General features: G+C 44.1%; 1 protein-coding gene across 1 annotated transcript; it reads right to left on the reverse strand.

The window, feature by feature from the left end:
- Nucleotides 1–12800: 12800 nt before the first annotated feature.
- On the reverse strand, nucleotides 12801–45459 carry LOC112117710 (probable tRNA methyltransferase 9B). Its single transcript, XM_024215753.3, has 3 exons — nucleotides 45239–45459; nucleotides 41104–41277; nucleotides 12801–15442 (listed from the first exon to the last, which is right to left on the reverse strand). Exons 1-3 carry the CDS (start codon nucleotides 45390–45392, stop codon nucleotides 14409–14411), a joined length of 1362 nt encoding a protein of 453 aa, XP_024071521.1. The 5' UTR covers nucleotides 45393–45459; the 3' UTR covers nucleotides 12801–14408.
- Nucleotides 45460–72089: the final 26630 nt, after the last annotated feature.

Genomic DNA, 72089 nt, shown 5'->3' on the forward strand with positions numbered 1-72089 from the left:
TGACCCACCCAATTTCCCTTATCTCAGCTGTTGAAGTCTCCAGATCGTGATTTAAAGACTTCAAGTCGCAGAGAATCCTCCAGCTTGCGACCCCTGCCCTATGCTGCGGAGGAAGGCAAAAAACCTCCAGGGCCTCCTACCACAACCAACTAAATCCTGTATCTCTGAGCTGTTGTTGTCAAAGTCATCATTCCAGTTAGACTGGTGAGGTCAATCAGACTCACTCTTAGGTCTGGTAGGCACAGGGCCGGTGTAACCACTAGGCGAACTAGGCGGCTGCCGAGGGCGCCAAGATTTGGGGGCACCAAAAAGCGGTGTCCGGCATCATGGGAGTCAGCTGAGCGGGGCAGGGTGGGAGCAAGGCCTCCATAACAAACCCGCCCCCGCAGCGAGGGCCCCTGCGCAGGATGGTCAGTGGGAGTCTGCGGCGGAGCAAGAAGGAGACAGCCGGCCGGGTGCGGCGACCAGCGCGACGGAGCCGCTGGGGGAGGCAGGACGAGGTCTTGAGCTCAGGTGAGCTTTGCCCTCCAATGCGCTGCGCCTGGGGCCGGGCGCAGCCGCCTCCTGGGGCGAGGGAAAGTGAAACTAAACCTTGCAGCGCGATGGAGGGGAAAGGGCTGGCGCAGGTGCCGCTTCCAAACACTGACCCCCTCCCCTCCGGTGGCACTGTGCCAATGCGGGGAGCCAGCCCTGCTCCCCAGGGAGATCCTCACCTGCTCCCTGGGAGAGCCTGGCTCTGCCCTCCTTGCCCCTGGGTCCCCCCCCGGAGGGCGAAGTACTCAGAGCCTGGGAATGTTTAAAGACCCTGCGAGCTGGGGGCATTCTCAGCCTCCTCCTTGCTCATAGGTTCCCCTGGGGTGGAAGGGACCGTTGTGATCATCTCCTCTGACCCCCTGTATTAATTCTAATGAACAATGCCACATTATGCAGTATTCATTTTTGAAAGTTTATAATAAGGAATGCTCGAGGGGGGGGGGGGGGCGCAAGGTGGAAGTTTCGTCTAGGGCGCAAAATATCCTTGCATCGGCCCTGGGTAGGCAGGTACCAATGCATCTATAGTTGCCTACATTGACAAAAGGGAGCCATTTGCTGCTCAGAGAAGTGTCTCCATTCTTCCTCACCAGGGGAACTTCTGCCCCTGAGACATTAGAAAGAAGCTTAATCAGCTGTGTCTCAGTTCCCCATTTTAATAGCTGTAAGCACTTAGGCCTGGATCCACACAGGGACCTGGGTTTTGCAACATACCTTGTGCCATCTGATTTTCAGGTGCCTAGAAAACCACTGGAACAATGTGTGTCACAAAGCCTGAGTTACACTCCCTGTACAACAAAAGGGGAGAGCTAGATGCCTAGGAATGCAGTCCACAGAAGCCAGCATGCTAGGTGGGGAGCCACCTAAGTTGGCCACTGAAAGATGCTAATGACAGGGGTGAGTGCTAAGTCTCACCCCTCTCAGTTAGGTGCCTGTCTCTGCTAGCAACCCACAACTGGAGCCCCTTTCCTGGTGTCAGGTGGCCTAGGGACCTAAGACATTTCTTACGAGAATGAGTTAGACTCTGCCTCACTCCTTGCTAAATAGCCAGAGGAGGTGGTACCCACCTTATAACTTTTATCCTAGTGTTTCGCAGGCTCACCCAGGCTGTGAAAGACCCTGGTTCAACTCCCCCCTCTGCCTGATTGGGGAAAAACAGATTTGAACAGGGCATCTCCCACCAGCGAGGAGCATAGATCATGCTCTAACCACTGAGCTATGGGCTTGTCTAATGTAAGGCTCCCTCATTCTCTCCTGTTGAACCTGTTCCAGTTTGGATAAATAATTAAAGAGCAATTGGAATCAATGTAGTGGATCCTAGGTCTTCCACCTCCCAGATGAGGGCCCCAACCACCAAGCTATAGGGTCATTTTCTCTCACTCTCTGACTCAGTAACAACTCACAGTAGCATCTAAAACTAGCCTAATTCAATTAATTTTATTATATTTATTACTTTTGCTATATTATTCATGAAGTTCCCACTGTGATTATAATTGCACTGATAATAGTTCCTAGCACTAGTATTGAAGTCTTACTACATATGCTGTGCTCTATTGAGGGTCACTTCAAACTGTTTCTGTGCCACCCGATTCTAGTGACTAGCTAGCTGCGGGAGAGCATGACCCCCAGCTGCTTTACAACTGAACTTTAAATGTTTCTATTGATTGTCAGTAAATGGGAGCGGGGAGCAAGAGCAGATGGTTTCCTGGACAAGCACGCACCAAACGGGAAGGAAGAAATAGAAGCAGGGATAGGAATATGTTGATGGGAGGGGCAGTCACAGGCCAATTCACTGCAATTAGTGGGAGGCTCCAACTCAAAAAGGCTGAAAATCACTGATTTGTAGCTATTTCTGACACTCATCAGGCTGCTGTTCACTGTGCATTTCAAGCTGGTTTCTGTTTTTGTTAAAAGGTCACATGCCATTGTGCAATAAAAGCCATTTTCAATTAGCATTGTAGCAAAGTTGTCTGGAGCTCTCTTGATCCAGCTGGGAAAAATGTAGAAAAAAATACCGATCTTTTAGCCTAGGAGAGCCCACATCTTAACAGATTGCTTCTCTCATGAACATTTCCCTTCTTGCTAGTGATATCAGACAGCCCTGGAGTAAAAGACAGTTACTTTTTCCATAACTGGTGTTCTTCGAGATGTGTTGCTCATGTCCATTCCATATTAGGTGCGTGTGCTCCCCACATGAACCGGTGCAGGAAGTTTTCCCCTCAGCAGTATCTATAGGGGACCGGCTCTAGCGCCCCCTGGAGAGGAGCCCGCATGGCGCGGTGTAAGGGGTGCCGCCAGCTCCCCCCACTATCAGTTCCTTCTTGCTGGAAACTCCGACAGTGGGGAAGAAGGGTGGGTTGTGGAATGGACATGAGCAACACATCTTGAAGAACACCAGTTACAGAAAAGGTAACTGTCTTTTCTTCGAGTGCTTGTTCATGTCCATTCCATATTAGGTGACTCCAAAGCAGTACCCCTGGAGGTGGGTAGGAGTTCACGGACGTGCAGATTGCAACACAGCTCTGCCGAACCAGCGTCGTCCCTGGCTTGCTGAGCGATGGCATAATGAGTGGTAAACTTGTGGACAGAGGACCACGTTGCGGCTCTACAGATGTCCTGGATACGGATGTGCGCGAGGAAGGCTGCCGAAAACACCTGCGCTTTCAAGTGGGCTCTGACAATCAGCCGCGGCAGAACCCCCGCCAGGTCATAACAGGTCCTTATACAGGAGGTAATCCAACTGGAAATCTTCTGCGAGGACACCGAGTAACCCTTCATCCTGTCCGCTGTAGCGATGAAGAATTGGGTTGATTTATGGAAAGGCAGGTATGCTCCAAGTAAAAAGCCAAGGCCCTCCGGCTATCCAGGGCGTGAAGACGCTTCTCTTCACTGGTCTCATACACTTTGGGATAGAACCCCAGGAGGAAGATGTCCTGGTTCATATGGAAGGTGGAGACCACCTTTGGCAGGAAGGCCAGGTGGTGCTGCAGCTGAACTTTAATGTTTGCAGAAGACCACATACGGAGGCTCTGAGGTCAAGGCTTTAATTTCGGAGACCCGTTTCGCCAACATCGCCACCAGTAATGCGACCTTCCATGACAGGTGGGAAAGGGAGCAGGAACCCAGCAGTTCAAAGGGCGGGCCAGTGAGCCTAGAGAGGACTAAGTTAAGATCCCACTGTGGGATGGGAGCCCGTACCTGTGGGAAGAGCCTCTCAAGCCCTCTCAAGAATCTGACCGTCATGACATGAGAAAACACTGTCTGGCCTTGGATGAAAAGTGGAGATGGCTGCGAGATGCACTCTAATGGAAGAGTGTGCCAGGCCCTGGTTCCTCAAATGGAGCAGGTAGTCCAGGACAGCCTGTATGGAGGAACGCGAGGGAGAGATGCCACGTTTGCACACCCAATGGGAAAACCTCCTCCACTTGGCCAGGTAAGTCAGTCTAGTTGAGGGCTTCCTACTTTCCAGGAGGACCTGTTGGACTCCTTCCGAACAGGTCCACTCCTCCGGGTTCAGCCATGCAGCATCTATGCCGAGAGGTGGAGGGAGCCGAGGTTGGAGTGTAAGAACCAACTGTGGTCTTGTGACAGCAAGTCCAGTCAGTTGGGCGGGGCCCAGGGAGGGACCGCTGACAAGTTCATGAGCGTGCCGAACCAATGCTGGCGAGGCCACACCAGGGCGATCATCACAACCTGTGCTTTGTCTCTCTTGATCCTTGCCAGGGCCATACTGATGAGTGGAATCGGAGAGAACGCGTACATCAGGCTCCCTGACCACAACAGGAGGAAGGCATTGGAGAGGGAACCCTTGCTCAGACCTTGCCGAGAGCAAAACCGGTGGCATTTCCTGTGCTGTCTGGTAGCAAACAGGTCCACTTGGGGAGTTCCCCACCTTTGGAAGATGATGCAGGCTGCCTCTGTATAGAGTGACCACTCATGGTGAGAGGAGACTTGCCTGCTGAGCTGGTCCACCAGCATATTCCCAACGCCGGGAAGGTGACAAGCGTCCAGGTGGATTTTGCGGCTGATGCAGAAGTCTGAGAAACGGAGTGCCTCTTGGCAGAGAGTCAACGGACGTGCTCCTCCTTGCCTGTTGATGTAGAACATCGAGGCTGTGTTGTCCGTCAGGACTCGTACCACCTTGCCCAACAGGTGGGGCAGGAAGACTCTGCACGCCAGCCGGACTGCTCGGAGCTCTTTGATGTTTATGTGCAACTGCGCCTCCTCGGGGGACCACATCCCCATAGTCTGGAGGACGCCGAGATGCACACCCCAGCCGAAGTCCGAGGCATCCGACATCAGCTCGATGGAGTGAGGAGGGTTGTTGAATGGAACCCCCTTCAGGACTGTCTTGAGGTCGGTCCACCATTGCAGCAAAGTAAGTATCGCCTGGGAAGTGGTAAAAATCTTTTCCAGAGGGACTGGAAATAGAGCATCCCCAGCCATTGTTGCAGGAGCTGCATCCGGAGCCTGGCATGGCGGACCACGTAAGTGCACGCTGCCATGTGGCTCAGCAAGCGCGGATAGACCCTGGCTGTAGTCAGAGGGAATGCAGAGACTTCTGCAATGAGGTTCGTCAACATATGGAAACTTTCCAGTGGCAGGAATGCTCTGGCGCAGGTCGAGTCGAGGACTGCTCCGATAAACTCTATCCTCTGCACTGGCACGAACATTAACTTTGTCATTTACCAGTAGGCCCAGAGAGCGGCTCGTGGCTTGAAGTACTGCAACATCCCTTTAGACTTGAGACCTGGAGCTGCCCTTGACAAGCCAGTCATCGAGGTACGGGTAGATCTGGATGGCCCGGTGCCGGAGGTAACCCGCTGCCACTGACATGCACTTTATAAACACCCTCGGTGCTGTCGCCAGACCAAATGGGAGGATTGGAAACTGGAAGGAAGCGTCTGTGTCCTTGAAAGATCGCTATGTGGAAGTATGAGTCCTTCAAGTCGAGGGTGGCATACCAGTCTCCCAGATCCAGGAAGGGGATAATAGAAGCTGTCAGGGTTCCTTCCCCACTCTGAACTCTAGGGTACAGATGTGGGGACCCACATGAAAGCCCCCTAAGCTTATTTCTACCAGCTTAGGTTAAAACCTGGTACTCTGTCACCACCAAGTGATTTAACAAGAAACAGGGAAAGGACCACTTGGAGTTCCTCTTCCCCCAAAATATCCCCCCCAAGCCCTTACACCCCCTTTCCTGGGGAGGTGTGAGAATAATATCCTAACCAATTGGTTACAAAGTGATCAAAGACCCAAACCCCTGGATCTTTGGACAATGGAAAAAATCAGTCAGGTTCTTAAAAGAAGGATTTTATTAAAAAGAAAAGGTAAAAATCATCTCTGTAAAATCAGGATGGAAAAGAACTTTACAGGGTAATCAGATTCAGAGCCCAGAGGAACCCCCTCTAGCCTTAGTTTCAAAGTTACAGCAAAACAGGGATACCTCCCTCTAGCAAAGGAACATTCAGAAGTTGAGAAAAACAAAGAAACTAATATGCCTTACCTGGCTATTACTTACAAGTTTGAAATATGAGAGACTTGTTCAGAAAGATTTGGAGAGCATGGATTGATGTCCGGTCCCTCTTAGTCCCAAGAGCGAACACCACCAAAACAAAGAGCACAAACAAAAGCCTTCTCTTTCCCCCCCCGCCCCAAGATTTGAAAGTATCTTGTCCCCTTATTGGTCCTTTGGGTCAGGTGTCAGTCAGGTTACCTGAGCTTCTTAACCCTTTACAGGTAAAAGGACTTTGGTGTCTCTGGCCAGAAGGGATTTTATAATATTGTACACAGGAGGGTTGTTACCCTTCCCTTTATAGTTATGACAGAAGCAGACACACCATGTTTAATTTTAGCCTCTTTAGGTACTTGTTGAGGTCTCGCAGGTCGAAGATGGGCCATAGACCGCCCTTGGCCTTTGAGATCAAGAAGTACTGAGAATACAACCCCTTGTTCCTGTACTCTAGAGGAACTTCTTCCACCGCACCCAGCTGGCGCAACCGCTTTACCTCCTGTGCTAGGAGGCTCTCATGAGAGAAGTCCCTGAAGAGGGACAGGGAAGGCGGGTGGGAAGGGGTGGTAGAAAGGAACTGTAGGGTATAATCCTGCTTCACTGTGTTGAGGACCCAGCGGTATGAAGTTACAGTGGTCCAAGCAGGGAGTAAAAGGGAAAAGTGGATCCAGGGAATAGTCTGGTAGGTCGCTCTCAGGCACACCCTCAAAACTAACATTTGGCCCCTTGCTTGTTGCGGGTCGATCCCTACTGGGCAGAGGATGGAGGCAGGTGGCTCAGGTGGTGCTTGTAGCCCTGGGCTCGTTTGTGGGGCTGGTACTGCCACGGCTGACTCTCCTGGCTCTCAGGCTGCTGCGGTCTGAACCGCTTACGCACTGGGGCTGGGACGTAGAGACCCAGGGTTTTCTTGGTGGTGCGGGAGTCCTTGAGGCCATGCAACTTGCTGTCTGTTTGCTCTGCAAATAGGGCACTGCCGTCGAAGGGCAAGTCCTGCAATGACTGCTGGGCCTCGGTGGGCAACCCAGAGAGGAGCAGCCAGGAGCCTCGCCGCATAGAGACAGCAGAAGCCATGGTGTGGGCAGCAGCATCAGCAGCACCCAATACTACCTGGAGGGCCACCCTGGCCACGGTCGTGCCCTCATTGAGGATCACTTGGAACTCCTTCTTGGAAGACTCTGGGAGTGACCCTTCAAACTTGCCATGGCTTGCCACATATTAAAGTCATATCGGCCAAGGAGGGCTTGGTGGTTGGCCACTCTCAGCTGAAGGCTGGAAGACCAATAAACCTCACATCTAAAGAGATCCAGCCTCCGTAAGTCTTTATTTTTGGGGGTGGCCCCGGGGTTGTCCTTGCCTCTCCTTGTGGTTAACCGCCTCAACCACAAGGGAATTAGGGGCTGGGTGGTAGTAGAAGTACTCAGGCCCTTTGGTTGGCACGAAGTATTTGCATTCTGCCCTTTTAGAGATAGGGGCCAGGGGGTCTGCCACAGGGCATCGGTGATCTTAGAAACCCCTTCATGAAGGGGTAGCGCTACCCTGGGAGGAGCCGAGGATGTCAAACAGACCGTCCTAGGGCTCTTCCAGTTCCTCTACCTGAAGCCCCAGGTTAGAAGTGACCCTCTTCAAAAGTCCCTGGTGTGCTTTGGCGTCATCCTTAGGAACTGGGTGAGGGAGCGCTGTGATAGCCTTGTCCGGCAATGACAATGCTGCAGGAACCTCCACTTTCATTGGTGGTCCAGCAGCTTGCTCCCCTGGGTCCTCCTGGACTTGTGGGGTATTACCCCCCGAAGCCTCAAGCACCGGAGGGGGACGGGATATGCAGCTGGCCTCTCCGAGGCTCCCGACACTGATCAGGCAGCCTGGGAAGGTTGGGTGAACGCCCAAGGGTTCCACGGATACCATGGCACCGGCCACTGCGCTTGGGGCCATTGGACAGGTTTTGGTACCTATAATGTAGTCGGCATCGCTGGTACTGGGGCTTGTCCCGCAGTCAGGGAACCTTGCTCCGAGCTGGGGCTACCAGCGGAACGGTCAGTACTGGGCGACCAGAATTGCGCTGAGTGGTGGTTCTTGTCCAACCGGTGCTGGTTGCTGCATCCCAAAGCCGACCTGTCCGAGCGACACTGATTTGGTCGGGCTCTCAGGGACCGACGTTTTTCGGTGGATCTGCGGCGGATACCCGGTGAACCATGCTTCACACTACTTGACCAGTATTGGGATGTCGAATGGGACCGGGAGCTACTACAGGCCAGTTGCTGGGAGTATCGTCCTGAGTAGGGCGACCTCCTTCTTGGAGACAGGTGATGACAACCTGGCGATTGGCAGTCTCTGGTGTCTGATCGGTCCTGGGCCCTTGGAGATGGTCGGGGCTGGTCCCAGAGTTCTTGCCGGGTGGCGCATGCCTCAGAGGGTCTGCGCCAATCTACTGGCAAGGTACACCTCGAATCCCTCTATCGGTGCCCCCAGTGCGGGGACCAAAGAGGGCTCCGCTGAGCCTGCCTCTCCAGTCCTGAGGCGTGACGACTTCGGGCAGGCGAACACCAGTGGGATGTCCCTTTCAATGGGGAATGGTGCCGCTGAGACGAAAACTCACACATAGGTCCCAACATGGGTTTTCCCCAAGACCGGGATACTGCGGGAGCCGGTGTGGGTGGCACCGGGAGCGTCAGGATCTCTTGAGCTGCTCGAAGAGCTTTGAGCGTCGACGGCACCTGAAGCTGGCTAGGGCCTGCACCGCTATCTGGGGTCGCAGGCAAAGCATGGGACAGGCTGCTCCGCTTGACTTGAGCTGGGGCCCGAGTTCCCAATGGGGGCGTTGAGCTGCCCGGCACGGGTTGTGGCTCACCCCACCCCTCTCCTTTCCCTTACAGGAGGTAGATCTTTCCCTCCCTGTGTTTTTCAGCTTCTTCACCGGAGCCATGGAGGGAGACTGGTGCCGGCTCACGGACAGCACTAGGGGAGCACTGCACATGGAGTCGGACCGCTGCTCCAGTGCCAGAGTGAGTGACTCCATTAGGAGCGCTCTTAGACAGATATCGCGCTCCTTCTTCGTCCTAGGTTTAAAGGACTTGCAGATACGGCACCTGTCACTTATGTGCCCTTCGCCTAAGCACCTTAGGTAGCTGGTATGTGGATTGCTGACGGGCATAGGCCGTTTGCAGCGATCACAGGGCTTATAGCCTGGAGACAAGGGCATGCCCCATCCCCTGGCTGAGTCCCATTTGGGACTAACGAAAAGTTGAGAACTACTAAGGGTGACTAAAGAAACTACTAACTATATACAACTATATTACAGGTTTTCAAAGTTCACAAGAACAGAAAACGAAACAATGCTAGCCGAAGCAACAGATGTTCTAGCACCGTCACTGGTGACAAGAGGGAACTGAGGGTGGAGGGAGCCGATGGCACCCCCTATACAGCGCCATGCAGGCGTCACTTCAGGGAGCGCCAGAGCCGGTCCCCTATGGATCTTGCTGAGAGAAAAACTTCCAGCCCCGGTGCATGTCCACACCTAACATGGAATGGACATGAGCAAGCACTCGAAGAACTACTCCATTATTTCTTATATAGAAAATGCATATTTAGAAAGGATTTTTATTTCCTTCTAATGTGATAGTTTACAGATGGCAAGAAGAAAGGAGTCTTCATCTGTGGACCATCAGTGGTCATGAACTAGAGCCTCAGATCCGCTGTCCTAATGCATGCAGAGATCTAGTATATTCCAAGAAGGATTTTTTTTTGCTTAAGATTACAGCTGTGCAGCTGCATTAAAACTGCACCCTATAGCCACTACCGGTGAACACTGACCAAGTATATGGGCACAGTCCTATTGAATTAAAAGACTCCCTATATGGGCTTGCAGTGAGATTCAGCCAGAGGCAAGCTAGGTTCCTTGTTCAAAATGTGCCCATGCGAAATGGCTCAGAACATTTCACAGAGCTCTAGTAATTAGAAGAGAGATATACTTATAAACTGTACATTTCAAGAAGTGTTTATATATATATAATGCTTTTTGTGCTTCTTCCAGCTGGAATGCCCCTGGGAAGAACATACCTGGAAAATGTTCAGTTTCCAAAAGTGGGTAAGAATGAAGGAAAGGAAATTAACAGCCCAGTCAAAGAAGGGGGAAAAAAGTGCTTTATAGGAGGCAGCAAGAGTCAGATCCTAAAGGAAGAGAGGTATACTCATCAATGTTATTTGCATTTCAAACACTAGTTAATTGCAATGTTATTTGATGTTCTTTATATTACCCTGAAGTTGGAATCTCTAACACAGATCATGAATAATTCACATGGGAGGACAGAGTAGGTGACCCAACAGGTCTCTTCCATTTCCAGTTCCTTTGGTGATCTTAATTTGAAAAGTCAGCAGCGACCCCCAGGATACATGACAACAATAGGCCAGTAAATACTAATTAGGACAGATGGCAAGATACTGGTTAAAAGACACCCAACTAGATCACAGAAAACCTTGCAGAAAATTATTAACCAAATCAAATAGTTATCATCCAAGGGTGTTTCCTACCACATAATACTTGAACAATTTTGAATATTGTAGGATATGAGGAACAAAGATGAACGGTACTGTAGTTTGAGCTTTTTCCAGTGATGCAAAGAAAGCTTTAGATATGATCAAGTGGGATTAGCTACTAGCCAATCTGTAGACAATTAGGACAGGGCAGAATTTTACCCAGCAGGTAAAAGTCCTTTATGGAAATCTCACAATCATCCATCCCATCTATGCTAGAGAATTAAAAACAAAAACAAAAAAACCCAACAAAAAACAGTTTCTAACATTGTTTCAGCTTCATCAATGTTAGCAACACTGGGTACCCTCTTGTAGAGGAGCTACTGACGGCCAATCATGTGTCAGTTAGACCTCATCTCAATATGACTAGATCAGCGGTTCTCAACCAGGGTACACAGGTCTTCCAGGGGGTACATCAACTCATCTAGATATTTGCCTAGTTTTACAACAGGCTACTACTGAAGTCAGTACAAACTAAAATTTCATACACTTACTTGTGTACTGCTTTATATACTATCCACTGAAATGTGAGTACAAGATTTATATTCCAGTGGATATAAGGTAAAAATGAGAAAGTAAGCAGTTTTTCAGTAATCGTGTGCTGTGACGCTTTTGTATTTTTAGGTCTGATTTTGTAAGCAAGTAGTTGATAAGTGAGGTGAAATTTGGGGGTAGACAAATCAGACTCCTGAAAGGGATACAGTAGTCTGGAAAGGTTGAGAGCCACTGGACTAGATTACACACTTATTAAAAATGGTAGTGGCAGCTAATGGTCTGCCTATGCAAGGGCCCCCACTGTTGTCATCATTGGTGGAACTGAAATGGTGTTAGCAACATTGGGAAATGTCTCTGGTATGAACAAGGTTTCAATGGCTACAAATGACCACTCCCTTGGGATATTCCAGCTTGAGAGAAGGACAGATCTGGGTTACCTTTTTCTTTCTTAGGTTTTGGTTTGTAGTGAAATCCCATAGTTCAGCTGATACAACAAAGTAAGGATGCATTGTAGTACTGTGGAATGAGAGTGAAAAAAGTAAATCAATATATTAATTCTATTACTATGGTCTCAAAAGAGGGAATTTGAATAATAATTAGATTCTAAAATTCAGTGCAGAAAAGCAAAGGGATGTTGTCCTATCAAAGGACACACACACATGAAAAAACACCATTCAGAAGAACTAAGCACTTCTTCAAATGGTTAACATAACACCAAATATTAGGTCAGCATTTCCCAACGCCTCCTCCCTCCGCTCCTGTAACCAGGCCCTGGGGATTCCAGATAAAGGAGGCTTTGTGGTGAGCACAGAGAAAGTGGTAAATCCTGAGGTAACTGATTCTTGGGCTTTGTCAATGGTAACCACAGAAAACATACTCCTTTTTAAATGGCAGTTTCGGCTAGTGAGTGTTTCTAAACGTGCACTGATATTAGGCAATATTATAGGGCAATATCCATTTTCCTCTGTTCATGTTAATGCTGTTTTTATTTTCTCTCCTGCAAAGTTCACATAATTGGGGCCCTATCCTGTGAGGTGCTGAGCATCATTTGTGATGGATTAAGTACCCTCAGCTGCCCCTGGACTTCATAGGAGTCGAAGGCACTCACCACTTTTCAGCACTGGACCAAAAGTCATTATTTACTGTTCTTCTCTAAGGCTGACTAATGAACATTCTTAGTAGCACCATGCACATGAAGATAGGCCCTTGCTCAAGATAGAGAAATTAATTTCTCTGAGAAGCGCACACAAAGAATAAAAGTTGCTAGAATCCTAAGTATTTCTACAGAAGATAAAATTCCTTTAAGATAAGCTGGCTACCATCTGTCACACGGGTCCTGTTCAGGCACATGTCTAGGGGAGGAGGAACAGGAGTAGGACCAGAAGTATTAGAAATCAGATGGTAGCATATCACATTTTGGAGCAGGGAGGGAGACAACTGGTTGCTGGGGTGGATGGTACCATTTATTAGGAGCAGCAGGATGCAACTTTGTAATTGGGAGAAGAAAGTCAAGCTGAGATACTTTAGTTGGTGTCTGGGAGGATTGAACATTTGCTAGGAGAATGATGGATCAGATTGCTTTGGAGATACCAGAGTTCAGGGGAGGGATTGGCTGCTCCAGACAAACACACTTATACATAGCTTTTCTGCAGGTTAACAATCTGTTAAACAATGGGAAAATGGATGACACATTAGTGAAAGTCTGTAAAGTATAATGACATCACTGCCACTTAATACATTATAAAGTCACATTAGGGAGTAGGGGAAACTATTAAAATCCTTTCACTGTGGAACAATGATATAAAATAATTATAACTGTATTTATATTTTGAAGCGAATAATGATTTTTTGTTCATTTGCAGAAAAGTACTAACATCATGGGAAAAAGCCCAGTATTGTGGAAACAGACACTATAGATGGAAGAGACCAATTAGATTATGCAGTCTCTTTCCCTGCAAATATAATATGTAGTACAGTACTCTGCAGATTACATAAATTCTATTTCAGGAAGTAGAGAAAATTTCATTAGCGATATTACAGCCAAACTGAATTAAAGTTACATTAAAAACATTCAGATGACTGTACAGTTCCTTACTACTCTTTAAGATACAATATACATCAGGCTAATTTCTTAGTAAGACACATTAAGAATTTGCAAAGGCATTGGACATGACGGTGTCTTTCCCCAGAAAATAGGATTACTTTTTGGTTTGGTGATTCCAGAACCCAAAGAAAAGAAACTAGTGAAAACCTTTGAACAAGAACACAAACCACCTAAAACAGTGACCATTAGGGACAGCAATAAGTGATGATTTTTGCCACTGACCTGCTATGTGGCTTTGAGCAAGTTTCCCTATCTGTAAAACAGGAATAATGAAACTTACCTCCTTTGTAAAAGACTGTCTATTGATGAAAAAAGTCTTAAAAGCATAACTATTGCATGCTAGTGTTGATAAATACTATTTCCTTGCATTCACCTGTCATCCAAGCATTTTTCTGTATTATCATTCATTTTAGCGATTGAAATGGCTTATTAAGAATTCCTTTGATTCTTCTCCCAGATTTTGTGACAGAGAAGAGGATTTTCGTTTTGAACGTACATGTCAAACTCAGAGAAATACACAGATTTAAGATGTATTTGTGTTGGGGGGAGGGAAGGTTATATTGTGATATATACTTGAGTAGGTCCATTGTATTCTTGACTGTGACAGTTAGGGGGCAACAGATGAGCTGTCTTAAACTTACCTGACAGGGTGTCCCCAGCTACTGTCTCTGGAACTTGGGTTATATATACCTGGTACTTCTTTTATGAGGACTCTCTCTACTGTGACTTGAGGTATCATATAGAATGACAGGCAGACTGTAATAAAATAATGAATCCTTCTTAAAAGTACCATCAGCCTTGTATTACTCCAAGCCTCAACGCACAATACATTTTAAATATAAAAAGACATTAAAGATAATAAATTATTATAAATGAGTAACAAACATCTTCAATATCCATATAAAAACATCCCAATGGGAAAACTTATAAATGCATTTTAACTATTCTAAAACAACAAAAACCAAAACTGACAGCTACTGTTAAAAAGCCATGGAAAAAGCTCTTAAAATGCATCCAACCTGAAATTACAATTATAGAAGGAAACGTTTCTATAAAATGATTTTAAAAGGGTATATGACTGTGACAGTCAAGTACAGAACAAAAGAAACAAAGTCACACAGAGAGTCAAAGCACAAGATGGGGATAAAAAGCTTGGGGGACAATTTCAAAGGCACCAAGCACCGAACTCCCATTGACTTTCAAATGCAGTCAGGCACTTGTGCCTTTGAAAATCTTCCCCTAGATCTTCCACACGTGAATCTTTTCTGCAATCACACACCAATTTGCATGGTCAAAGTATGAATGAATAACATGTAGCTCAGGAACATGATGTTCTATCAGTTCAACCAACTCCCCTTCTTTAAAAACATGGTAGTACCTAAGACAAGCCCCATTAGGACTCCTTTGCGGCTGTTTGTTCCATGTGGCCATGGAACAATAATTATTGGTATCCTGTAGAGAGCTGTCTGTTTTCCTTCTGTTTTGGAGTTGGTGGAAAGCTGATTGTTTTGGGTGATAATCTATTTTAAGTTGCTGTTTGACATCTTTTTGATGGGAAACCAGGTCAGGTAAACACACTCTGCTGCAGTCATGAATTATAGCTGGAGACACTGGGGGCTGCTTAGTGTCCTGGCCTAATTCTGAATAACAACTTTTGAAAGGCACTGGGTGACATATCATAGGTGACCCTGGTTCTACAGCTACTTCAGAAGCATTATCTTCAGAATTCTGCCTGCAACGCAAAGACAAGTTGGAAATATGCTTCATGAAGCCACCTTGCCTGATTTTTTCAAAAAGCTTTCCCCTGTTTAATTCATCCAGCTGAATATTGCCATTGGAAAATGTGCTAAGCTCTCTTTGGTGCCACTGATTACTCAAGTCCAATATTGAATCAAGTGATCTTGAAAAGAGAGACCATCTCAGGGATTTTTCAAATAAGTTGTGTGTGGTTTCCTTCTCCCCCACAAAGGATGAACTTCTTGCTTGCCTGTGTACTTTTAAAGTGCCAGCTAACTTAGGGGAGTGTTGGTCCAAAGCCAGCCTTTTGTCCTTTTGATTAATTGATTTCTGTATTCCACGCGAACAAGTGTTACTCAAGGTCCAGGAAGGTGGTGAAGGATTCCAAGGAACAAAGACATCCTGCTTTTCAAATTTTCGCCGTTTTTGCTCCATTGCCCACACGTATATCATCATCTGGCCACCTACTCTCAAGGTGCGAGCCATCTCCTTTATCGCTCGCACGCGCCGCTCCTTTGTTGAAAAATGGTGGATCACTGGAACAGAACATATAAAGTGAATAAATATCCCTCAAATCACTAATGAATAGTACACAGAAAAATATTGGTTCGGACACACTGGCTTGAACCCCAGGAAAGAATCATCTGTCTTCTACTGTACTACACTATGCTACAGCCTTTCCATATGTGAAAGGAACTCAGAGCAGATTTATTTTATAAATACAATAAAATTAAAACGCATGTATTGGTGCTAGTGACAAGTTCCAGACTGACAGCAACTGCAGCTCCACTTACTCACGAAATAAGTACAAGACGGGTAGTTCCCTATTTTTTACCCTGTTAGCATGGCCCAACTGTGGTCTGAAGACAGCGCTTCTAAGGGAATAGGGGTCTACCCAGTCCATATAAATTTACTCCAATAAGAGTGACACAAGGATGCCAATTATTGTGATGTGGACACCTGTTAAATAAAAACTGGACTGAAATCACCTACTCATTTTGCTTAAGTAATTGAACAGCCACCGAACAACTAATACAATAAAGATAATCTGTCACTACTAGTTCTGGGTGAATTTAAACCATTGACATAGCAGTGAAAGGGTCCATAACCACTTACCAGTCATCTAGTCTTGCTAGTTCACAGTGTTAAAGATAACTTGTTGAATAATTAGTCCTATTTTTATTTAGTAAAATATGTATGCTATTACCAATAGTTAAAGTATAGTGAGAACTTGGTAGTTACAGTAGCATAAAGATTTTTGTTACCTCATTCGTAAAAGTGTTTTGAGAGCTACTGATAAGAAGTTCTATATTATTATTATTTTACTATGATATGGTCTTGTTTTTATGTTCATAACTTTCTGAACCATTCACCTTTGCAGCTGAAATTCTCCATGCTTGATCCAAAATCCTTTAAGCCACATTTAAGTTATGAGAAAATGAAAAATAAATACATTTTCCCATCACAAAAAATTATCATCTCACTCTTTTAGACAGCACTACTGAAAAAAATGGCTGAAGTTTGAAACTTAACATGGCCTCACTGAGGCCAAGTGTGAAAACAAATTAGTTTTGATTAAACAAAGATGTGACCATTTGAAGATTGGATACTGAGCATGCACAGTAGAAATGTTCCCATGTCTACAAGGCTCCCCTTTATGCTGTGTCTTGGTGGATAGTTATTTACAGAATGTTGCAATAAATAGTTGTCACTGGATGGGCCGAATTCTGAAGTCAAACTCAAGCAAATCTCCCAAAGACTTTACTCACAAAACCTTTGCTTGAGTCAGAACTGAGTTCAGGATTTGACTGACATCAATAAAAAAATTGCCCAAATACCACCTGCGTAGGCTCAGGATTTGGCACAGCATTTTGCCTGAATGAACACTGATCTTAATTATATTGGAGAAATTCCATGGTAGACAATGACAGATATCAGATTCTGGTATACAGTAGGGACTTCAGGATTTGGTTGATTGGTAATAGGGGTATGAATTCCATAGTTACATTGAAGGCAAGGTATAACTAAGGAGCAGTCAAGGATTTTAGCAGTAGTGGTAGAGTGAAAAGGACTAATAGTAAAGATGTACAAGATAGAGCAACCAAATTTGATGCAAGTCTGGATATGGGAAGATGAGAGAGAGAGAGAGAGAGAGAGAGAAAAAAGTCAAACAGAACACTGAGGTTGTGAACATTTGTGATGGGGAAGATGCTGAACACAAGCTATGACTACACATCTTCACGAGATCTGGGGATGGAAAAAGTTTTGCTCAATTTTTTATCCAACCTTTTCCCTAAATTTTCTTTAGTGAAAATGTCCACACAAATTACTGCCTGTGTTTCTATGCACTATCACCTCAAGCGTTGGTGATAAAGTAACTTTGCGTTACAGTGCTGAAGTGCCTGCCCCCATATGCAAATTATACATCTCACTGGGAAAAACTGTCACCCCCTTACAGAAATGTATGTGCACAAAATGCTGGCAGCATAGCTAGATGTTCAGCACATCTTTATCTGTCAGGGTGAGCAACGTTCAACCAGATCTGCTTTCCCTCAGAGGAAAGAGATACTTCTAGAATTAAAAGAATAACAGCATGGAATCAAGCTAAAATAGGGAAACACTGCCAGAAATGAATGATGAATTCACCTTCTCTGCAGCAATGAGAAGATCAAAAGCTAATCTTTAAAGAAATAGGCTCTTTCAACATCTAGTTATTCAGCTACTCTGCCTGTATGTTTCACTGGTTCTAGAAGAACAGAAATCAATTCCAAAAATGCTCAAATTCTACAGCAATAGCTGAGAGTCTGACATTGAAACATTATGGTCATTTTAATTAAAAAGGCTTCCAGTAGCATTTAAAGGGTTACAGTTTATTAATAAAACCTTCAGATGCTTAGAAAAAGTTTAGTGTTCGTACAATGAATTTGTGTGGAATGAGGAGTAAGTTTGAAATTCCCTGAGGCCTGGTCCACACTACCCCCCCACTTCGGACTAAGGTACGCAAATTCAGCTACGTTAATAACGTAGCTGAATTCGAAGTACCTTAGTCCGAACTTACCACGGTCCAGACGCGGCAGGAAGGCTCCCCCGTCGATGCCGCGTACTCCTGTCGGCGAGCTGGAGTAGCGGCGTCGACGGCGAGCACTTCCGGGATCGATCCCAGAACATCGATTGCCTGCCGCCGGACCCTCCGGTAAGTGTAGACGTACCCTGAGTGATGCATTACATTAAAAAAGGCATAACCTGAGGAAGCAAAGAGAAAGTGTTCTCCTATGATAACATCAAGTTGCACTTAAATTTCAGATCCTCATGAGTCTTATCATGCATTTTTCTTTTTAACCAAAGGTACGCTTGTCAGGGACCACAATTAGAACACACTCCCAGTCACCTAAAGCAGGCTGCTTATGGGAAAAATCATTTAGCTCTCTCTTTATACATTCAAATCTTTATAACTAAATATTAGTTAATTTACAATTAGGTCTTGTTTCAAAGACAGAGCTACTTGCTTTCTTAACTTTGTTGGGAAGGATATATAAATATTCATTTTGAACCTGGGATTTCACTCTCCACTAGCACCAAATTAAACAGCATTGAGCCTGATTCTCCATTCTTTTAAAGTCTCAGGACTGCTTAAATTACACTAGCAGCACCAGCCCCCAAAGGGCCAGTTGGACAATCATGGATCAGCGGAGTACAGCAGTGGTCCAATCACCCTCCCCCACTTTCTCCAGCAGCACTCCCTACACAAGAGCCAGGAAACTCCCAAGTTAGCTGGTCAAGCTACCTTTAAGGTTGTTTTAAGGCACCAGAACACCACAAAAGAGCCTTAACAAAGGCCAGAATCTGGACCGGTTGCCATGACCTTGAAATATATTTATGTCTTAATGTGACAGTGACCAATACTTTAAATGAAAAGTGGTGTTTGTTTTGTCTTAAATAATAAAAAAAAAAAAACCCATTGGCTGAAATTACCTAGCATCAGTTTTGTCCTCAACCATAAGAATAATGAAGGCTGGGGGGAAGTGAAAGAGACAGAATGAGTGTTGCCATATACAAAATAAAAGTTCTGTCCTGCGCATTCTGTCACAGAACCACTGACTTCAACACGGGTAAGGGTTTGCAGATCAAACCCCATTTCCTTCTTGGCGCAGCTACCACCCACAATACAGGGGGAAAAATGGTTACTCACCTTCTCGTCACCGTTGTTCATCGAGGTGTGTTGTTCACGTCCATTCCAATCAGGTGTGTGCGTGTGCACATGCACGGTAGCCAGAAAACTTTTCCCATAGCAGCCTCCATTGGGTTGGCCTGGGCACCCCTGGAGTCGTGCCTCCATGGTGCTCAATATAGAGCTCTCTTGACCCTCCACCCCCTCAGTTCCTTCTTACCAGCCCTGAGCCCTGGTGGAGTGCGCAGTGATTGGGAGTGTGGGAACCCCCATCAGCTTGTAGCACTCACGGATACAGGACGTGATCCAGGACAAAATCTGTTGAGAAGAGACAGGAAGACCTTTCATTCTGTCCGCCACTGCCACAAATAACTGGATGGACTTCTGGAACGGCTTCGTTCTCTCGATGTAGAAGGCTAGCGCTCTGTGGACATCTAAAGAGTGAAGCCTTTGCTCCCTGCCAGTCGAGTGTGGCTTAGGATAGAACACTGGGAGGAAGATGTCTTGGTTGATGTGAAACTGTGACACAACCTTCGGTAGGAAAGCAGGGTGAGGCCTGAGCTGAACTTTGTCCTTACGGTGTAAGGGGGCTCTGATGTCAGGGCCTTGAGCTCAGACACCCTCCTGGCTGAGGTTATTGCTACCAGGAATGCCACATTGAAAGAGAGACAGAGCAGGGAGCATGTCGCCAAAGGTTCAAAGGGTGGTCCCATGAGTCTGGAAATGACCAGATTGAGGTCCCAAGCCAGGACAGGCTGTCGGACATGTCGGTATAGCCTGTCGAGACCTTTAAGGAAACAGCTGACCATAGGGTTAGCAAAGACCAAGCGGCCCTCTGCGCCTGGGTGGAAGGCAGAGATGGCAGCCAAGTGAACCCTTATTGACGACATGGACAGCCTCTGCTGCTTGAGATGGAGAAAATAGTCCAGTATAAGTGGCATGGAGGCGAGAGTCGGGGATGAACGGTGCTGTGCCGACCAGATTGAAAATCTCTTCCACCTGGCAAGGTAGGTAGCCCTCATGGAGGGTTTCCTGCTGCCAAGGAGGACTTGTCTAACCTGATCCAAGCAAGAACGCTCCATCGGATTCAGCCACGGAGCTTCCATGCCGCGAAGTGCAGCGACTCGAGGTTCTGGTGTTGGAGACGGCCGTGATCCTGAGTTAATAAGTCTGGGAAGAGTGGCAGGGTGACTGGAGCTTCCATGGATATTTCCAGGAATGATGTGTACCAGTGCTGGTGGGACCAGGCTGGAGCTATCAATATCACCAAAGCTTGCTCCCTCCGTACCTTGAGGAGCACCTAGTGAACGAGTGGTATGGGCGGAAACGTGTATAGGAGATGACCTCCACATGGGAGGAGAACGCATCCACGATGGAGCCCGGGCTGTGATTCAGGAAAGAGCAAAACTGCTGGCACTTTTTGTTGCGTCGCGAACAGGTCTATCTGGGGAAAGCCCCACTGATGGAAGATTGAGTTTGCAACATCCGGGCGAAGGGACCACTCGTGGCCGTGGAACAACCTGCTGAGAGTCCGCCAACTTGTTCTGTACTCCAGGGAGGTATGATGCTTTCAGGTGTATTGAATGCTCTACATAGAAGTCCCACAGCATGAGGGCTTCCTGGCACAGGAGAGAGGAGCGTGAATCCCCCCCGCCCTTTGTTGATATAAAACATTGCTGTGGTGTTGTCTGTCATGACTGATACACATCTCCCTGTCAAGTGAGCTCGGAAATTCTGGCATGCCAGGCGTACCGCTCTCAGCTCTCCGACATTGATGTGGAGAGTGAGTTTCGCCTGAGACCAGAGGCCTTGTGTCCTGAGGTCTCCCAAATGTGCTCCCCAGCCCAAGGCTGATGCATCCGTCACTACGGAGAGATATGGCTAAGGACTGGTGAACCGGGACCCCTGCACATACTACCTGTGGGTTGAGCCACCACAGGAGGGAGTCGAGTACCAGGTGAGGCAGGGTTACGATCCTGTCCAAGCTGTCCCGGACTGGCCGATACACTGACGCTATCCACGACTGAAGAGGTCAAAGTCTGAGTCTGGCATGTTGTACTACGTAGGTACAAGCGGCCATGTGTCCTAGAAGTTTCAAGCAATTCCTTGCTGTGGTGGTGGGGAACTACCTGAGACCTCGAATGATGTTGCCGAGGGCTTGAAATCTTGCTTCTGGGAGAAATGCCCTGGCCTGTGTTCAGTCCAGTACCACCCCCACAAACTCTATCCTCTGAACTGGGGACAGTGTTGATTTCCCCTCGTTCAGCAGAAGGCCCAACTCGTGGAAAGACGCTCTTATGAAGGTGACTTGCATCTCCATTTGAGTCCTGGATTGGCCCTTGATCAGCCAGTCGTCGAGGTATGGGAACACCTGTACCTGTCGCCTGTGCAGGAACGTGGCCACGACTGCCATGCACTTGGTGAACACTTGAGGTGCCACTTACAAGCCGAACGGGAGGACTGTGAACTGGTAGTGGGTGTTGTTCACTACAAACCTGAGGTATTTTCTGTGGGACGGAGTTATTGATATGTGAAAGTACGCATCCTTCAAGTCGAGGGCGACATACCAGTCTCCTGGATCCAATGAATGGGTGATGGAGGCCAGAGAGACCATGCAGAACTTGAGTTTCTTCATGAACCTGTTGAGTTCTTGCAGGTCTAGGATGAGCCTGAGCCCACCCTTGGTGGTCTGAATTAATACGGGACTGTGCACAGTAGAAAGGGGATAGTCAGGATGAAAAGGTAAGGTGGGGTGGATCCAGATCTTGCTCTGGTGCACTGTCCTTGACTGTACCTTCAAAAGTCCTGTTTCGGGACAGGGTCTTGGCGGTGTCCGCGATGGTTTTTATGAGCGGCAGAACAATACAGGAAGACATTCAGAGGGCGTGAGGATATCCACCATGGGATCAGAATCCTCGACTACATCCTCTGCCTTGATGCCCAGAGCCTGGGCAACCCGGCGCAGCAATTGTTGTAACACCCTGCTGTCTTCAAGCACTGGGGCTATGGCAGTGCCTGCCAATGCCTTGTCCGGCAACGAGGATGAGGAGGCCCCCATGAACGGCAGCTGCTCCCTGCCGTCAGCACCCAAGGGGTCCCATGACTCTCGGGGGTCCCGAGCAGGTGCTGACATTGATGGTGCCATGCCCCTCGGTGCCGGGGCTGTCGGCTCCGAACTAGGTGCCGAAATCAGTATCGGAATCGCTGTCATTGCCGCTGATGGTGCAGAAGTCACTATCGGTGCTGATGCCAGTGCTGGTGACGGTGCCACAGCCGATGGCATCGACGTAGGTGGTAGCAACTCACTGACTGGTCACTTGGCCGAAGGCAGAATAAAGGTGGCCAAAGCTACCGCTGAGCAGGACCCCTGGCTCTGGTGGAAGGCCCAGGGAGTCCAGAAGGGCCACTGCGATGGATTCTGCCATCGCAGCGGCCACGGTGCCGGATAAGCCCGTCTCTCCCACCGTGACCTGGACCTCCTGGCTACTGCTCCTATCGGAGTGGTAGGAGTAGGAGTCGGACTCCAAGGTCTCAGAAAAGGAAGACCACGGCGGAGCCGTACTTCGGGGCACCAATCGTTGGGAGTTCGGGGACAGACTGGGCTCTCTTGCTGGAGGAGCAGGTGCCGGAGGATGCCATGGAGAAGGAGAGTACCGGGACATCATCGCCAGCTTCCCTCTTAATTGCACGTGGGGGTGGGTTGGTGCCGATGGTGCTGGTATCTCCTCTGTCCTAGGGGGCGAGAATGGCACCATGAGGCACAGCAACTCCTGAGCCGCCGCAAAAGCCTCTGGTGTCGAGGGGAGTGGCAGTTGCTGGCCACTAGGGTCTGGCAAACATGGCGGGCCTGGAGTCAACTGCCTCGCCTGGCCAGGAGTTGACACGGCCCTGCCCTGGGATCTAGTGCTGTGGCCTGACTGGGGTCTCACAGTCGTCGGCTCCTTGGATTCGGCTGGGGGAGAACGAATCCTCTCCGGCTTTTTTCTTCTGAGGCACCGGCGACTGAGACCGGTGCCTACCCTCTGAGTGGTTGTGGGAGGAACCATGCCGGTGCCGAGCATCTCAGGAAGAATCCTTTCTCGGCACTGGTTCCTGGGATGATGGTGCCGGGGTGCTCCGCAGCGACGAGAATGTGCTGGGAGCAGGGTCCCCTGACTCCGGATCCGACTGGGGTGGAGACCTGCCTCCATAAGTAGAACTTTAAGCCACTGTTCCCTTTCTTTAAGAGTTCTGGAACACAACTCGCAGCAGATTTTACAACGGTCCTTTTGGTGACCTTCCCCATGGCACCTTAAACAAGAGGCGTGAGGGTCGCTATTTGGCATGCGCTTAGCGCAGATCTTACAGTTTTTAAATCCCGGGGACTGCAGCATACCATGGCTCTGGGGATTCGCAAGTGGGGGTGAGACCCCCCCAACTAACTCTAAACTACTACTATACAATAACTAACTACAGATGAACTATATACAAATGACGAAGATAGAGGCACTTGCTGAAGCAAGGGCTATGGGACATTCCAGCTAACCATCACTGGTGGTTAAGAAGGAACTGAGGAGGTGGAGGGTCGGCAGGGCCCTATATTGAGCACCATGGAGGCTTGACTCCAGGGAGCACCCAGGCCGATCCGACGGATGCTGCTATGGGAAAAATCTTCCGGCTACCATGCACGTTGAATTGACATGAACAAGCACTCGAAGAAGAACAGAGGTTACTAGTTAACTTTTGTGTACTCTCTAGTAGAGGAAAACACACATTGTAGGACCTAAATTCCCTACAGCCATTGGTTGTGTGTTGGACCTCACAAATCTACTTAGGGTGGGCCTAGTCTGTTCTGGGAAGGGAGACTGCCAAGACAAAATCTAGGTGCTGCAAAAAGTGGTGCTAGCACTTTAGTAGGTGGCACTTTACAGCCAGTATTGAACTAGCATCCCAGCATGGTGCTTAAGGGTGCTGCAATCCTAGAGCTGCTCTTTCAGAGAGGTAAATTCAAGTTCCCAACCACTTGTGGTCATCTACCATTCAAATACATACTCATCCTTAGGGTGCTATGGTGAGGGAGGGGAGTGAGTTAGCTATATTGATGCATCTCTCCTCCTCTGTATCCCTTCTTGCAGCAGTCCCTTCTCCCTCTTTCCTCCACTCTCTCTCAGCTGCTCAGTATAGCCTCTTTCCCCATGACCACTGGAAGAGAGCCCTCTCTCTCAGTAAACTAGCCTGTCCCCACCCACCTGCCACTGCTTGCACCTTCAGAGTTTGTACAGAGCTGTACAAAGTTGCATCCAGTGTTACAAAAACTGCTAAAAAAGCAAAAGCAAAGAGTTTTGGAACTGATCTCATGTGTCAGGGCATAAGCCAACCTCTAGTCACTGTGGGTTAGGACAAAAATTTCTATTCAAATTTCCTTATTCTGTAACTACCTACTGTAGGGTTCCGTGCACTTTTCCATGAAGCACTTGATGCTGGCCGCTCATGAGCAGGATACTGGATGAGGTAAATCAGTGGTCTGATCTAATCTGGCAATTCTTATGTTTTTATGTTTGTGCCAGCTTCTCCCCATCATAGCTTATTCTGCTGTCACTGGACTGCTGCTGGCTCCTGGCAAGAGATGGGGCAGCCGGGTAGAACAGAGCCTGATTACTGGTGGAGGAGATATTAGGTGGATTCTCCATCACTGACAATTTTTAAATCAAAATCAAGAGGATTTTTTTTTTTAAAGATATACTCTAGTTCAAAAGAAATTATTTTGGGGAAGGTCTATGGCCTGTGTGATACATGAGATCAGACTAGATGATCACAATGGTCCCCTCCAACCCTGGACTCTATGAATCAGTGGTTTTTACTCATCTCCTCCACCACCCACTCACCGTTCCTTTGCCCTACTCCACCATGCCATGGTAACCCCCTGAAATTCTCAAGTAAATGGGTAGCCCTGAAGGTGTTTTACATTCTAGAATTAGCCAATATCTTGAGGGTTAGAGATTCAATACGTCTCTCCTAGATAGGGGATTTGTTCCAAGTGCCACTGTTACATTTAAACATGGGTAATTATAAATTAAATTTCCCCCTATAGCCTGATCTGCAGAAGGTATTATTCAATTTCTGGTCTAAACTTGTTTAGCTTTGCTGCTCTGATCCACCTCAGAAGCTGCTGTACATCAATGATGGATGAACAATTCGCAAGTGTGATAAGGAAGGTTAACATTGTGTCATGGTTAATTTTAGTTCAAGTCATGGACAAGTCACAAGCAGTAAACAAAAATTCACGGGAGCCTGTGACCTGCACCTGTAACCAGGCAGCAGAGCTGGCAGGGGAAGGGGAGGAATGACAGCTGAAGGAGTTGATTCTGCTTCTGCTGGCTGGACTTCGCTCTGAGTGTGGGGCAGGGGAAGTCTTTCAAGCCTGCACTGTTCTGGGTGCTGGGGGTAGAGGTGCCCACTTAGCCCCCATTTTACCCCCTCCATCCAGTTCCTGCTTTGCTTTGCTTGCTTCTGCTCCTGCTGGCTGATGTCTCTGGCTGGCTCTGAGTGGCCCTGGTTTGCATTACAATGACAGACACTAAGGTCCAGACTCTCAGACCATGCAGCTTTATTACAGTCAATAGAGCTATGCGGATTTACACCAGGTAAGGAGCTGCCCCAAAGTTTCTGTATGGCAATGGGTTAGTTACAATATACAATCTAAAGGCACTGAGAAAGCATGTTCTCATTATGATGTACTCAGTTCAGTTTCAACAGGAGCTTTAAACTTCACCCACTGATGGCCTCTTCTTCAAGCAGGAGCAACCCACAACTGGGAAGAATGGAGAGAAGGAAACAGAAAGAAAAAGGGAGCAAGAGGAAACAAAAAACCAAACCAAAACAAAAAGCTTGTACACCAGGAACAGAGGAAGCTTTGAGAATTCTGGCCATGATTTTCAGAAGTGACTAGTGACTTCTGGCTGCTCAACGTTAAGACGTTAAAGGGACTTGATTTTTAGAGGGTAAGTGTTCAGAACTTTCTGGAACACAAAGTCCCTTTAAGGTACCCCAAAATCACAAGTCTCTTTTGAAAATCTTGTTCTTTGTCTACTGCAGCACTCAGTGTCCTCTGTAACTGTTGTTCAGTGCTTAGATACCATTGTGACAGGCACCTTAGGAAAAAAAGATAGCATTGTGAGGTGGTGGTGTATGAAAGGTTAAAACTAGGAACCTACACCATGTACTGCATGACGGGAACTAGTAGGAAGACACTGAATTTTACAATTCCCCCAAACAAGTCAATGTGAAGGAGAAATCTAGATACAAAGGCCTGGAGCCACAAAGGGACTTAGGCATTGCAGTGCTCAGTGCTGCAACACCTAACTCCGAGGCACCTAGAAAAAAATCACAGAAGTAACACTGCAATCCACAAAGCCTGAGTTAGGCACCTAGTCTCCCTGTACAATGAATTGGGAGAGGTAGGTGCCTTTAAATGTGATCCACAAAACCAGCACAGTAGGCCGGGAGCCGCCTCAGCTAGCCAATGGGAGAACCACCTTTTTGCTGGAGATAGGTGCCTAAGTCAGGGTGGCAGGCTCAGAAGCTGCCTACCTCCACACACAACAGCTAGGGAAGGCTGTTCTCCCTTATAAACTTTAGCCCAATGGTTAGGGAACTCAGCAGGGATGTGGACAAGCATGGGTTCAAGCCCTCCCTTTGCCTGAGGAGAAGGGATTTGAAGAGGGATCTGCTATGTCTCAGGCGAGTGCTTTAACCATCAGACCATAGAAAGAGTCTCCCTATTTCTCTGGCACAATTAATATTTATTTATTCATTCAATTAACGTGGAACAACTTCAACAGGAGAGATTGAGGGAGCCCCAAATCAGAATATCCCATTATCCAGTGATGAGGTCACTCCCCTGAGAGGTAGCAGATCTCTCCTCAAATCCGTTCTCCTCATTTGGGGGTGGGGCGGTGGGTCTGAAGTAGGGGTCTCCCATATCCCCAGTGAGAACCCTAATCACTGGGCTAAAGGTTATAAGGGAGATCCTCCCCTGCCCCAGCTATTCTGTGGGGAGTGAGGCAGCCTATGAGCCCACATACCAGATCAGGCAAGACAGACAGAGGAGCACCTGTTCTCCCCTGGTTCACATATCATTTTGGTGCTTAGGCGGGAGTTGGGTCTCTGGCTGCCTAGAGGGAGGCATCAGTGCACATGCTCAAATGCAGGAACATAGGCACTGACAGAATTTTTACTGCAAAAGCTTTAGGCACTAAGTGAGTTTAGGCACCTACAGGGTTAGACAGCAGCTGAGCAAGAGTTATGTGGATTACTGTGAAGCTGGGACTTAGGCACCTAACTACCTTTGTGGATCCAGGCTACAACTATTTGATTTGGGTGAGCTAAAGTTTCCTAACTTTCTGGTTATGGTCATCCTGGGATCAAGGTATTCGGTACTGACTTAGGTTCTGCTCCTGTGAACAGTTGCACTTGTGTGGACACCTGCACCGATGAGGAGTCCCATTGAAGTAGGGTATAGCGTAACGTATCTGTGGCCAAACGGAAACTTAATTGACAGGGGTCTGCATTAACACAACTGTTTGCAGGATCAGCACCTTACGTTGCAGACTAACAGTTGTTCTAAATTACACATTCCTTTTAATTTCAGCCAGGTGTCAACTCTCCCCAGCAGATCTAAAAGTAATTCCAAATGAATTTTGTACTGGGTGCTGTTCATTCCCAGCACTTTCATTTAAATTGAAGACTAAAAGATTTCCCACATCTGAAAAATACATAATGTAATTCTGATATGAAATGAAGAAGGGGGGGGGAGAACAGCATTTCAAAGATTCTCCTCTTCTTCGCTTCATAAAAATATAATTAATTGCTTCTTCTGTTAATTTAATACTGAGACTAATCCTACTAAAAGGGATTATTTAGAAAAGGCAGACAATGTAAGATACACTTTTATGCCATTCAGCTGTCTTCAAAGAACAAAACTGAAAGCATCCACAACTTTGAATTTTTTTTTTTTTTTTTTTAAAGAGAATTTTCAAAATGAGTATTTTAGGTCAGTGATTCAATTTAAACGCTGTTAAAGTGCAAGGAAAATAGTGTATTCAGAAATTACTTTGTCAAATTTTTATACTAAAGTTAAATCTCTTTAGGAGGAATTTGAAAAGTTTTCAAGGATCAGAGAATCACTATCTCAGAGCCTTTTTTTTTTTTATAGACTGTATATATACTTCAGATGTCACTTTATCTTTGACAGTTCCAGTAATAGGAACACGTGGAATAGATACAGAATGTAGGATTCCAAATAAAATGCAATTTTATTCTCCTCCTTACGATGGTATTAAAAGAAGGTGAGGGAAAAATAATAATAAACTAAAATGCCAATTACTTACTGCAGAGAATTTACTAGCTAAATTTCATTAATTTTCCCAAGAACTACTTCTTTCCCCACAACATACCCATTTACAAATTTCTTAGATGGTGAAATTCCTGCCACCTTAGATTTTTCCTATATTTGTGGACAGCACTTAACACATGTGGATGCAACCTTAATATAAACAATTATAATTATAAACGGTCGGTTTATTAAGGCCCTGACTCAGCAAGGTACTTACTCATGTGCCTAGCTTTAAGAATCTGGCTACATTGGCTACAGAGGGATTACTTTGTGTTTAAAGTTAAGCACAATTGTAAAGGGGTGAAGTCAGCATCAGCAAAAGACTGGTCACAGGGAGGTAGGGGTAACCACTGTAAAATATCAGCAAGTTGGGTTTAAAAAAAAGCAGGGTGGGGGGGGGAGAGAATCCTCTTTGAGCCTCTTATCTCTCTCTTTACTTAATTCTATCCTCAAAGAACTTACACTGGTTTGATCCCATAATCTTTAGTCATCCTAAATTTACACTGAGATCAATTGAAATTTTGCCTCAGTCAGGTCTGCAGGACTGGTCCCATTGAGGCAAGCTCATGATTCAAATGGTAAATCTATTACAAACATACACTTCCCTTCCTTTGGTCCTTTCTTCATATTAAATTGCTTTTCTTTAACAAGGAGAGCTTATTGCTAAGTGTGAGCCTGGAATGACACTCACTGAGACAGTCTATTAGAGAGACAAGGCGGGTGAAGTAATTTCTTTTATTGGACCAACTTCTGTTGGTGAGAGAGACAAGCTTTCGAGCTTCACAGAGCTCTTCCTCAAGTCTGGGAAATGTACTCAGAATATCATTGCTAAATACAAGGTGGAACACATTGTTTAGCGTAAGTAATTAAACACAGACAGCTGTGCCTCCCTTTCAGTGTTGCTCTATCTAGCTGGACGAGGAGGTTACTGGACAGCAATTTGAGTTGCTCACTGGTAGGCCCAAGGAGGGGGCTGGGATTTTAAATGGAGCATAAGGTGAGGAAGGAAAGAGCTCACGACACTCTCCATACAGGGTGCAACCTTGCAGTCCTTTCATAGTAACCCTTACCCTGGCACTAGCACCTGTGATGCAGCAGCAGAGAATGCTGTCCTGGGGCGAGAAACAGCCAATGAAAGGGCAGCTTGAGCTGGGATGGGGGCTTGGAATCCACCAGAGGGGGGCAGCTGGACCAAAAAACTGCTAGGGAAGAAGAAGAATCGAGATGTGAGCTGGTGGATGAATCGGATCCTGGGTAGGAGGGGAGGTGATAAAATAAAAGAAGAACAGGAGAATAAAAGTAGGGGACTAGGAAGTGAGAAGGAGGAAAGGAGGAAAATAGGAAAGGTTTCAGGTCAGGAGAAGCAGAAACAAAAATATACCCGGGTATCAGTATCAGAGGGGTAGCCGTGTTAGTCTGGTTCTGTAAAAAGCGACAAAGAGTCCTGTGGCACCTTATAGACTAACAGACGTATAGGAGCATAAGCTTTTGTGGGTGAATACGTCATGCGTCTGACGAAGTGGATATTCACCCACGAAAGCTTATGCTCCAATACATCTGTTAGTCTATAAGGTGCCACAGGACTCTTTGTTGCTATACCTGGGTATGTTAGCAGTCACTGTTAGAGAAGGGAAGTAGAGGGAAATAAAACCTACAGCTGTGCCAGAAAGAGAGTAGTATTAAGGGAAAATAACTGAAAGGAAATATAATTGCTGACAGAGATAATTGATCACAAAGGTCTGTAAGATGAAAACAGATCCTGGAAGCAGTAAACAAGAAGCCCATCCACAAAGGATCTCAAGTATATGAACAGAGAGAATGACTGTTTGAACATCTATTGACGGAAGACAGTTCAAAGGTGCCTAAATGGAGAAGCAAGGGCCCACTAGGTGAAGAAACCCCACTTGTGGATAAATGCAGTGAAAAGAGGTACAGCTGCAGAACATCGAATCTAAGGAGCTCTTCAAGCCCAAAAGAAGGAAAAGAACAGGACAGTTGGACTTACAGCCAAAGAGAAGAAAAGCTGATTCTTCTCTGCAGTGATCTCTCATTAATAATAATGCATTTGGTACTAACTGCACAGCATGTACAAGCTCACAACAGTTAACGTGTTGGTAAGCTATAGTTGTTTATTATTATTATAAGTGTAGTAGGAAGAGAGCCTGAGACATAAGTCCTTGTATCAGAGGCCTGGTATGAGGCAGGACCTGCTCCAGAATCTGGCAAGAACAGTGCTAATATTGCAGAAATACACATTCCTAAGAAGTACCTGAGTACCCACGCTAACACATCCCGATATCAAGTGGTACCAGAACATCCTGATATCAAGGATGGTACAAAAACATTCCCCAAGGAGAACAGAAACACACTGACCCCTCCTAAAAGATAAGGTCAGGAGGACAGTACGTAACTTGCTTTTATCAGGGTATAAAGATGTATCTCAGAGAGAGTATCTTCACCCAGCCTAGGGGGCAGTGGAAAGTCCTGCCACTGACTGAGCTGCGTCCGTTGTCACGGGCATACATGTCTTAGTACCCTCAGAGAGTCTGCCAGGTGCTATTACCGTGCTTCGTCAACAATAAACCTGACTGGGTGCTTTTGTACCTTAACAGATCTTTGGTCATTGGGCGGTTCGCTCGAGGTCTGCTGTGCCAACTGTCTGCGCAAAGCTGGGACAGCACTTAGGGAGAAAACACACACACACACACACACAAATATATCCAACCACATTAAGTAGTAAGTCTTTGGTAATGTTCTATATTATTTATGTTCCTGGTACAATTTTGGGGTTTCACCTTATAAAGTTCTAAAAATTTAAAATCATCCCTTGTCTTGGTTTGCCTCTGCCTCTCCTTACAGTTAGCATAACCTACTCCAGAGTCACCACATTTTCTCAAACAAAGCTCCTATTGATGTCAATGGGAGTTTTGCCCAAGTAAAGACTAGAGCTGTTTTAGTGCCTTATGCAGCAGGGCAGTGATTTTATTGAGTTATACCATGAAAATTCTGTGCTGTGGCTTCCTTAGAGCTTCTAGACTGACAATATGAACTTGAGAAGAAATCTTGTGAAGGTTGTTTAAACCTGAAAACTTTTTCCTTATTCCAAAGCCATAGTTGTGGTGTTCTGCGCAGTGAGCGATTGGAGGACAACAGTCATATTTACAAGTTGCTCAGTCAGTGACAAGCTGTCACTTAGCTTAATGACATGGAACAGATGGCCAAGCCCTAGTAACCAGGCAACAGATTGTTAAGTGCATGTGACTAAGATTTGAAACAAAGATGTATTGTCAACATGACAGCAGTAATAAGACCCCCAATGACCAATTACAATCTAAAATGAATAATTAAATTGCAAAAAGCTTAACAGGCCACTGACAGCCCAATGGAAACATGGAAAAACACAAGACCTGATTCTGGACTCACACCTGTTTTACAATGCTCTAACTTGTAACAGAATAGGGAACCTTAGAGATAGGGTTGTTCCTCATTGATGTAAGTTCCTAGAGGAAGGAGGAGGCAGCAATTCTAGTTAATATCATGATCAAGCTTTCTGGGATGCACCAGGCAGAGCTGCCTGTGTAATATCCACTAGAAGTAAACTTACAATTTGCTTCATAAATCCATTACAACTTGCCTCTTTTCAAAGATTTGTCAGTGCCAGGGACACTAGACCATACAAGTTCAATGGAGTTACTCCTGGTTTATACCAGTGTAAGTGAGATAAGAACAGCCCATAATAGTTAGCAAGAATTCCACTGATACACAGTGGTGTCAGCTGATAAGGACAGCATTCCTCAGCAACAAACTGCAGGGATGTTCTGCCAGTCCCAGCAAACACTGCAACTACCATCTTGGATTTTCTCTGTCTCAAAGGATTTGCTGGTTTAGGGATAGCTGATTTTAATTTATTTATTAAATTAAATAAATAACTCAGATGGTTTGGTAGCACCAAGGACCATCAAACTGCTTCCACAGCCAGTCTATGTAACCACCTGATCTTACTGTGATTAATTTCATCCACTCCACTTCTCTACCATCTTCACTTCTTTGGTTGCTACATTCACTTATTGCATATTCTTTCCAATTAGGCTGCAAGATCTGTGGGGCAGGGACCATATCTGTGTCTGTGTTTATTTAGTGCCTATCCCAGTGGGACTCTAGTCCTGACTGGGTCCTTTGGGTTTACCATAATAATTAATAGGATTCTGGGTTTCCTTCCTTTCATAAAAGTACTCCAAGATGTTGGCTGCAGAAGAGTATGCACAGGGGTTCGTTGGTTCAGGCTGTGAGCTTCCATTAGAACTCCTACACTTGCGAACATCATGTTAGTATATCACATGGGAAACTGGAGGAAGGAGCACAGACAATGTAAGATATTTTTATACAAATGTAAGATATTGTGGTTTAGGAGTTCATCTTCTCCTGCTATCTATTACTCACCTAAAACCTCAATCCCCTGTTTACAATATAAAAATTAGTTGCTGTGGCAATAATTATAATTTTCAACTGGAGGATTATGACTTCAGGAGGAGAAAATGCAGCAGGAGCAGATGAACACTTAAAAACAAGGGTCAGGTTTTCACGCAAATGTCACAAACAACTCCTCTCCTAGTAAACTGTTTTGAGAGCTATGGAGGAAATGTGCTATTTGAAGACAGTTACTCAACTGAAAGAAATGGGAGCGTCCATCTGAGTAAAGTATTCCCATTGACTTCAGACGAATCTCTGCCTTTAAATGGGACTACTCACACGAATAAAAGTTAAGCGTGTGCAGGATTGGGGCATATAAAAGTTAACCATTATCACTGCTATTAATAATAAAATAATAATAAAAGAGAAATTATGTAATAGAATAGTCTCTGAATAGAGAGGGGACCTTATATTCTCCTCTGTCTTGCACCGTTATTTATAACTGTGCAATGTTTACCACGCTGCCACTCTGGTTTGATAGAGTTTTTGAAATTGTTTGCAGTGAGGCATGAGTATATTGTGAAAGAAAAAAAGAAAAAAAGTGTAAAGGCTGTTTTTAGGGTCACCTACAATACTATGGGTTTGTCATTGGTTTCTGTATAGTACTGTACATACTGTTATATATAGGGCCCTACCAAATTCACAGCCATGAAAAACGTGTCATGCACTGTGAAATCTGGCCGCCTCCCTCCATGAAATCTGGCCTTTGGTGTGCTTTTACCCTATCCCGTGAAATCTGCATAGTAGAGACCAGCATTTCTCAAATTGGGGGTCCTGACCCAAAAGGGAGTTGCATGGGGGGGGGGGGAGTCGCAAGGTTATTTTAGGGGGGGTCTCGGTATTGCCATCCTTACTTCTGTGCTGCCTTCGGAGCTGAGCAGCTGGAGAGCAGCAGCTGTTGGCTGGGCACCCACCTCTGAAGGCAGTGCCCCACGAGCAACAGTGCAGAAGTAAGGGTGGCAATACTATACCACGCCACCCTTACTTCTGCGCTGCTGTCTTCAGAGTTGGTTGGCCAGAGAATGGCGGCTGCTGACTAAGGGCCCAGCTCTGCATGCAGCAGCGCAAAAGTAAGGGTGGCGATATCACACCATGCCATTCTTACTTCTGCACTGGTGCTGGTAGCAGCTCTGCCTTCAGAGCTAGGATCCCGGCCAGCAGCTGCCGCTCTCCAGCTGCCCAGCTTTAAAGGCAGTGCCGCAGCCAGCAGCAGTGCAACCCCCCTTACAATAACCTTGCGACCCCACCACCACTCCTTTTTGGGTCAAGACCCCTACAATTCCAAAACCATGAAATTTCAGATTTAAATAGCTGAAATCATGAAATTTATGATTTTTTAAATCCTATGACTATGAAATTGACCAAAATGGACTGTGAATTTGGTAGGGTCCTAGTTATACAGGTTTAAATCTGGCATTAATTATGGATTAATTATGGATTTACACCAATGTAACTGAGATCAGAATCTTGCCCTTCAGGCAAGAATCCCCATGAAAGCCATAGGGAATACTGAAGGCATTAAAAGGACTCTTGAAAGAAATAACATTTAACCTATATTATAATACACACAGTAATTTAAATAATTTTGCAGTTTTTAAACTGCCATTGCAACCTGGGCTGCAACAATGACAACTGAGATCTCTCTCTTGGAAGTCCTTACAACCACCCAACAGGGCAGCAGGTTTCTGTATGAGCACAAACACAAGCACATGAAACAAGAGGAGGCACGCTGCACTTTGTTTAGATCTTGCATTCCTTCTTCCTGGTTGTGGAGAGGCAGAATGATGAAAGAATCCTGTTCTCTAAAGCTCACAAATACAGAATAGACAGCTAGAGGAAAGGAGAGAACATGATGTGCACACACAGCTAGTGGAGCTAATTTTAGGCCTTTCAACTTCAGTAGAGTGCTTTTAAAAATTCTTCATTGTGATAAAATGTCAGAATGGGATTTCATTAATGCAGAACTTCTCAGCACAGATTTCTATGTTGTAGTATTGACAACTAACACATTTTACAAGAGTTTTCTAGGCAACAGATATTTGCAATGAGGATCTGAGAGGAGAATTTTGCCCTTTATAAAAGTGATCCCTTTTCTAAAAATCTTTTCCATACAGAGAAGAAGTGTCATGGCTTGCAAGATAATATCCCCGATGAGTCACAACTGATACTCTTCTGATTTCACTGTCGAAGAGAGGCTAATTATTCTCATTTCACACATTCAGATCTTTCCACATTTGCTAACAGTGTTAAAACTTTCTCCAACTAAAAAAGCAGCGTGGGCAGAAGAGTCTTCCTAGCAACACTGGGCCGAGTCTTCAACTGGTGCAAATTGGCAGAGCTCCATTGATTTCAGTGAGGCTAGGCAGATTTACACCAGTTCAGGATCTGGCCCTCTATATTTAGTTTGCTGTACTTTGTATGTCAAAAACATGACAGATTAACTGAAGTTATCTTTCATATAATGGCATTAACTTTAAGGAAAGCCCTTTACTATTCATTCCAGCAGCTTCTTTCCTCCTAGTGGGACAAGGGAACTGATCAGATAGTAAAGTAATTTCTATTTATTACCAAATTAACAGCATATCTGGCTGAGAGAGAGAGAAGCAGCACATGATGACTTTGCCTTTACATACAAAGGAAAGAAATGGCATATCTTAATTACAAGAAAAAGCTTGGTCTCACCGCTGCCCCCATCTCAAGTAGTCCAGGAACTCAATACATAGGAGAGTTTAACAAGGTTTCATCCAAATATATATCCATTGTATACCCACACCTTGAATACTGTGTGCTATTCTGGTCACCCCATCACAAAAAATATATATTAGAATTGGAAGAGGTACAGAGAAGGGCAACAAAAATGATTAGGGGTACCGAACAGCTCCCCTATGAGGAGAGAGTAAAAAAATTGGGACTTTTCAGCTTGGAAAACAGACGACTGAGGAGGCCTATGACAGAGGTCTATACAATCATGAATGGTGTGGAGAAAGCGAATGAGGAAGTGTTATTTACTGCTTCACATAAGACAAGAACCATGGATCACCCAATGAAATTAATAGGCAACAGGTTTAAAACTAACTAAGGAAGTACTTCTTCACACAACGCACAGTCAACCTGTGGAACTCATTGTCATGGGGTGCTGTAAAGGCTAAAAGTATAACTGGCTTCAAAAAAGGATTTGATAAGTTCATGGAGGGCAGATCCATCACTGGCTAATAGCCAAGATGGTCAAGGATGCACCCCATGCTCTGGGGGTCCCTAGCCTCTGACTGCCAGAAGCTGGGAGTGGACAATGAGATGGATCACTCAATGATTGCCTGTTCTGTTCACTCCCTCTGAAGCACCTGGCATTGGCCACTGTCGGAAGACAAGATAACAGGTTAGATGGTTGTGACAGACTTTTACAAGACTATAATGGATTTTGTACAAAGTATGCCTTGTGAGGAGGTATCATTTGAAAACTCAATGTGCTGAACATTATTGTCCTGGTAAAATATGTGTGGCAACATTGTATGTAAAATAATAAGATTCTACTGTATGACTTTACTGAGACATGCTCCAAGTTCACAAATCAGGCACAAAACAGTTCCTCAGAGACAATAAGCAAAATGACGCCTCTGCCAGGTGTGAGCATAATCAAATGGATTATTACCTGGCTAAGCAGCCATTCTTTGGCAGGAAGGAGAGTGTGAGCGAGAAATTTACTTGGCAAACAGACTTGCTGTCGCCTGAACCCCTGTTGGAGAGGATTCTCAAAGAACAGAAATGCTCTAAAGGAGAAGAGAGGACACAAATTACCTCTCTCCCCTCATCTCTACTAAGGAGCATCATTGAATTGGGGTAGGGGTACTGGCCAACAGGATTCAGTCAGACAGCTAAAAGCATGTGGTGAGAAATCTTTGCTTTGAATTCACTTAGCTTGATAAGTTAGGTATTATTTTGCATTTTACCTTTTATTTCTTTGTAACCAATTCTGACTTTTATGCCTCATTACTTGTAATCACTTAAAATCTATATTTCTGTAGTTAAACTTGTTTTATTGTTTTATCTAAACCAGTGTGTGTTTGGATTAAAGTGTTTGTTATCTGAAATGAAGTTTCCCAATGGGGGGCATGGATCAGCGTTCACGTCGAACTCCCCATCAGTACCCATCCCAAGCCAGGGAAACTAATGATCCAACCAGTGGACCAAATTCTGTGATGAAAGAGGCACGTTGCACATATGCTAAGAAGATTTAAGATAATAATAGAAAATACTATGCACAAACCATGTTGAGATGACGTACTTTCTATGAGCTTGTACTGCACAGAAGGAAAGAGCTGGACAGTACAAGACGCACATTTCTGGGGACAAGAATTTGCTGGTGTCACTGCAATAGAATTCAGGAATGGCTAGCTGAAACCCTCTTGCAGTATAGCTGGGAGTAATTTACATGTTAGAGGCTGTGTGTGAGCAAGGCCAGGAGCAGTTGCTTTCACAGCGAAGCAATGTAAAAGGCATCCCAGATTGGAGAACTGACAGGACACAGCTATTCAGCAGTCCAGATTGTATCTGGGGAATGTCACAATGGCCCAGTGTGGCCATTCTTATGTTCATACAGAGCATGATCTCACTAGGATCGAGATAAAGCCATTTTGAAAGAGCTATAGATATGCCAAGTGGATTCAGACAGCATTAATAATTCCTTAACAGAAAGAGAGATAGAAGGATTGGTGCCCACGTGTCACTGAAGTCAATGGCTAACCTCCATGTGATTTCAATGGGACAGGGTTGGCACTCTGATGCAAACAATCACACAGAAACCCACAGTATATGTTACTGTGATAAAGGGGCTGGTTTCTGTCAGTGAGCGATATTTAAACTGGAGTAAAATTGTGTTATGAGTAAATGGAGAAAACGTACACAGCAAAGAGCTGTGGAAGATTTGTCTGTTAGGAGTTACGCATTTGAAAGGAATCTATTTAGATCTACTTTATGCTTATAAGTTTTGTTAGTGTAGCTTTACTGCAAAACCCTCTGAATGCCGATGCAGCTTGTACTGATCAAAAAGTGCTTTTTCTGGTGTAGTTTATACCAGTTCCCTGAGCAAAAGAAGTTATAGTGGCAAAAACACTTTTATGCCAGTGTACCTGCATCTACATTAGGGCTTTTATTGGCATAGAAATGTGGCCAAAAAATCATGAAGTTACTTCTAATCAACATTGCTATGCTGGCAAAAGTTTCTAGTCTAGTCCTGGCCTGAGCATTGCTGAAGGACCTTATTCCTGTCGCTAGACAATCTCCTGGAAGATAGGAAATGCAATTGTTTACCATCACCTCTGGTGTGTATCTATCTTCAGAAGATTATGTGGGGACAAATAGGACTCAGAGATGGGGGGGCTGTCTGCAGTATTGCCAAAACCCATCACTCACAATAAATAAATAAAAATGAGTCAGGTCCAAAACCCATGAGATTGGCTTAGAAATCACTAGATTTAAATAAGAAGTCTGGAGTTCTTTTTATTTGCCTTTTGGTTTTTGATCCTTTAAAGTGCATGTTTTAAAGCTTTTCTCAGCAACCATGTGGGCTAGAAGCTTCATTTAAAAGAAATTACAAACAGAAGCTGAGATTCTCATATAATCCTATTACTCCAAGAACTTGTGCTTTGAGAAGAACTTCAAATATCATAAGATGCATGATAAAGTAAATATATCATGTATTGGCAATATTATACGTTACCACATACGGCCACACTACTACCACCAAGATGCCCTAGTGCATTAACAGCTGACTGATGCTGAACCTGAGTAAAACAAATTATACTAGTAGGCAGACGAAAGCACTCTGAAGAGTTTGCCGCCATGAAGTCAACCTGTTGATGAAGGTACGCACCAACAATTGGTCAATTCAGTCTGTAGTCTAAGAGTACTCTTGGATAACTTGTCGATTCTAAGAGCTTACATAGCCGCATCTGCAAGTAATGCTTTCTACCATCTCAGTCTCATCTGGCAGACAATGACCTGGCCTCAGTTAGTCACACCTTCACCACCTCTCCGCTGGACGACAGCAGTATAGCTTGGCATGAAGCCATCGCCCCTTGGAAAACTCAAACTAGTACAGAATGCTGCAGTGTCTCTCCTCAGCAACATGGGCTATTGTAAGCATATCAGCCCTGTGCTCTGCTCTCTACACTGGCTTCCCATAGAATATCAGATCAAGTTCAGGGGTTCAGTCCATATCTTCAAGGTGCTCCATGTCCTGGACCCACAATACCTAGAAAACTACCTACAGCTCTGGGATGAAGAATGGTCAACAACTACGCTCCTCCAGGGTAATGGAATTCTTTACAATAATGGTAAAGCTCGTCTGTACAGAAGATAAAGCTGTCTTGGGGGTTGGCCCTAGACTGTGGAATAAACTTCCATAGGAACTAAGGACCATTACAAGGTCCATAGGAACTAAGGACCATTACACCTTTTGCTCTAAGTGTAAGCCACATGTCTGTGAGCTTGGCCTTCTCTAACAAACAATGTAATGTGTGTTTGTTAACATTACACGCACACACACTAAAAAATTTCCAAAGAAAAACACCCCACTGCACACACTTCTCCAACTGGGGAAAGGATGAGAGAACAAACATGTTACACATGTGTCGTCATGTTGCTTAATAAACTAATGTAAGGTGCTCAGATACTCCAGTGATAAGCATGAATACCTACATAGAACAGAACACTGTATCTAGTATGATAATGAACTCTGGAAGCTCCTCTGAACATCAAAGGACTTGACATGGATCTGGGATTTGAAAACCAGAGTCTCAAGAGGCTGAAAGAAAGACTTTCTGAGATAGGGAGAGGAAGCTGTCAGCCTGATCAGTGATTGATTTAAAGAGATGTAAGATATTCACATTTAATTTTGCTTTAATGAAGCTAGGTGTGTCTCATGTTGTTTAACTTACAGGAAAAGTAAATCTTCCTCTGTTAAGCAAACAATGTCTTTTGTTTTAGTTCCACTATTTCTCTGTTTTTAATCAATCCTGTTTTTAATATGATTATTTGACTTGTGGACTTGTTAGGTAATTTCATGAAGATTGCCCCAAAGAGAGGAGAGCCCCGTAGCTTCTAAGGAAAGGTAGTGAAGGATATAGAAGTTTCTGCAGCCTCACTCTTACTTGATGTCTCAGTTACAGGAGCAAGGACAGACGTCCTCTCCCATTAAGGTGAGCTGCAAAGGGCAGAGGAACAAAATAAAAGAAGCCTTAAGAGCAGAGAGGAGACAGGAGTTAGTGTTGATGCAGGTGACTACAGCATGTTATGAAAAGATGGAATACTGGTGATTATTTTAAAATTTCACAGTATATTGTAGTGATTGATATTTGTCAAGTATTGAACAGCTAGTTATTTCATGCAGAATTTACACATTCGACTGGGAAATTAATGTAATCACAACCTCACCCGAAACCCTGTGTAAGTGTACAAAGCCATCAGTGCCATCTTTCCAATGGGTTCCCTTATCATGTGCATCTTCCTGCCTATAGAAACACACACTTCAGCTTGTAATTACCTGATCAGAATGTACAAATATGGGGTTTCCACATGTCCAAAAGATAAGGCTTCCACCTTCTCACAAACCAAAAAGCAAGATAACTCTGCCCCTGCTTCCCTACCAAGCCGTGCCAGCATCTTAAGAGTTCAACAACAGGAAAAAATGATACGTTTTGGGTCTCAATCCTTCATTTGCTAGTAGAGTGGCAGCACCTCTCACTACTGTGGTTGAATGAATGCTGGCCCTGCAACTCAGAGCCCAGTCTACTCCTCTCCACGTAAATCTGTTTTACCAGAGACTCCTTTGCTGGCTCTTTTCATCATATTTTCCTGCTGGCAGGTGGTCATCATTTCACATTTTTGCCACTGGGAAAAGCCCAAATAGAACCTGGTCTATATTTGGGTTTTTGCAAACCACTGGTGTAGGCAGTGCGTGTACCAGTGTAACCTACCCTAGCAAGTTACTAACAGCACAGCACTGGCAAAGTGGGGAGGGGTTTGCAGTGGTGTAACTAGATTGGTGCAAAATTTCCTTGGTCTACCCAAATCTTGTGTTGCCCTCTGCCAAAACACTTGGCAGAGATTGTGAAGCCAGCCTAGAAGCTCCAAACATGATTATCCTTTGAAATTTTGGCCAACAGAAATTGCCAATGTACAAAACTTACCAGCAATGGATAAGACAGCATCAAAACACTCATTCCGATATGGCAGGCACAGACTATGACACACCATTACTTCATGGCCATCATTTCGTGCTGACTCCACCAAAGGGAAGCAGTAATCACAGCCCAGCTTATAGGTTTGAGAATTGATATGAAGGTATTTGCCATTTCCACAGCCTGAAGTAGTAAAATAAGGAAGAGAAAGAGTGTCATTCAGTTTCTGTATGCAAGAGAATGTACTCCTGACATGAGCAATGAAATATGCCAGGGTCTGACCTCAATAATTTGAAATTCTCTGTCCACTTAAAAAAAAAAAACCAAAACAAAACAGGATGACATTATAGAGGAATTTATTGTGTCTTGTGATCATTTTAGCACAATGAGCACAGACTGTTCCTATCTGTCAAACAGTGGGCTCTTTGCTGTGTGACATTAAGTGATGAGATGGGTTTGCTAAAGAGCATTTGTCTTGGCTTTCTCAGAGCATACAGAATCAATAACATTTATGTTATGACTCTATTGCACTTCTGCTTGTAAGAGACCAAAAATACTGTATTAAAGCATCATATGGCAGCAGCACAGCCTTGAATTATTCCCTTGTATTCAAACAGACAAATCAGAAGGCTAAGTAATTAAATCACTATTAGACCAAGCTGTTAAACCCATTGTTTTCTTGTTATCTGCTGCTAATTGTTGTTGCCATGACAACTGGAACTTTCTTTGTCTGATATCTCCCTGCAGTTTCTTCTTCCTAAGTGTATGCTTCTGATGTAGAGATGTACAGCCTTCCCACACTACAAAAAAATCTGTGTTGAAATAATAACAAAACTTTAGACTAGAACTATTTTACTGCTAGCATTTTCATCTGGGGCTCAGGTATCTGAATCCTTATACTATTAAGTCTGATAGTTTGAAAAACTGTTTACATTTTGAAAATCTAAAAAGTTACCAAATGTGATTTCTCACCTCTTGCTTGAATGACTGTCATTGAAATCACAGACCAAATTAAGAAAAGGGAGTGAGGTGCATTGTGTTAATATAATAGACTTTCACTTCTGGAGACTTCAGTTCAAATCCTCCATGTCACAGGCAAAATTCAATTTGATGGTTCATAATGTATATGTATTTGTTCACATGAAAGGAGTGAGGCCTATTTTACAGTGCCCTCCTCTGACCAGACGAGGCTTTGCTCTTGCCGAGTCAGCTCACTCCCTGGGTTAATTCTGTCTGAGCTCTCTCAAGGAATCAGTTTCCAGCAGAATTAGTTGATTTATTTTAAGTGTTCTTAAACAAATCAAAAAAACCTTGCAGACTCTTCCTTCAAAGTCTGTGGAGACCAAATAGCCCTTTCCCCGTCTGTCCCGCACACCAGTAACTTCAATAATCAACATTTCCCAGCTCTTACCTCGGAGGCTCAGCAAAAAAAGGACCCCACAGTATCTCCCTTCTGTTCATGTGGTTCCTGGAACAACTCCTCTGTGCAGTAGCTCCCATAGCAGTCCACTGAGGGAACAGCCCTTGGTCCCTCAGCTTTCTGGAGGTTGTTGCAATCCCCTCCTCCATTTCCTTCTGCCCTCTTTTTCCAAGAGTCAGTTAATTAAGTTCCAACTCTTTCTCAGGTGCAGCAGGTGGGGCTAATCAGCCAGCGAGCTGCTGGCCTCTGGCCCCAGAGGAATGGTATCTCTTATGTTTTCACAGTTCACAATACACTAAAAACCACTATGAAATTAACACCAACCATTCACGAGAACACCCAGAAATAAAAGAGACACGTAGAGCAGAAAGCCCAGTGTGCGCACACAGAGCAATGTAGGGAAGTCAGTGCAACATCGTACATTACACGTTTGGCCCAGGCCATTGTTATTGATACTTCACTTTCATCAACACTCTAAGAATTGAAAGAAAAAAAGAAAGGGGCTGGAGAGATGATTTTAGCAAACTGAAAAAGGAGTAGAGAAGCTACTTATTTTTAGTTTGAATCCAGCACAGGTCAGTAGCAGTCATGAGCTGGCCATATCAGACCTCTGTTTGGTGGTCAACGTGAAATCCTTCCAGGGTCTTGGTTCAGTTTCTAATGGGGAGGTGTCCATATCACTATTAACATCCTTGTAGACCATGTTACTTCTTAAAGAATGAAGAAGGACAGTGGCAAAACTACCAGCTGGCCAGAACCTGTTGTCCCTGCAGGCATGGAAGCACACTGGCACGGTAGTACAGGGAAACTTGCCCTGGCATGGTCCATGCTTTAACTTTAGAAAAATAGAAAACTTCAAATTCCAGAGTTATTTATCCTATATATTAAACTTTTCATATCCACTAACATCAGCTTAAAATAAAAAAGGGAAAATTATTTGCAACGTTATTCAGCTATTTAGCCCTTTCATACTTTCCTTTAATAATGGTGACAGGACATTCACCTCCCAAGTGCCTCCTAATGGCTGGGTGTGATACTGCGAGCCTTTCTGGCCCCTAGTGCCTTCAGTAGGGTGTCAGCCTTTCTTTGTAGGTCTTCAGAGGCTCAGCTCTCCGGCCAACTCACACAGGTCCATTATAAAGAAAGAGGGAGAGCAGGCAGCAGGAGGCAAATCTGATAGGCAGCCAGGCTAACTCACACAGTCAAATAGATGAACCCCTTTTGGGGTAGCAAAGAGTTCAACACACTGCCTGCCTTCAGCAGGGTATTCAGCCCCATCTCTGGGCCCTTTAAATCCCGCCCTGCCTTTGGGATTCTAAGCCTTGTCCCCTTCTTGGGGCTTAGACCACTTCACCAGTGGGAGAACCAGGGCCCACCCACTATTCCGGGTCCCAACCCAGAGACACTATCAACAGCAGTTGCCTCCAGTTCGCTGCTGCTAGCCTGAGCCTTTTCCCACGTAGCCCCTTTTTCTTCACTCTTACCTAAGGGCTGAAGTTCTCAGATCTTCTTCCTTCTCACCAAATCATCAGCATTTTGGGCTGTATAAGTAGGAGCATTGCCAGCAGATCCAGGGACATGATCATTCCCCTCTCTTCGGCATTGGTGAGGCCTCATCTGGAGTACTGTGTCCAGTTTTGGGCCCCACACTACAAGAAGGATGTGGAAAAGTTGGAAAGAGTCCAGTGGAGGGCAACAAAAATGATTAGGGGGCTGGGGCACATGACTTATGAGGAGAGGCTGAGGGAACTGGGATTATTTAGTCTGCAGAAGAGAAGAATGAGGGGGGATTTGATAGCTGCTTTCAACTACCTGAAAGGTGGTTCCAAAGAGGATGGATCTAGGCTCTTCAGTGGTACCAGATGACAGAACAAGAAGCAATGGTCTCATGTTGCAGTCGGGGAGGTTTAGGTTGGATATTAGGAAAAACTTTTTCACTAGGAGGGTGGTGAAGCACTGGAATGGGTTACCTAGGGAGGTGGTGGAATCTCCTTCCTTAGAGGTTTTTAAGGTCAGGCTTGACAAAGCCCTGTCTGGGATGATTTAGTTGGGGATTGGTCCTGCTTTGAGGACCCCCTGAAGTCCCTTTCCAACCCTGATATTCTATGAAATACAAATGCCACCAGAACCCATCTTCTGGCTCTCTCGAGCTCCTGTGACCAGGAAGAAGCACCCTTCCTTGCTCTTCTAGTCCTACTGACCTGCTCAGGCCCTGCAGCTCCTTTTAGCTGAGCCTGCTGGGCTCAGATTGGCTGCTTCTGTGCAGCCTCTCTAGGCAGGCCTGGAGGACCCATCTTCACTGCTCCTTTCTTGGGGCAGGGTATGGTAAGACCATGGGCCCTCCAGCAAGGGGCCTCAAAGGCCTGGTACACTCCGTCACAAGTAGGTAATAGGAAAAGTTGCACAGCCACATGGCTTGTATGTATCTATGGGTGGCTCTGGAAGCAGGTCCATTATAGAAGAAAAAGGGAGAGCAGGCAGCAGGAGGCAAATTTGATAGGCAGCCAGGCTATGATGATTAAAAGAGTACCTACCAGCTCCAAAACACTCATTTTGCAGATGAGCACTCATTTCAAACCCTACAGCTTAAGGCAAGGTGACCTTGACCATCCCCAGAAGTACTGCTTAATACAGAGAAGAGGCATCCCTGGCTTTGATCACTAACAACACTAAACAAATTAAATTCCTTTTTAAACAGTTGTCATACTCCGGGATGAAACTTACCAATATCAGCAATCAGGCTGCCTGGATCCTGATCTGAAAGGAACTGTTGTACCTTTGGCCAAGCCTTGTAGCGTGCATCATGGAAGTGAGGAGCAATTTTCTCATACACACTATGGACATGGTCCTTCTCCAACTGGCTTGCCTCCTTCTCCATCACAAAAAGGCTACACTACCTCATTGAGCCCCATGCAATACTCCTAAAGCAGCAGAAAGGAGAAAAAAGAAGGTCATCTCAGAAACCTGTGTGGTCTCGTTTTCCAAAATACAACCATAAAATTTAAGTAGTATTATGCAATTAGTTTTGAATCTCCATTTACTACTTGGGATGAGTTATCATAAACAAAGAGAAACAATTGGGATTTTTAAGGCAAAAAGTACTGTTTAATCTGTGTTGCTTTCTGACGTTATACAACATTGTATGACAGGGGTCAGCAACCTTTTAGAAGTGATGTGCCGAGTCTTCATTTATTCACTCTAATTTAAGGTTTCGCGTGCCAGTAATACATTTTAACGTTTTTAGAAGGTCTCTTTCTATAAGTCTATAATATATAACTAAACTATTGTATGTAAAATAAATAAGGTTTTTAAAATGTTTAAGAAGCTTCATTTAAAACTAAATTAAAATGCAGAGCCCCTTGGACTGGTGGCCAGGACCCGGGCACTGTGAGTGCCACTGAAAATCAGCTTGCGTGCCGCAGGTTGCCTACCCCTGTTGTATGATATAAATAAGTGTTTCACACGCAAGACTTTTAAGGCAAAAAGCATTGTTTAACCTGTCCTCATGACTAAGACTTGCTAATTTTGCGTCCAAATCAGCAACACTTATTCACATTTCTTCTAAGGGAATTCTGCACCAATTTTTTTTTTTAAATCTGTAAACAATATTTTAAAATTCTGCATGTTTTATTTGTCAAAATACTACTATATAATCACACCAGTTTCAATTATTTCAGTAATTTATTTCAAAATACTTGTCAGCAAGTATGTATGTAACAATACACACAACAAAAAAGATTCAGGATTTTTTTTTTTTTTTGACAAACAGATTCCTTACTAGGCATATATTAATACAGAACTCTGAGTAATAATTCGTTTAACTACAATACAGAACCGTATTTCCCGCATCCCTCAGAAGCAGTGCAAAGGCTTGGAGGAGTCAGGGGTAACAGAGGAGCTGAGGGAGAGGCAAGTAATTGCTGGGAAGGAACCTGGGTATGAACTTGAAGGGTTGTTGGGTATGGGTGGGAAAAGTATGGAACAGGGTTTTTTGGGGGTGGGGAGGGACTGTTAGGGAGCATCCCCATGCAGACCCTGGCTGACCCCTAGCCTCTTCCATTCAGTCAGGCACATCCGCCCCTGTCACCATGTGTCTCTATGACCCCACTCAGCCATCCACTTTCCCCCTGTAGGTCTACACACACACACACACACACACACACACACACACACCCCTACCTGCCCATGTGGCCCTGCACCTCCACTCAGCCACTACCCCAGTCTGTCCTCCCCCACTAGCCCTTATGAGCCCCTGTCTAACCCCCCAGCAGCCCCACGCTGTCTGTTTCCCCATAGACCCCATCTCCTGACCTGGCCTGACAGGCACTGTGAAGAAGGCAGCTCTTTCTCTTGCCTGTGATAGCTGGGGCTTGCCAAGAGCTGCTGCTCTGCTCTAGTGCCACAGCACCTTTTGGTGAGCAAAAGGTGGAACTGCAGCAACTGTTCAGCAGAAGCTATTTTCTGCAAAAAGATATTTAAAATATGCACAGCACATGAAATATGAGTGCGCACAGTGGCGCACAATTCCCCAGGAGTATCATATTGTGTAAATAATACTTTACACTGGATAGTCCTGTTAATTTCAAGGTCAGAAACAGTGGCAAAATCAGGGCCATCACCACTATGAAAATCCTTTAATAGCATCATTGCTGAACTATGATCCTTACATGCTGATGGAAGTCATTACAACTACCAGAGGAGACACCCACAGCCAATTCTAGTACACTCTGCACTTCTGAGCCACAGCAATCCATCCTTTTGTCACCTTCAGATTGGATTACTATGGCCCTGGCTACACTCAAAACTTCAAAGCGTTGCCGTGGGAGCGCTCCCGCAGCAGTGCTTTGAAGTGCGAGTGTGGTTGCGCGCCAACGCTGGGAGAGAGCTCTCCCAGCGCTGTAGGTACTCCACCTCCATGAGGGGATTATCTTACGGTGCTGGGGCACTGTTTACACTGGCGCTTTACAGCGCTGTTACTTGCTGCGCTCAGGGGGGTGTTTTTTCACACCCCTGAGCGAGAAAGTTGCAGCGGTGTAAAGCGCCAGTGTAGCCAAGCCCTATGCCTTGACCTAGAACAGTGGTCCCTAATGAGTGTTATAACCACCAAGGTTATTAAGTAGAGACACCCAGGCGCTGGGAAATTAGGGAAGATACAGAGAGAGACTCAGTAAATGGTAAGATAAGCTCTAACCAGTGTTTTTATGTTGACTATCTGCGTAAACAGAGAAGGTCACAACTAAGTTATCATTTGGGCATGAAAGTTAAAATGTAAAAAAAACTTGGGCACGAAGGAGGACACATAGGTGCCAGTATGTAATTGGTTAAAATTTTTATTTAGGAGTGTGGGATAATGTGATAGGTTTAGTAAAATTGAAGGAGGTAGCTAGTTTTACCTATATCATGTAAGTGAAAAACAATGCTCTTTGGGAATCATTTCCGGATTGCAGTACAACATGAAGCTGCTGGAATTTTAACCCCAAGACTGTGATGTGCAGAGGCATTGCCGGGAACCCCCAGATGAGTGGATCCTGACTGGCCATCAGATGAAATTTGTCTGTATATAGGGAGTGGTGAGCATAAGATATTTGCTTGGTATATATATTCTATGTGTGTTGCTGATAAATAGATGTTGAGAGCACAACTGTGTAAGGCTCTTTCCAAGGAAAAGGTTCTGCAGACCCATAGAGCCATGAGCCCCGAGGGAAAGGGCGGGTACTTATATTGACCAGGTTTCTTCCTGAGGCCCGTGGGTAAGGATAGGTGCCTTACACCCTGAGCCCTCGGTAGGGTATAGGCAAGGTGCCCTAAATTGACCAGGTCACGCCTTGAGCTCTCGGTAGGGTATAGGCAGGGTGCCCTAAATTGAGTGGGTAACATACTGTTCAACATATTCATAAGTGATCTGGAAAAAGGGATAAACAGCGAGGAGGCAAAGTTTGCAGATGATAGAAAATTACTCAAGATAGTGAAGTCCAAAGCAGATTGCAAAGAGTTACAAAAGGATCACACAAAACTGGGTGACTGGGCAACAAAATGGCAGATGAAATTCAATGTTGATAAATGCAAAGTAATGCACACTGGAAAACATAATCCCAACCATACATACAGAACGATGAGGTCTAAATTAGCTGTTACCACTCAAGAAAGAGATCTTGGAGTTATTGTGGATAGTTCTCTGAAAACAGCTGCTCAATGTGCAGTGGCAATCAAAAAAGCTAACAATGTTAGAAACCATTAGGAAAGGGATCGATAAGACAGTAAATAACATAATGCCACTATATAAAGCCATGGTACCTCACAACTTGAATACTGCATGCAGTTCTGGTCACTCCATCTCAAAAAAGATATATTAGAGTTGGGAAAGGTACAGAGAAGGTCAAGAAAAATGATTAAGGGTATGGAACAGTTTCCATATCAGGAGAAACTGAAAAGACTAGGTTTCAGAGTGGTAGCCGTAGTCATATCAGCAAAAACAACGAGGAGGAACTAGGACTGTTCATCTTTAAAAGAAAAAGAGACAACTAAAAAGGGGGATACGATAAAGGTCTATACAATCATGAATGGTGTGGGGAAAAAGTGAATAGGGAAATGTTATTTACCCCTTCACATAACACAAGAAGTCACCAATGAAATTAATAGGCAGCAGGTTTAAAACAAACCAAAGTACTTGTTCACAATGCACAGTCAACCGGTGGAACTTGTTGCCAGGGGATGTTGTGAAGGACAAAAGTATAACCTGGTTCAAATAAGAACTAGATGATTTTATGGAGGACAGGGCCATTAATGGCTATTAGCCAAGATGGTCAGGGATGCAACATATGCTCTAGGTGTCCCTACGCCTCCAATTGCCAGATGCTGGGATGGATCACTCAGTAGTGCCCTGTTCTTAAACATCTGGCATTGGCCACTGTTGGAAGACAGGACACTGGGCTAGATGGATTATTGGTGTGACCCAGTATGGCTATTCTTACGTTCCCAAGAAAATGTCTTAAAGCATAGGAGTGGGGTGGAGAACTGGTTTCTCATCCTGGAAGACCACTGTTGTTCTTTTTAATGTAAGTGATGGTGTCTAGATAATGCAACGATGACTACCTTAGAAATGCACATACAAAGAAAAAGAGACATAGTAATGATCATTAGTTGTCTTGTTTTAGTCCTTCTTGCACAACAACGTGTTCCTCTTTGGCTGTTGCAGAGGCTTAAGGTCACCATTCTTCAAGCACGTATAAGGTGCTTAACTCTGCATGTCTGAGTAATCTCGCTGAATGTGAATTCAATGGGACTATTCATGGGCCTAAAATTAATCACATGCATTAGTGTATGCAAGGAGCTTTGGAGGAGAAGGGTTTTTAAATTACTATTATTACTCTTCATAATAACCAAACTGCTATAGGAGCTTGTTGAAAAAAAAAATGCCTTCAGAAAAATGCAGGCGGAAACAGTTGAAATGCTCTGTTGGTAATTTCAAGGGGAAGATGATGTACTATCAAATATATTGAGGAGAGAGAAATAAAAAGGGAAACTGTTCTTTGAAGAACCTGCAACATCATTTCAAAGGTTTGCTATCGGTTTATTACAAAGGAGGAAATAACTTGTAGGCTGATATCAGCAGAAGGGAGTGGTGGAAAGGTATTGTTTATGTTATGTTTAAAAGCAGGAGTTTAAGTTTTCAAGTTTGCACCTGCTAAGCACACCTTACTTTCAAAGGATGAACATCCTAAAACTTGTTTCCTATTTGAGACACATTAAAACAAACAAATATATAATAATGCAAGAAAATAGGTACGTGACAGGTAAAAGTGAGACACAAAGGCTTGCTTTTTTTTTTTTTTTTTTAAAACATCTAAAGTAAGAAACTTCAATGGCAAAATAATTTAACAAGTATTCCGTGTAAAAATGCCCTCTCCTCTGGAATAAAAAAAGGAAAATTAGAGGAAAATGTAATAGGAGTTAGGAGTACTTACCAGCTGGAAAAAAGAAAGAAGCAGCAGCATCTATTTAGAGTATAGCCACTTTAGGACTGTGGCTGCTTGTCTCTGCCAAATGTAAAGGCCCAATCCAGAAAGGCATTCTCGGAATAAAGTTCCTATACGTGGGGAGAACTAGTAGGAACTAAGCAGTCACTAAGGAAGAGACTGCTGCTGCAGTGTACATATTATGTAATATCATAATTATATTTGGACTGTATGCTGGTTCATAAGCAGGACTTTTGGGAATGTAAATACTTTATTTAGTACACAAACACAAACTATTACCTTATACAAAATAAAATACGCTTTTCTGAAGGATTGGGTGAAAAGCAAAATTAAGAGGCACACAGCACCAGTTCAGAATGATCATTTGTCACATAATCTTTAGCTAAATTTGGCACAATTTGATTGAAAATTAGATTAAATTTGTGCTTATCAAACGTCTTAAGATTCATTGTAAGCTGCTGTCTTCAAAGTGATTGTTTATTTGTTACTTACGTACGTTTTATGAAACCTACGACTGTCCTCATGAGATGAAAGCCCCCACAAAGCCTGAGTGACTTCACTTTGTTTGGGGAACTATGTTATGTTCTAAGTGGAATGTTATCATTGCCTGTTAGGTCCACTCCCTCTGGGGCACCTGGCATTGGCCACTGTCGGTAGACAGGATACTGGGCTAGATGGACCTTTGGTCTGACCCAGTACAGCCGTTCTTATGTTATGTTATGTTCTAACTATGACAGAAACACCAATCCACTCAGCTATAATGCAGTCCTGCCCCATCCCAGTGTGGGGAGGTCGTGGTTGGGCTTCTGGATCTAGAGCAGAATTTGTTCCGCTGTGTGCTGCAATTTCTATTTTTGTGAAAGATTTTTTTTTTTTTTTTTTTTTTTAAATAAAAAGGTTGGATTTTTTCTTTTTGATCTTAATCAAGAAATAATTCTCCACTTTGGGTAGAGGTCAATGACGTCAATTTGACTCAGTTAACCTATGACTTAATCTGGGCTGTAAAGGCTGGGATTGTTAATGTAAGGGGGTTTCCTTTTGATACAGGGCATCTTTTAGAGAAACATGTTCCAAATTTTATAAAAATGCCAATTCTTACTTGCCCCAGAGCTACCTGTTAGGTCTCTCTGCCCCCCTCCAGATTATAAAATGATTAGTTAATTGAAATTCTTATCACTATTTGAATGCTTGTGGTTATAGAGATAGTTCCAGGAGTGTATGTTGTCAAGGATTGTGCAAATCTTGGGCAAGATCCTAACCTGCAGCTCAAGAGCACTTAGAACAACTCAGAATGGGGAGGTGCAAAGGTAGCCTAAAACAGGGGTAGTCAATAGGCGGACTGCGTGCCAAATCCAGACCGCCAGATGCTTTTGAATGACCCCAAAATGTTTTTATTTACTTATTAATTATTATTTTATAAATTATTATTTTCTCTGGAGTCTGAACCTTGACCAAGTAATGGTCAAAAAATAATTGACTACCCCGAAGCCACCATTACACTCTACCTCCCATCCTAGGGCTACTCTGCACTGGTCCACCCCTCCTCCAAGACAAGCTTGGAACAGCCTGCAGAATCTTAGGAGACCTGGCTGCCTAAGGTCTCAACAAACCATTCTAGAAACAGGACACAGAGACGCCTTCCCACCTGTGCTGACTGTAGAGAGGTGGCATAAGAGCAGCTGCTAGTCAGCTACACAGGGGAAATTTCCAGCAGTAAGTGAATTTGTTTTTAGGGTAGCTTTGTACCAGCAGAGTGGTGCAATGATGGCCTAATGTAGCTAAAAAACCAGCCAAACATCTCTCTGACATAGCTATTTTACTACTTTGTGAGAGAAGGTGACAAACTTTTTTGCTCTCTATTAAATAGGTATTATTAGCTTAAGGATTTTTAGGATTGTTTAATTTTTCTCCTTATCTGGTACCCAGGGCCGCTGAGAGCGGGTTCGGGCCCCGGTGAAAAAAAATTTTTTGGGCCCCCCAGCAAGGGCGGATCGGCTAAACAGGGCCGACGAGAGGGCGAGAAGCCGGGCCCCAGGCCCCCTTCCAGACCTCCGGGCCCCAGTAAAGCGATGGGGGGGGGGGGAGAGAAAGCCGGGCCCCCTTCCGGACCGCCAGGCCTTGGTAATTTGTACCGGCTTCCCCCCCCCTCGTCGGCCCTGCTGGTACCTGTACCATCAATGTTGTCTTAAAAATGATAAAATAAATAACCGTAAAAATATGCTCATACAAAGATGACTGGGTTTTAAATAAAAGACGCATCATGTGGCTGGTACTAAGCAAACAGGGTCAGGTTTTGCCTCTCCTTCCAACAGAAAGGGGGCTGGGCTGGGTGGCAGATCCTCAAAATCTGGTACCAAGCTTGGTTGTTCACGCCTTGGGTCAGCAGACACTGGGACTGATGCAGGCCCCTCCCCACCGCCCCCAACTCAGTCTCTTTGGGGATGGGTATTAACACATCTCTCTCCCTAGTGATTCCAATGCAGGAACAGTTTCTTTCCAAATAAGTTTCATATATTCAGAGCCTGAAAGATTTCTGGGGTCTGTATGTGTATGTGGTTTGTCACCTCTGCAAACAATACTAATGTGGTTGGTATACGTGGGCTTCTGTTTGGGGGGGGAGGGGGTTATTAATTTCATTTTTTTCAATTTTTGAGTTTTATGTAGATGTCCAAAAATTGGGGGATTTTGGGGGCTCTCCCTTTGTATATATTGTAAGGAGTAATCTCTGTGTAATGTTCTCTAGTGTACTTTAACACTGTACTGTTTCAAACAGCATTATGTTAAAGTGTACTATGGAACCAATAGTGCCCACCAGCAGGATCTATACAGTCCAATTAATGTGCAATGCATTCGTGCACTTTAGAAATCAAACCCCGTAGTCCTCATTACTGCTCTGTGTACACAAGCCCTTAGGTACAAGTATCCATTTCTGGTGGTCCCCCCCTCCCCCCCGGTTTATTGTATGAACAGCAATTTTATTATTATTATCATCATCATTTGTATTAGGGGTGTTTATGGGTGTTTAATGGTTAAAACTTAAAACAGAAGCTCTAATTTTATTTAACTACAATTATGACAAAAATTGGATGTCCTGCTCAATTCATTTGTCATCTAAAGAGAATATTTATAAAACACACAATGGCAGCCGCCACTGGTAATCAACAAAGTTACATAATCATACCTTGCCTGCCTGATCCAGACATATATCCAGCAGAGGGACTTGTATAATTCAACTTCACTTTGAGACACTGCAACAAATCTTAGTGTTTCCGAGAAAGCTGATGCTATTCTGGACATATAGATCGTAACAAGTGTGGACAAAAAACAAACCAACCCCCAAATAGGCAGAGAAACTGTAATATAGTCTTTCAAACCATTCTGTAAATCCCTCTTCAGTACATCTATGCAGAGTGCATGGTAGAAACATGTCAAAGTGCCAAATAGTCAGTACAATGCCACATTTTGAGTCTGTAGGACAGCTAAGTAAATATGAGTATTAATACCAAGTAAATGGACATAAAAATGAATACCCAGATTATAGCAGACTCTGACATTGCCTGATAGCAGCATGCCAAATGGCATGTAAATTTTAAACAAGGCAACTAGTGCAGAGCCTCGGAGGCACCATCATCCAACTAAATAAGCCCCTCAAAATGCACTTCCATCAGAACAAGCTGGGAGCCTGACCTGCAGTATTTCTACAAAATGTGATTTCTACAAAATCAAATTCTTTGTCACGCAAAAACCCAAGAGCCTAAATTAAACTCTGCACAGTGGTACACCGCTTTTTAGAAAGTCAAGTTCCAGCTGTTTGAGACACTGACAAATTTGTTTCCAATAAGTGTGTTCATTTAATACTTTTAGCTTTAAGAAGTAATTTCATAATCTCTTTTGAGGTACAGAACCTTATACAGTAACACCATTAAAGAGATGGACAGGAAACTAGAGGGGGCACCTCCACACATCCCTACAATTTACTTACATTATCAAACGTGTATACAAAGCCATAGAATACAACAGTGAGAAACAGAGTGAAACAATAATTGGATTATCTTGGATTGAATGCTGTAGTGCTACTTTGTACTATTATAAAATGGGCATGTTTATACAAATGAAAAAGTATAAACTAAATAGAATAAACTGTAATCCATAAGAATTTTGCCCTTTTTCTTCCACAGTTCTTTTTAAAAAAAAAATATCTCTTTACGTACTGCATTATGGCCAAATCCTCCGACATCCTTCCCCCGCTCACACACACACACCACTCCCATTGAGCCTGAAGCATTGAAAGGGGATTGTGCTGTTATGAACAAAGAAAGGAAGTCGTTTTCAGCTTCGTGCTTAAGCATTTACTATACAATTTCCATTAACTGCACTAATATTTACTCAGAATCCGCATTTTGCATAGCTGAAGTATACTTGAAAGATTAAAGTTTATAAGAAATTTCAATAACCAACGAACCCACATTTACATTTTCAATGTTTTGTGGGTGGAAAAAATCTTTAGGGGGAAGAAAATAATATGATGAGCCTCTGGCCACTGAAGACTGAGTCTTTTTATAGATTGTCTGGAGTATTGTTGTAGCTGTGTTGGTCCAATAAGAGATATTACCAACCCACCTGGTCTCTTTTTGCATAGATGCAAACGCAGTTAGTCAATTGAGTACAATAGTATGTGACATGATAGACAATTCAAGGGATGCCAGAGACATATACAAAAATCCTTTGAAATAGAATCCTGTATCTAAAAACCAAAACAAAAACCTATGTACAAAAGTAGGCTGACCAGATTATCAAGAAACTAAATGTGGTGAATTTTTCATATTCTGAGCTCTCTGTTTAGTGAAATGACTAATGCAATCTACATTTCTGAGGGCTCATCAATACATGGCATTTTCAGATACAAATGTGGTCCCAACACTCCTCCTAGCAATAATTCAGATAATTTAATGGATTACAAACCAGTTTGTTCTGTGACTTGTGGCAAGTGGGTAAAAGTGCCCACGCCATCGCTACAACAATATAAAATTAACATGACACACATTCAAAGGATTAAAAGATGGCTAACTGATAGGTCTCAAATTGTAGTGGTAAACAGGGAATCATCATCAAGCGGGTGTGCTTCCAGTGGGGTCCCGCAAGGCTTGATTCTTGGCCCTATGCTATTTAACATTTTTAATCAATGACCTGGAAGAAAACAAAATCATCACTGATAAAGTTTGTAGATGACACAAAAACTGTGGGAGTGGTAAATAATGAAGAGGACAAGTCTGATACAGAGTGATCTGGATTGCTTGGTAAATTAGGCACAAGCTAATAATATGCATTTTAGTACAGCTAAATGTAAATGTGTGTATCTAGGAACAAAGAATGTAGGTCATACTTACAGAACAGAAATGTGTACGCAATAAATCCTTATACTTTCCAATTCTGGTTTAGCTGCTTAGATTTGGCATATTTTTCTTTTCTTCTTTCCCCCTCCCCACAGGCGCTGGTATTGTAGGAAGGCTTTTGAGTAATGGTGGATTTTGCAATGGGATCAGAAATCAGTAAGAGATTAGGCTCATTTAGATTTCACCAGGAAGACGGTCCCACAGATGAGGATTTTCTGCTGAAAATGCTCTTCCTCTGGCTCATGAAAGTTTCACTCTAGGCCTTAATCACTTCATCTTTGCTAATGAACACAGCTGCCTTGGTGGACAATAGATGGGTTCCAAGATAGCTGTGTTGATACCATATCCTGCCCTGCCCTATATGACATGGATGGGTGTTTTGAGACATTATGCAAATCCTAACTGGGACCAATGTTTCCTCTAAGCTGCGCAGCCACGCAGCAGGCTATCAAGGGCCACACAGGCAGGGAGAGGCGTCCATCCCCGGCCTTGTCCAGCCCCCCCTGCCAGAGCTGCTGGGGAGAGGCACCCCTCCCCCAGCCCAGTCCAGCCAAAGCTGTGGCGGCTGGGGAGAGGACCCCTCCCCTGGCCTGGCCCAGCCCACCCGGAGCTGCTGCTGCCCGGGAGAGGAGCCTCTCCCCCAACCCCAAGCTGCTGCAGCGAGAGAGGGCTGGGGGAATCTCTCTCCCCCACTGCAGCCTCAGGGCAGCCTGCACCCTAGAGCCTTCAGCCCCAGCCAGAGCCCTCACCCCTCACCCCCCAATCCTTTGCCCCAACTCTGAGCCCCCTCCCGTACCCCAAACCCCTCATCCACGGCCTCACCCCAGAGCCTTCACCCCCCGCACCCTAACCCTCTGTCTTAGCCCCGAGCCCCCTCCCACACTCTGTCCGAACCCCTCAGCTCCAGCCCCGCCACACATCACCTCCATATTGGTGCACATAACAAAATTCATTCTGCACATGGACGTAAAAAATTTAAGGAAACATTGGCTGGGACCCGATCCTGAAAGATGCTGCCTTCCATCACATCCAACTGAGTGCAACAGGAGCAGAGGATGGGTAGCTCCATATACGATCAGGCCCCTGGTTCACAATGAGGCACTGCCGGTGTCTACAACAGTCTACCCCATGGCAATCTCTGTGCAACGCCTCAATATTACAAGCAGACACACAAGAGGGAAATGATGACAGAGTGGGTGATACATAGGTAGGGGCCACTGCCAGACAGATTACTGTTGGATTGCGGCCCTCTCACTTGGGTTCAGAGCAGCCATAAGGAAAGAAAAAAAATTGCCCCTAATGCATGCAGGAGTAACTACAGTTCCTTCCTGGAGGCAGCTGGCAGTGAACAAGATGTGAAAACACTGCCAACTGCCCAGGTAAGCAGCTTCCTCTCCTCCACCCATGCAGCAGACGTCAATAACTGCACATGCAGGATCAGGGCCTTCCTTTGTTGATACAGCTATGTTCTTGTTCTACTACTACAAACAAATACTGTTTACTGTTCTTGTTAATCCACCCCATACGTGTGATGATCTGACACCTCTTACAAATCTACCTGTGTCTTTTGGATACAAGAGTTTTATAATGCTATTGGATCATCCCCAATCTCATCTGTGTCTTCTGATCTCTGTTTGTTTGATCACAGCTGTTATTCTGGAGACAGCAACTCCATAGTGAAGGCTGCACTGAGATTGTACTTAGTGCAGAACCAAAATCAGTCCATTACACACTTCAATTATTGCATTTGGTCTCCCTGATCCATATAGGAGTAAGGGCAAATAAGCTGCCCACTCCCTAGCTACCCTCCTGATTGTGACTCTAGCCATGGGTGGATGACAGGGGCTCCTTGCCTGATATTCTCCCATGTGAGCAGGTGGGCAGAAAGGGACCTTCCTCACTAAACCTACAACCAGTTTAAAAAGGGAATCTCTATAATAAAAGGGTTTGCACAATTTTAGTCAAACCAAGTGCTGTATTTTATTTGTGACAGTTACTACTTTTGTAATGCAAAAGCCCATTTGTTTGCTTCTGAAATAAAATTTTTAAATAAACACATCACTACATGCCTTATTTGATTACACAGCTTTCAAAAGCACATAGTAAATGGAAACTCAAAGCAGGTACAAAATAGCAATTAAGATTAGCAGTCATGAAATGGAAGTCGATAACCTGATGTCTAAATTATGTTTGAATTGTCATAAAAACATAAGCTAGTCTAAAAATGAAACCATTGCCCATCTTAGCATATCTTTTGTAAAACAGCTCCATAACAGAAGGTTCTCTTGCCACCTCTGCTCTCTATCTGCTAGAATATTGATTTATACCATACACACTAAAAATAAAGTCGAGCAGGTAGCCAAGGGGCAGCAAAGATCAGTATGCCTAGTTGACAACAGACAAAAAGGGGAGGGAGTGAAGGAAAGTGTATGAAGAAATATATAAACAAGATGAACAGGAAAATGCCTGGAAGATGAAAAATGGGAAATCTAATATATTTAAGGACGGAAAAGAGAAAGTTCTGCAGCTTAGAAAAAAATAAATCTTAGAGGTGAAATCCTGGTCCCATTAAAGTCAATGGCAAAATTCCCATTAACTTCAGTGGGGACAGGATTCCACCTAATTTATTTACTTAATTAGGTCCTGATTCTACCACCTTTCTTGATGCCCAGTAGTAATGGGACTACTTGTAGAATAACTTACTAACGCAGTGATATTCAGAGGTTCAGGAGCCAAATTCACAATCAACATTACCCAAAAGAGGCACAGTAGTGTGAATTTACCATAGTACAATTCATATTTAAACAGCATGACAGGGGAAAGATTTAGTTTTTTATATATATAAATATATACAATTCTCAGAGCAAATTCGTTAATAACTTAACCAAGTTATCAACTTGCACTAATAACGTAGTAAAAGCATCTTAATTGATTAATAATTAAATCACAGTGTTTTAACATCATGTACTGTAAAGAGCCACAGGAGACACATTAAAGAACCACGTGCGGCTCGTGTGCTGCAGTCTGGGAGTAACACTGATCTAATGTAAGGGTGACAGAATCAGGTCCTCAACTGGTTTATTGAACACCTATCTCACAACAGTGTCTGGGACAAATGTACATAATAAACCAAAGTTATATCTATGTCCAGCCACCCCAGCATACGAACATGGGACCCAGACATGAAAAATACTTGAATCATGAAGAAGCCCCATTGACTTCAAAAGGACTACTTGTGCACGTACATGTTTGTGGAATCTAGGCCAAAACGGGGGAAATGAATATACAGGAAGAATTGGTGAAAAATAAATTTTGAAGCCAAAATGATCAAAGGTGGACTAACCTGAGTAGCTTTGTTCAGGATGAGAAGATCAAAAGCAAACAGAGAACACAATTGCACTGCACATTTGAATAAGCTTACTGATAGAACTTGAAAAAATATAAAAAAGAATTTCAATTTTATTTTGGGGGAATTTTGTTCGATTTTTTTCTATTGCAGGAGATCCGGAGGGAAAATGTCAGGTCTTGCCTCGGAGGTGGGGGGCAAGGTAGGTTTCAGAGCATGCCCTCCCTGCACTCAGCTGTCAGCAGTGGCTCCTGTCCTGCAGGACTGGGCCTGGCTCCCCGTATTGGGTGTTGCTTCCTAGTCCATGGTGTGGCAGTGCTGCTCAGGTTTGGGCTGTCTGCCCCTCCACAATGATGGGGGGAGTGGATGGGCCAAATTTGACTGAGTGGTGCTGCAACCCTGTGTGCCAGGACACACCATCACCACTCAAATTTTGCCCCATGTCCAGTCTCTCATGACACAGGAACAGGCAGGCTATCCAGTCCCAATGCCTGGAGTGAGAAGCTGGACCCAGCCATGAGGGACAGGAAGCTACAGGAGCTTTGTTTTTTCTCCATTTTATAGGTTTTTTTTTTGTTTTATTTCATTTTTTTCACAAATGTGAAGTAACAACACAGAGCTCTACTTATTGATCTATTATTCTTGAAAGAATTCTATCTTCTGACGTACACCAGCACATAGAAAAAGAGACGGGAATTTGTATTCAATTCAATATCAACATCTTTACTGACATGACAAGATATACAGTAGGGCCAAAGCAGATAAATTTAGGGACCAATCGTACTCCATTTGACATCAATGGGAGCAGAACAGGACTTCAAATATTTGAGTACAGAACTGGTTTCACAATGGATTTAATATACAACCAGTACTTGAGCTTGAGGGAAGACTAGCACAGAGAAGGTGAAAAAAGATGCAAAGCAGTCTACAGCCACACAGAAAGGATCATCAGAACTTGAACGGTAGCACCAAAATGGTCCAGACAGGAGATGCTAAAAAACACAGCCTGCAGGATTCCTCTCTTGCAGCTGCCTTTGATAATACAACCTACGTGCCTATTGTTTTGTCCTCCACTCACAGCCAATTCCAAGTGGCTGCTTTATAGATGTTGACTACAAAGCTGCCATATTCCTGGCAGGAATTACTTCTGACAGCTGAGTCACAAGGCTCTAGCTTTGTAGGCCAGGAGAATACAACATTTAACCTGTCTGCAAATATTCACTTGAATAGCCTGAAGGTCCTTGTTGTTGGGATGAAAACAGACAGACAAAGAGGATCATCATTTTGCAAACCCTTTCAGCTTTAGAAAGATAGAACTTAAAAGACCCTAGAGATCTCCAGGGCAAGGAAGCTCTTCTCCACTGGTTTCTACCACACAAAGGAAAAGATAGCAGCATTTCTTTTTGCCTTGAGAGAAACTAAACAAAACTTCTAGAACTATCTTCAGACAAAAATAAAAAACAAGGAAGAGCCATGAATTATTGCAGTGAGCCAGGTCAAGACAATCACAATACAAAGAGAGAGAGAGAGACTCAAAGGAAAATCCATACAGACTTCAAAACCAATATTTAGGTTTTAAGGGTCATCAATCATTTGTGGGCTAGATTCTCATCTCTGACAGCGTAACTCAACAGTTACTCTGGCTTCATTCCAATATCACGGAGCAAGGAATCTGGCACTATACGTATTTTATAGAAGCCTATCAGCATTTTCATAACACCCCTATATTTTACAGGTGTTTTAAAGCTGTAAGTGAGCTCCTAAAAATTACTAACATGTGGATATTGCCATAGGTATTCACCACAAAGTTATGGGCCAAGTCTTCAGCTGGCATAAATTGACTTCAGTGGAGCTACACTGATTTACACCAGCTATGGTCCCATTTGCATATATTATATTTAACACATAACAGCTTCGTAAAACATTTCTCTGCCCTTGACAGGGTGCTATTCAACCTAATAAAAACAGTCATAATAAATGTAAAGTAGTTAAAATAAAAAGCAGTTACTTGTGCCTTCAAAGTATCCAAGCGGTGAGGATGGGGGAAATCCTGCTCTCCCCTCCATAGGTTTGGAGGGCCCCACATGCAGGGTAGCTGTTGCAATGCCGGTATGTGAGAAGGGCTAAGATTGGCTACAGCTGTATAAAAGAAATGTACCCCTTCCCCACAGCAAGGAGCCACAGTATGTTGTAGCTCCCTGAGTGCTGTTGTGGAGAAGTGGGGGTGGGAGTAGAAAAGACAGGGATAGGACAGAGTAGAGGGGAGCCTGGGGAGGGGGAATTCACCACTTAACTATGTTCTAACCCTTTCATATCACAGATGGGAGTACTAGGTTCATGTACTAAGATGTTCAAAACTGCCTAAAAGATACAGATTCACAATCCCAATGGAAATTGGGAATTCAGGTCCTGTAGTAGATAGCTATGGAAACCTCAGCTCAGAAGGGCTGTGGAAAGACTCCACAGTGTGGAGGAAGGAATCCACTTTCTTCCCCCCGTACAGGTTCCTCAGCTCAGTATCCAGCCAAGTTACTCAGGAAGATTTTGCCAGTGTTGGGCAATATTAACCACTATCCCCTGGCTGCTCTGTGCTGCTCTGGGCCAGTTAAATTGGGTTTACTTCTGTAATGCAAAGGTTCCATAATGTAAAAACCTGTGAATCTGGCCCATTCTCCGAAGCATTGCTCTTTAAAAAGGGGTGTTATGCACACATTCAAGACACTGGAGCCAAAATCTGCTCAGTTACACTGATGTAACTTTGAAACAACTCGCCAAACCGGACAGTCTCTACGCAAAAGAATTAATGGACACAAATCTGACATCAGGAATCATAATACTCAAAAACCAGTGGGAGAACACTTTAACCTGTCTGGCCATTCAATGACAGACCTGCGGGTGGCTATCTTACAACAGAAAAACTTCAAAAACAGACTCCAAGGAGAGACTGCTGAGCTGGAATTGATATGCAAACTAGACACAAATCAACTCAGGATTGAATAAGGACTGGGAAGGTCTGAGTCATTACAAACATTGAATCTATCTCCCCTTGTAAGTATTCTCACACTTCTTATCAAACTGTCTGTACCTGAGCTATCTTGATTATCACTTCAAAAGGTTTTTTCTCTTACTTAATTGGCCTCTCAGAGTTGGTAAGACAACTCCCACCTGTTCATGGTGTGTGTGTGTGTGTGTGTGTGTGTGTGTGTGTGTGTGTGTGTATCCTCAATATATGTTTCACTCTATATGCATCCGAACAAGTGGGCTGTAGCCCACGAAAGCTTATGCTCTAATAAATTTGTTAGTCTCTAAGGTGCCACAAGTACTCCTGTTCTTTTTGTAGTCAATTTAATGCATGTATTCTATATTTATACCACAGAGCAATTTGCCCCCAAATTATTGCTAAAGAAAAGGGCTTTTTATACACACATATTTCATATAAAAACAGAAATGTCAATAAGCATCATTTTCAAAGTCACATTGTGAAAGCAAATTCACTTCCAATATTTTTTATTCCTGTTAGAAACAGGCAAGCTAACAGCTTTGAAATTGTGTAAAAAACAATAAAAGCACTGGCAGGTACTCCCACATTGACAAGACTAAATCAATCTATCAATCAAGCATAAATCAATGGAGTTACACTAGTTTTATTCGAGGGCAAAGGGATGAAAAATCAAGTCTATTAAGTACTGATATATATAACAAAACAGCCCTTATAAACAGGAACATTGGTATAATCCAGGGTGGATAAAAATCAATTTAAAAAAAAAAATCGGTTTTTATTTAAATAGGTTTTTTTCTCAAAAAGCATTTTATCAAAAAAATCCGATCTAAAGATAGTTTTAATTAAGATACATCATAGCTCAAAGATAACTCATAATGGAATAGGGATTATAAATTCTAATTCTATAGTATGAGACTACATGAATATATTATGTTTAAGAAAAGTTTTGTAAATGAGTTCCAATAGTTCATGGATTAGGGACCCAATCTTATGGGGTTCCAGGGCCTTCTGTATAGATTATTTAGGTTAATCTTTCTATCTACCCAATGGGACTCAGTGCTCGGTCTAGAAGATACCATCAGAGATGCTTAGTTTTGCAGTTCTCAAACTATGGATTTGTGTCTCCAGAGATAACATGCTTGTTAACAGCAAAAATGTTTTTAATTAATAAATAAATAAATAAATAAATATATATAGAGAGAGGTGAGAAATAACAGACCTGAACTCTATTGTCCCTCTGCAAATTTGAGTACAGAGTCAATCCCTTACCTCTCTCTGAAAGTGCAAAGTTTCAAAAAGTTCAATGAATAAGAAGATTGTTGTGGGAGAAATAGATCTGGACAAGGAGAAGAAGTCTGGTGATAAATGTGAGAAAGGAGAGACAGGCAGTAGAAACAAAAGTGAAACTGTTTGAGCAGCGTATTCCAGGAGTCTTGAGGACTTTCTGAGTGTAGCCTTCATTGATTTGAGATCTACCATGCCATTCTCTCACTAGGAGGGAAAACCTATAATGGCAGCAGGCCGTAAAAGAGATCCAGTTTGGGAATATTTTAATGAAGTTCCTCTACCTGTGGATAAGACAAGCATGTGTGGAAAATGTAAACAGTGCAACAAAGAATTGCAAGGCCTGGTTGCCCGAATGAAAGTGTTCCTTCTCAGGAGGAAGCTGCGTTGAAAATGATGAAAGGAACACGTCTGAACATGCAGGATCTTCAGGTTGGTAAACTTTTTTATTTGATACTTCTTTCTTAAGGACTGCCTGTCTTCCTTCTGGACTATTCTTGAATTCTCATGTTTGAGCAAAAAATATAGTTGTTACTCTTAATTTAAATCAAATCCACGCTGGTATAATCTTGTAAATTTCTGTAAAAAAAGTTTGGGGATTCAGTTGAGGTGTGGGGAATAAAGAATTACATGTTACATTTTATTATATTCATTTGTATCTGGCATCACTGTTAAGTCTGCGAGACAAGTGAATGTCTCTGAATCAGTTCTAATAAAACATTCACTGACCAAACCAAGTGTCACTTATGGGATTGGAGAAGAAGTTATCAGGAAATGTATTTATTTCTTCAGTGTGTGTTTACTGATGGCCTTCTATGCCCCTTATATAAAACATGGTAAATAGATGAAAATATTACAATAGACCAAGATGAAGGCCTTTTGGAATAAAGAGTTTTAAAATTCAAAATAAAGGAGACTCTTCTAATGGGCAAGGAAAGATTCCATGTACACAAGGCTACAGCTGCAATACTAAGAATGGTAAATTCTTCTGCCTGTGCAACCTTTCCTACATTTTAGAATCTATACCCTTGCCGTAACAGGGTAAGATAGCACGTACGGAGCCAGAAATTCAGTAAAATTATGTGCTGAAGTTAGCACATTGGCAAAAGAAAACCTCATTTTTCCTTTAATTTTTTTCTTCATTGAAATAAAGAAAGACAATGAAATAATTACAAACTAGTTTATAAAGGGGACTTATATCTTCTTGTGTAGCAACATATTCAGAACTGTTTGAAGTTAAAGAGCCAGTTCCATGCAGTATGCCATCAAATCCAGGGTTCTCAGGCAAAAAAAGAAAAACGGTTGCTGCTTAGTCATTTCCTGCTCTACAGAAGTGATACCCCTAGAATAACTATTAGATCAAACCATGGCAACTGAAAATGGCTTGATGATATGAAAGACAGGTATTTTTGATGTCATGACCTAGTAAGAGCTGGATAAGTCCGTGTAACTTTCACAGTCCATTCAGTACAGGAAGTTCCAGGTGGGACACAGTGTTACAAAGAGAAAAACAAACAAAACCCAACCATTTTTGCATTAACAGAGCTTAGAATTTTCTGAAGGGACCTCATTTTTGTTTAAAGTACTTTAAGGTACTGTACTTAATAAATAAAACAGTAAAAGTGGGACGGATCCTGGACCTCCTGCATTGCCTACACAAAACAACCAAAAAGGCAACTAAGTTGGTAGAGAATTTCCTTCAGCATGAAGGAACTACTGAAGGGCACAGAGCCACTGTACTTAATCATCACCCACCTCCCAGTCCCTAGTACAGAGGATATGCCTTGGGCAAAGATGGCATCTGTATGCCCCAGCAGTCTTCAGCTGCCAGAATGTCCCTTCAGTGACTTATGACGCTAAGCATAGGTTAAAGAAGCTATGGGCTACAATAATTTACATCAAGCCCTGACTAGTCCCTGGGAGCCAAAAAGGGGACACAGTTACTTTTCTCCCCACTCTTCCTAAAGTAGAGATCCTTTCCACTTAAGCCAAAGGAGAATCTTCATTAGCTGTTACCAATATAGGGCTTATGACATAAGGATGAATGGCTCTTATGCCATCCAGTCCAAAATAATGGTATGGATATAAATTACACTACAGTCAAGCCTTAACTATAACCTACATCTCAGGAGACACAGACATTATTTTATAACAAGGGAAGATGTCTTTCATTTAATTACAAACCTAAGTTATGCATTTGGAAAATTGAAAAGTCTTATGAGTAAAGTTATTCTCTACTGACATACCATATTCTACAATATCATTAACTGGCACAGTCAAAAAATTATTAATTTAGATCACATTATATCACCAAACTGCAATGGAGTCAATGGCTTCTAACACTATTGCAGGCAAGTTTTATTTCTAGGAACAAAGCAACTGCCATATGAAAATAGACCAAGGTCCATCTTGTCTGGAAGTCTCTCTCTGACTCCAGCTTACACCAGATAATTCAGGGTAAACTCTCATGATACACCCAGACAATTGTGTACTTCTATCCCCTGGGATGAGGGAGGAAGAATGTCCACAATATCCAGTCAGTGGGACTGATAAACTTTGTAACCCCATCCTAGTTAGCATAAATCTGAATAGTTCTTATTTTCCTCAAATCTGAATACAGCATATATATGTATGTATCAGAGGGGTAGCCGTGTTAGTCTGGATCTATAAAAAGCAACAAAGAGTCCTGTGGCACCTTATAGACTAACAGACGTATTGGAGCATAAGCTTTCGTGGGTGAATACCCACTTCGTCAGACGCATGTAGTGGAAATTTCCAAAGGCAGGTATAAATACGCAGGCAAGAATCAGTCTAGAGATAACGAGGTTAGTTCAATCAGGGAGGATGAGGCCCTCTTCTAGCAGTTGAGGTGTGAATACCAAGGGAGGAGAAACTGCTTTTGTAGTTGGCTAGCCATTTGCAGTCTTTGTTTAATCCTGAGCTAATGGTGTCAAATTTGCAAATGAACTGAAGTTCAGCAGTTTCTTTCTCTTTGAAGTCTGGTCCTGAAGTTTTTTTGCTGCAGGATGGCCACCTTTAAATCTGCTATTGTGTGTCCAGGGAGGTTGAAGTGTTCTCCTACAAGTTTTTGTATATTGCCATTCCTAATATCTGACTTGTGTCCATTTATCCTGTTATGTAGGGATTGTCCAGTTTGGCCGATATACATAGCAGAGGGGCATTGCTGGCACATGATGGCGTATATTACATTGGTGGATGTGCAGGTGAATGAGACGGTGATGTTGTGGCTGATCTGGTTAGGTCCTGTGATGGTGTCGCTGGTGTAAATATGAGCAGAGTTGGCATCGAGGTTTGTTGCATGGATTGGTTCCTGAGTTAGAGTTACTATGGTGCGGTGTGTGGTTGCTGGTGAGAATATGCTTAAGGTTGGGGGGTTGTCTGTGGGCGAGGACTGGCGTGCCTCCCAAGGCCTCACAGAGGAGGGAATTGGTAGTGACCACTTCCCAACATTAATTACATATCAAGGGAAAGGAAATACCGAAAACAAAGATAACCCCACCTGAAATCTAAAAAAAGCAAATTGGAAATGCATTCGAAACAGAAGTGAGCAATGTGAATGAGCAATGTATAAATGAAGATTTTGAGGAATTCTGTAGAACTAGTATTAAGGGAATCATAAAGAGTCCGCCTAGCTATTCCTAGGAGTCCAACAATACTTAAAGATAAGAAAAATATATGATGGTGGAACAAGAAATGTGAAATGGTAATTAGAGAAAGGAATAAAGCAGATAAGACTGCAAAAAAAATAATCCTTAAATAGCAAAGACTTAATGAAATATTTAAAAAGTAAGGCAGTTGCTCAAAGTTAATAAAAAGCAACAGAGGGTCCTGTGGCACCTTTGAGACTAACAGAAGTATTGGGAGCATAAGCTTTCGTGGGTAAGAACCTCACTTCTTCAGATGCAAGTAATGGAAATCCCTAGAGGCAGGTATAAATCAGTGTGGAGATAACGAGGTTAGTTCAATCAGGGAGGGTGAGGTGCTCTGCTAGCAGTTGAGGTGTGAACACCAAGGGAGGAGAAACTGCTTCTGTAGTTGGATAGCCATTCACAGTCTTTGTTTAATCCTGATCTGATGGTGTCAAATTTGCAAATGAACTGGAGCTCAGCAGTTTCTCTTTGGAGTCTGGTCCTGAAGTTTTTTTGCTGTAAGATGGCTACCTTTACATCTGCTATTGTGTGGCCAGGGAGGTTGAAGTGTTCTCCTACAGGTTTTTGTATATTGCCATTCCTGATATCTGACTTGTGTCCATTTATCCTCTTGCGTAGTGACTGTCCAGTTTGGCCAATGTACATAGCAGAGGGGCATTGCTGGCATATGATGGCATATATAACATTGGTGGACGTGCAGGTGAATGAGCCGGTGATGTTGTAGCTGATCTGGTTAGGTCCTGTGATGGTGTTGCTGGTGTAGATATGTGGGCAGAGTTGGCATCGAGGTTTGTTGCATGGGTTGGTTCCTGAGTTAGAGTTGTTATGGTGCGGTGCGTGGTTGCTGGTGAGAATATGCTTAAGGTTGGCAGGTTGTCTGTGGGCGAGGACTGGCCTGCCTCCCAAGGTCTGTGAAAGTGAGGGATCATTGTCCAGGATGGGTTGTAGATCACTGATGATGCGTTGGAGAGGTTTAAGCTGAGGACTGTAGGTGATGGCCAGTGGAGTTCTGTTGGTTTCTCTTCTGGGCCTGTCTTGTAGCAGGAGGCTTCTGGGTACACGTCTGGCTCTGTTGATTTGTTTCTTTATTTCCTTGTGTGGGTATCGTAGTTTTGCGAATGCTTGGTGAAGATCTTGTAGGTGTTGGTCTCTGTCTGAGGGGTTGGAGCAGATGCGATTGTACCTCAGTGCTTGGCTGTAGACGATGGATCGTGTGGTGTGACCGGGGTGGAAGCTGGAGGCATGAAGGTAGGCATAGCGGTCGGTGGGTTTTCGGTATAGGGTGGTGTTAATGTGGCCATCGCTTATTTGTACGGTGGTGTCTAGGAAGTGGACCTCCTGTGTAGATTGGTCCAGGCTGAGGTTGATGGTGGGGTGGAAGCTGTTGAAATCATGGTGGAATTCTTCCAGGGTCTCTTTCCCATGGGTCCAGATGATGAAGATGTCATCAATATAGCGTAGGTAGAGAAGGGGCACGAGTGGACGAGAGCTGAGGAAGCGTTGTTCCAGGTCAGCCATAAAAATGTTGGCATATTGTGGGGCCATGCGGGTGCCCATAGCGGTGCCACTGGTCTGGAGGTATATATTGTCACCAAATTTGAAATAATTGTGCGTGAGGATAAAGTCACAGAGCTCAGCAATAAGTTGTGCTGTGTCATCATCAGGGATACTGTTCCTGACAGCTTGTATTCCATCTGTATGTGGGATGTTTGTGTAGAGAGCCTCTACATCCATGGTGGCTAGGATGGTGTTTTCTGGGAGGTCACCAATGCATTGTAGTTTTCTCAGGAAATCTGTGGTGTCACGGAGATAGCTGGGAGTGCTGGTGGCGTAGGGTCTGAGTAGGGAGTCCACATATCCAGACAGTCCTTCAGTGAGAGTGCCAATGCCCGAGATGATGGGGCGTCCAGGATTTCCAGGTTTGTGGATCTTAGGTAGTAGATAGAATAACCCCGGTCGGGGCTCTAAGGGTATGTTGATTTGTTCCTGTGTTAGTGTAGGGAGTGTCCTGAGTAGATGGTGCAGTTTCTTAGTGTATTCCTCAGTGGGATCTGAGGAAAGTGGCCTGTAGAATTTGGTATTGGAGAGTTGTCTGGCAGCCTCCTTCTGGTAGTCAGACCTGTTCATGATGACAACAGCACCTCCTTTATCAGCCTCTTGGATGATAATGTCAGGGTGGTTTCTGAGGCTGTGGATGGCATTGCGTTCTGCACGACTTAGGTTATGAGGCAAGCGATGTTGTTTTTCCACAATTTCTGCCTGTGCACGTCGGCGGAAGCATTCTATGTATAGGTCCAGACTGTCATTTCGACCCTCAGGAGGAGTCCATGTGGAGTTCTTCTTCCTGTGTTGTTGGTGGGAGGGTATCTGTGTATCAGTGCGCTGTTCAGTGTTATCTTGAAAGTATTCTTTGAGTCGGAGGCGGCGAAAGTAGGCTTCCAGATCACCACAGAACTGTATCATGTTCGTGGGGGTGCTGGGGCAAAAGGAGAGTCCCCGAGATAGGACAGACTCTTCTGCTGGGTTGAGTGTGTAGCTGGATAAATTGACGATATTGCTGGGTGAGTTAGGGGTACCCCTGTTGTGGCCCCATGTGGCAGGTAGGATTTTAGACAGCTTACGGTCCTTTTTCCTTTGTAGAGAGGTGAAGTGTGTAATGTAGATCTCCTGTCTTATTTTAAAGTAACACCACCCTATACCGAAAACCCACCGACCGCTATGCCTACCTTCATGCCTCCAGCTTCCACCCCGGTCACACCACACGATCCATCGTCTACAGCCAAGCACTGAGGTACAATCGCATCTGCTCCAACCCCTCAGACAGAGACCAACACCTACAAGATCTTCACCAAGCATTCGCAAAACTACGATACCCACACAAGGAAATAAAGAAACAAATCAACAGAGCCAGACGTGTACCCAGAAGCCTCCTGCTACAAGACAGGCCCAGAAGAGAAACCAACAGAACTCCACTGGCCATCACCTACAGTCCTCAGCTTAAACCTCTCCAACGCATCATCAGTGATCTACAACCCATCCTGGACAATGATCCCTCACTTTCACAGACCTTGGGAGGCAGGCCAGTCCTCGCCCACAGACAACCTGCCAACCTTAAGCATATTCTCACCAGCAACCACGCACCGCACCATAACAACTCTAACTCAGGAACCAACCCATGCAACAAACCTCGATGCCAACTCTGCCCACATATCTACACCAGCAACACCATCACAGGACCTAACCAGATCAGCTACAACATCACCGGCTCATTCACCTGCACGTCCACCAATGTTATATATGCCATCATATGCCAGCAATGCCCCTCTGCTATGTACATTGGCCAAACTGGACAGTCACTACGCAAGAGGATAAATGGACACAAGTCAGATATCAGGAATGGCAATATACAAAAACCTGTAGGAGAACACTTCAACCTCCCTGGCCACACAATAGCAGATGTAAAGGTAGCCATCTTACAGCAAAAAAACTTCAGGACCAGACTCCAAAGAGAAACTGCTGAGCTCCAGTTCATTTGCAAATTTGACACCATCAGATCAGGATTAAACAAAGACTGTGAATGGCTATCCAACTACAGAAGCAGTTTCTCCTCCCTTGGTGTTCACACCTCAACTGCTAGCAGAGCACCTCACCCTCCCTGATTGAACTAACCTCGTTATCTCCACACTGATTTATACCTGCCTCTAGAGATTTCCATTACTTGCATCTGAAGAAGTGAGGTTCTTACCCACGAAAGCTTATGCTCCCAATACTTCTGTTAGTCTCAAAGGTGCCACAGGACCCTCTGTTGCTTTTTACAGATTCAGACTAACACGGCTACCCCTCTGATACTTGAAAGTTAATAAAGATACCAATGTATAAACAAATTAGGAAAATGAATGGAGTAAAGAACCTCATAATACCAAACTTTGCAGTTGAAGTGTATGGAGTAACAAGCACCAACAAAGAAAAAGCAGAAAATCTGGGCACCATGTTTCAAAACATCAGTATTGACAAGGATCAGATGATAGAAATTAGGGAGAGAGAAATAAGTTCATTAATAATAATTATGAGATCATGAAGAGGTGGGAGGAGCAGCAGTTATTTTAAATGAAAACTTTAATATGAGAGATCTCCAAAAAAATGATAAGGAGCAAAAGCACCGCACCAGCAAGGACAAAATAAGCTTTGAAATGCTTAAACACTTAAATGAAGGAAGTGTGACGGTGATACTAAAAATATATAACATATGGAGAAAAGGTGAAATACCTAAAGACTGGAAACACGTGATTATCATCCCTGTTAGGAAACCAGGTAAGTTGAACTCAAGACCTGAGGCATGCAGACCAATTGCACTCACAGCATGTTTAGATAAAACCATGGAAACAATGGTAAGGAGATTAGTAGCCCACCTAAAAGAAACCGGTTCCTAGATGTAATCAAAATGGGTTCAGAGGAGGGTAGAAGTGAGATTAACCACATTGTAAGGATAGAGACAGATGCATAAAAAAGCATGAGAACCAAAGAATTCATGATAGTAAACTTCCTGGACACGGGCTTTTTCTAGGATAGGTTATAGAGAGGGACTACTACATAAACTGGCTTCCATGAGTATTCTAGGAAGAACGTACAGCTGGATAAGGGCATGGGCAGCAGGTGGAAGAGGCTATGCTTCCCCAAACAGCCAGACGTGGACCTGCCCACACTCTGCCCCCAGGTCTCCGCTTCGGCGGTGCTGCTGGACTTCAAGGGCTGGGGCCACGCCGCTCGCCTTCCCGGGGTTGGGGAGGCTGCAGTGCCGCTGCTGCACTGCACGCTCTCCCTCCCGGTGCTCCAGGGCTTGGGGGTGGGGCCTGCAGCAGCACCGCCAAGCGCTCTCCCTCCCAGTGCTCCAGGGCTGGGGCCTG

Source organism: Terrapene carolina, unplaced genomic scaffold (genome assembly GCF_002925995.2).
Source record: "Terrapene carolina triunguis isolate 2854851 unplaced genomic scaffold, T_m_triunguis-2.0 Scaffold141, whole genome shotgun sequence".
Classification (NCBI taxonomy): domain Eukaryota; kingdom Metazoa; phylum Chordata; order Testudines; family Emydidae; genus Terrapene; species Terrapene triunguis.

Coding starts and splice junctions, on each gene's coding strand:
- LOC112117710 (XM_024215753.3), bottom strand. CDS start 45,392: ATGGAGAAGGAGGCAAGCCAGTTGGAGAAGGACCATGTCCATAGTGTG. Junction 41,278..45,238: donor CAGCCTGATTGCTGATATTG/GTAAGTTTCATC, acceptor TTACTACTTCAG/GCTGTGGAAATGGCAAATAC. Junction 15,443..41,103: donor TGCTGTCTTATCCATTGCTG/GTAAGTTTTGTA, acceptor GTTCTGTTCCAG/TGATCCACCATTTTTCAACA.